This window comes from Jaculus jaculus, chromosome 23 (assembly GCF_020740685.1).
Source record: "Jaculus jaculus isolate mJacJac1 chromosome 23, mJacJac1.mat.Y.cur, whole genome shotgun sequence".
Taxonomy (NCBI): Eukaryota; Metazoa; Chordata; class Mammalia; order Rodentia; family Dipodidae; genus Jaculus; species Jaculus jaculus.
Window position 1 is genome coordinate 7,540,088 of NC_059124.1, and position 70,761 is coordinate 7,610,848.

The 70,761-nt window shown below is 50.9% G+C and overlaps 1 protein-coding gene across 2 annotated transcripts; it reads left to right on the top strand.

Moving 5' to 3' along the window:
- Positions 1-5,573: 5,573 nt before the first annotated feature.
- On the top strand, positions 5,574-51,994 carry Kcna6 (potassium voltage-gated channel subfamily A member 6). Of its 2 annotated transcripts, none has more exons than XM_004668687.3 (3): positions 5,574-10,267; positions 49,574-49,771; positions 51,648-51,994. In XM_004668687.3, exon 1 carries the CDS (start codon positions 5,574-5,576, stop codon positions 7,176-7,178), a length of 1,605 nt encoding a protein of 534 aa, XP_004668744.1. In that variant the 3' UTR covers positions 7,179-10,267; positions 49,574-49,771; positions 51,648-51,994. The 2 variants fall into 2 exon arrangements, with proteins under 2 accessions (XP_004668744.1, XP_044995579.1); XM_045139644.1 differs by having other exon boundaries at positions 49,574-49,683.
- Positions 51,995-70,761: the final 18,767 nt, after the last annotated feature.

Consider the following 70,761-nt stretch of genomic DNA (forward strand, 5'->3'; position numbering starts at 1 on the left):
CGGCAGCTTGAAATACTTTTAAAATTCATCATTTGTGTACTTCTTGTCCATATTCCATACCCGAATCAACAGCCACTGCCTTGATGTCTTCGTTTACATGTTTAATTTGCCTCTCCAATTTCACATGTCTAAAAATGAGGTCTTGATGGGATCTCAACTTGTTTAACCCTTCACCTTCCCTGTCTTGATAGATGGCACCATGAACTCGGCTCAATGCACAAAGCAATCCCTGACGTATTCCTTGCTTATTTCTCATGAGCCATGGATTGGCAGGTGGTCCTGCAGATCCTGCCTCCTACAGTCCCCTCCCACCTACCCCTCCTCGCCCTGCTTACCCTAGTCCAGGGGGCCACCAGGTTTTCTTCCCTGGTCTTTTCATTTCTTCTCTTGTGCCTTTGTCATTCCCTCTGATGTCGCACTTGATGGAACACACAGAATCACTCTCCTCAACTCGAGGGCCCTTATTCGTTTGACGTGGCACGTAAGACTAAACCCCTCGCCTTGTGAGATCTGACTGCTTGCTGCTTCCAGCTTGCGGCCTCTCCACGAGCTTTCAACACCTGTGACCCAGGTGCTCCAGGTATTTTGTGCTTGTCTGCCCAGAACGCTTTCTTCCTGCTGGTTAGCTCCATCGTCCGTCCATTCTCTCTCTGAATCTTTGGTTGAACTATTGCTTCGTCCGGGGAAACTGTAATAGTTACTTTTCTTGTTGCTGTGACAAAAATACCTGGCAGAGTGGAAATCAGCTGCCTTTTAATTGGACTGGAGGCCTGCTCCATGGGAAGGAATACATCTCTGATACTGAGAACTTAAAACAGGGGTACTCATGAGCCCTAGGGGTATAACGTCTCCTGCTGTCTGGCTAAATGTATATACTATGCTCATCGAACTGCCAAGTAAGCACTTCTCTTAATGTTCATACCCTTATATTAATATTAGAGAACCTTCTCTTTTCAGATGGCAGTGACCTTGGGATGACTCGGAAGGCATCATGGTGCTGGAAAGAAGTGACAAGAGTGCTTAGCACTGTAATATCTCGATCACACCTTCCAAGGCTCAGGGTCTAATGCGGAAGAGGTGGCAAAAGGAATGTAAAAGCCAAAGGAAGGGTAGGACTCCTTACAACATGCTCCCCCCAGACACAAAATGGCCTGGATATCCATGACCTCACAGTGCCTGACACTACCTACACAAGACCCTCATCATAGAAGGAAAAATGATGACATCAAAATAAAAGAGAGACTGACTGAGAGGGGGAGGGGATATGATGGAGAGTGGAGTTTCACAGGGGAAGGTGGGGGGAGGGAGGGCATTACCATGGGATATTTTTTATAATCATGGAAGTTGTTAATAAAAATTTGAAAAAAAAAGTACCTGACAGAAGGCAACCTTTGTTTGGACGCCCAGTTTGAGGGCAGAGATGGTTCCAGCAGGGGTGTGAGGCAGCAGGCTGCCTTGCCTCAGCAGTCAGGAGGCGAGAGAGTTGCATGCTGGAGCTCAGCTCCATTTCTCCTATCTATTCCTTCTGTGATTCCAGCCCAGGGGCTGGGGCCACCTACATTCGGGACAGGTCTTTTCTCCTCGGCTAAACTTCTCTAGAAATCCCTTCACAGGCGTGCCCAGAGACGTGTTTCCTAGGTGACTGTGAATCCAGTCAAGTTTCCCTTGAAAGTTTTCCCATGAACTTTTCAAGGTGTACACTCTCACCCTTGTTTCTTTCTGACACGCGCCTCGCTGATTCTTGTCCGAGGGTTAGTACGGTGAGCAAATAACCTTCATTGTGTGCATTCAGCATTTTCAGCCGAGGATGGAATGGGTTTGCTGCTAACTGCTCAGCACTTCGGCCATGGTGAGCGCCCATCTCTAGTCACTGTACTACCCTGGTCCAAGCCACCATCGTCTTTTCTCCTGATTTGCAATTTCCTGGTCTTTAAAAGCCGTTCAAAATATTGCCAATGAAACGATCGAATAAATGACCCCCACGATCATCCCAAACAAATGCGTTGACATGAAGGAGGAGCTCAATGACTGCTGGAGAAGTGACCGTCCGGCCACTGGCAGTGGCAGTAGTGTCCACAGACAGAGTTGAGCCTCGACTCTTCCTTCACCTGGGCACTGGCACTTCTGAAGTTCTGATCTTTTGTATTTTTGTTTATTTGTTTATTTGAGAGCGATAGAGAGAAAGAGGCAGATAGAGAGAGAGAGAATGGGTGCACCGGGGCCTCCAGCCACTGCAAACGAACTCCGGACGCGTGCGCCCCCTTGTGCATCTGGCTAACATGGGACCTGGGGAATCGAGCCTCGAACCGGGGTCCTTAGGCTTCACAGGCAAGTGCTTAACCGCTAAGCCATCTCTCCAGCCCTCTTTTGTATTTTCCATCCATCCTTAGTGCATGCTTAGGAGGAACGGTCTGGGCAAATGGTTTTTCCTTAGGCTAAGAAATAAGTCTATTTCCCAAAAGAACTAAAAGCAGAGCTCTGATTCAGAAATTTGCTCATGGCTTTTTGCCTCCCAGGGGAACCTGCCGTGTACAATGAAGTCTTTCTTGGGGGCACATGTGATGTGGAGGTAACCGCAAACATCAGGCCTGCCTGTAGGATGGTATGCGGTACCAGTCGGCCACACCAGGATACTCCAAACAGGCGCCGGCCACCACCCTTGGCTGTGCATCTTGCTGTAGGATGCTCTTGCCTCCCCACAATGCTGTTGTGAAATTACTGACCTAGTCAACAACTGCTTGAACAAAAGTGGCAACGATGAAAATGAACATGAATAACAATGAATAATTCATTATAAACGTTGAAAACAAAACCCAAAGAATCATGGGCAAGTCAATTTACAACCCCAGGAAATAATTGCAGCTAATTGGACAAGGGTGAAGGTATTGTGTTTATTTATTTGTTGTTTTTTTTTTTCCCCTTTGAATGAAGCGACTTTCGTGTGAAGTCTAAATTACTTAATTACATATCCTGCAAATGGAAAAAAACGATGGACTGGGTAAATGCAGTATGCTTGCTTTCTTGCCCTTTACTGAACTGAACTGGGGGAGGAGAGGGAGGGCAGACCCACAGCATGGAAGGGAATCAGGCCACTGCGTGGTGGACCCGGAGAGAATGCGGTGGGTATTACAATCAGCTTCTCTGTTACCCTCTGCCCTCCACTTGACTTCTACTGTGCGCGCCCAGCAGTCCGAGCTCTCTCCTTGCCCTCCTCCCCTCTGGGAGAATCACTGTGGTTTTAAAACACTTTTGCAGAGCTGGGACGATGGCTCAATGGTTAAAGGCGCTTGCTTGTAAAGCCTGCTGGCCCTGTTCAATTCCCAAGCCACCCAGGTAAGCCAGATGCAAAAAGTGGCCTTGCGCCGCCCCTCCCCCACACTCACATACACTTAAATGAATCAATAAAAATAAATAACACTTTGTGCAACGTAAGAATCTATCTACACGTGCATCTTGTGGTTTGAGGACCTTCATGTGGCATTTCTCATCCTCATCCTCATCCTCAACAAACTCTGGTGCACAAGCCACTACAACCACGTTATTGTCAGCCAATGCACGGTGGCCATTTGGAGGAAGAAGGGGGACACTGAGGCTCAGAGACGTCCATAGCTAGCTACCTGTAGGGGGCGCTCTGCAGAGATCAGCCGAGTGCCCGCTGCTCGCCAGTGACCGGGGAAACACTGTGGCCTCTGGCAGAAATGGATGGCGAGTCACCTGACCTGGAAAGAGGTAGAGGAGGAGGAGGAGCCCAGAGCTCCTGAGCAGCCAACTTGGCCCTGTCCAAATCCTGCCAGATGAGTCTGGAGAAACACCTACAATGATCTGGGTACATTTTAGCTGTTCAAAGAAAATTTTCCTTTTTTTTTTTTTTTTTTTATTCGACAGTCTAACCTACCCGCTCTCCATTCACCTTTTTTTTTTTTTCTTTTTCCCTCCCTCACGTTCCTTGGCAGAAATAAGCAGAAATCTCAGGTGCATTTTCATGGAGCCCAGGGACGGAGAAGATTCCGAAGGGCATTTCCCTGGATATTAGGGTACTTTGTTGCTACCATTTTCTTCATGGGGGCTGATGGCTGTGGGATGCGCTTCAGTGGGTTTCCCAACCCTATCACCTTACCCAGGAGAGCCGCAGACCCCACCTTACCATTACAAGAGGTAGATTTGGGGGGAGGGGAGAGGTGGGAATTAACCTAGGGATACAATGTTATTTGGGAGCTCAAGACATTTCAAAATTACGTCATCCCCCCTTCCCTTGACCAGCAGCTGTTGGGAGAACCTGGCAAACGTGTGTCTGTAAATACAGAAGATAACAACGGGTTATTATTTCTCATTAAATATACTTGGAGGGGAGGAACCACGTTCTGTCTGTCTGGAGAGGAGTTAAGTTGGGGGGGTGGAGGGGGGAAAGGGGTGTGATTTCTTACTGATCGTATATACTGTGAACCGAAACGAGACAAGCCGATTGCACGGGTGTGTGTGTGTGCGTCGGGGGTGGGTGTGGTATTGGGGTACGGGCGCTCATTTGTGGGGTGCATGCGTGTGAATGGTGGGAAAGCCAGAGGCGTGCCAGGAGAGCGCGGGAAAGATTCCTGGGGAGGGCGGAGGGGGGGTGGGAGGGAGACACGTGTGCGTCTCTTTGCACGGGCGCCCCCCCCTTCCACCCCGGCTGGGTGAGGGGTGTGATGTGGGAGTGGGGTGGGAGGGGGCAGCGGGCGGGGCCTGCCACGTCACTCGGAGTGAGTGCAGGGGAGGAAGGGCGGAGGAGAGGCGAGCGGCGGCGGCGGCGGCTGCAGCCGAGGCTCCAGACCGCGCGGGGAGGTGAGTCCCCCGCGCTCGGGCGCCCGGGGCCGCGCCAGGGGTCCCTCCGCCGAGGCCGATGGAGCAGCTCCCGGGGAGACGGTGGCGACGGGAGCCGCGACCTTAGCCGGACCGAGCCGGACGGTGGACGCTGGGCAGAGGCGGAGGCCGAACCGGGAGGGTGGTGGTGGTGGGGGGTGAGGGCAGGAGTCTTTGGCGAGCCGCGGGGAGGCGCATCTGGCTTTTTTTTTTTTTTTCTTTTCCTGAACCAGCCGCGCTCCCCGGGGTCTCGGGCGGCTGCAAAAGCGCAGTGGGGGCTGGGAAGAGCCAGGCGAGGTGGAGGGAGGACCCTTTGCGTCCCGGAGACCCATCTCGGGCACCCCGAGGTGTGTTGGGGTGGCGGGGAGGGAGGAGGTGAAGCCTCGCAATCTTTGCGCACAGCCAGCGAGCTCCACGCGCGCCAGTTTGCGGGTGCCAAGGCGGAATCCCCGTGAAGCTCCGAGCACGGAGAGGCGCGGCCGCTGGGGCTGCTGCTGCTGCTGGAAGACCCCCTCCTCAAACCTCCCCGTACCCCACACCCCATCACACCCACCCACCCAATCCTCGGCGGTGCCCAGATCACCTCGCAGACCACCTAGACAGGCGGGAAGCGGCCCGGGGCTCCCCGAGAAGCCGGGTGAGGTGGGAACGCGAGCCGCAGGCTCTCTCCGGACGACGCCGAGCTCCCGTGCGCACCGCGGCCAGCGGCGCGCGGCGGTGGCGGCGGCCGCGGGGACATGAGATCCGAGAAGTCGCTGTCGCTGGCGGCGCCGGGGGAGGTCCGCGGACCCGAGGGGGAGCAACAGGATGCGGGAGACTTCCCCGAAGCCGGTGGTGGTGGCGGCGGCGGCGGTGGCTGCTGCAGCAGCGAGCGGCTGGTCATCAACATCTCCGGGCTGCGCTTCGAGACGCAGCTGCGCACCCTGTCTCTGTTCCCCGACACCCTCCTGGGGGACCCCGGGCGCCGCGTGCGCTACTTCGACCCCCTGAGGAACGAGTACTTCTTCGATCGCAACCGGCCCAGCTTCGATGCCATCCTGTACTACTACCAGTCCGGGGGTCGCCTGCGCAGACCCGTCAACGTGCCCCTGGACATCTTTCTGGAAGAGATCCGTTTCTATCAGCTCGGGGAGGAGGCCCTGGCGGCCTTCCGGGAAGATGAAGGTTGCCTGCCCGAAGGTGGAGACGAACAGAAACCGCTCCCTTCCCAGACTTTCCAGCGCCAGGTCTGGCTGCTCTTCGAGTACCCGGAGAGCTCGGGGCCAGCCCGGGGCATCGCCATCGTGTCCGTGTTGGTCATCCTCATCTCCATCGTCATCTTCTGCTTGGAGACCTTGCCCCAGTTCCGTGCGGATGGTGGGCGAGGCGCGAGCGGAGACGGGAGTGTGAGCCGCGTGTCCCCGGTGTCCAGGGGGAGTCACGAAGAGGAGGAGGAGGAAGAGGACTCCTATTCATTTCATGCTGGCATCCCCCCTGGGGGCATGGGGACGGCGGGCTCCTCTTCACTCAGTACCCTTGGGGGCTCCTTCTTCACAGACCCTTTCTTCCTGGTGGAAACTCTATGCATCGTCTGGTTCACGTTCGAGCTCCTGGTGCGCTTCTCCGCCTGCCCCAGCAAGCCGGCCTTCTTCCGGAACATCATGAACATCATTGACCTGGTGGCCATCTTCCCTTACTTCATCACCTTGGGCACCGAGCTGGCGCAGCGACACGAGCCCGTGAGCGCAGGCGCCGGCCAGAACGGGCAGCAGCAGGCCATGTCCCTGGCCATCCTCAGGGTCATCCGCCTGGTCCGGGTGTTTCGCATCTTCAAGCTCTCTCGTCACTCCAAGGGGCTGCAGATCCTGGGCAAGACCTTGCAGGCGTCCATGAGGGAGCTGGGGCTGCTCATCTTCTTCCTCTTCATCGGAGTCATCCTCTTCTCCAGCGCCGTCTACTTCGCCGAGGCCGACGACGACGATTCGCTCTTCCCCAGCATCCCCGATGCCTTCTGGTGGGCGGTGGTCACCATGACCACCGTGGGCTACGGAGACATGTACCCCATGACGGTGGGGGGCAAGATCGTGGGCTCGCTGTGCGCCATCGCCGGGGTCCTCACCATCGCCCTGCCCGTTCCTGTCATCGTGTCCAACTTCAATTATTTCTATCACAGGGAGACCGAGCAGGAGGAGCAGGGCCAGTACACTCACGTCACTTGTGGACAGCCCGCACCAGACCTGAAGGCCACTGACAATGGACTTGGCAAGCCGGACTTCTCTGAGGCCCTCCGGGAACGTCGGCCCAGCTACCTTCCCACACCACATCGCGCCTATGCCGAGAAAAGGATGCTCACCGAGGTCTGACGGTGAGGGCCCCGGGCCTGCAAGGGAAAGGGGAGCTCCGAGCTAGCCACCTCTCGGGCTTCCTTCTCATCCTCACCAGTCTTGTCCTAGCTCCAGCTTACTTCACACTCCCGCCCGCCACCCAGGACATGACATCCTGGGCCAAATAAACTCCCGGATCGTAGACCATTGTTGCTTGACTCCCGCGTTCACGGATTTAGCCAACTAAGTGTCATTTTAGAAATCTCAACGGTGCCACTCAATCATGCCCATCTCTCACGTGGGTGAGATATGCATCCTCTCAGACCTTCTCCCTAGACTGATTTTTTCTTCCCCCAAGCCTGGTACTTGTAATATTTCTAGGAGTGATGACGTCACAAGGACGGAAGCCAGCCACACACCTGGGTCCACCCTTCCTTGAGTTCCCTTGGCTCTGGGGCCATGCGTCTTTCTGAGCTTCTGGCCACTTGGTCCCTGGTGGAAGCCGGGGGATGGAAGTAGTACATAGCTTGCCATTTAGTCCAGAGCCCTGTGCCGTCTGAGCTCACCTGGCAGGGGCCCTGCGTAGAGCTGGCTAGCTCTCACCCTCAAAGATGCCCACGTGTGATCTGGACGGAACCAGAGAAGATGCAATTCACCTGGACCACGCGAAGGACGTGAGGGTCAGGCGTGAACCTGAGGGGGGGCCAATGGATTCTTCCCAGCGTGGCCTGGCCCAGGAGACGCCTGGCTGCCCTTTGGGCCGCATTCTCCTCTCCACTCTGATCCCTTTCTCTCTTGAGCTTCCGGGAATGCTCCTTCTCAGAGCCTGATACTCTGTGTAAGTGCCTTCCTGCGCCCAGGAACTGGAAAAGACAACCACAGAGTCAGACAGGCTGGACAGAGGTCAGTGACTACCGAGCGCACACACAGGTGACACAGGTGCCCCTTGGGGCAGAGGGACACTGCTGCAGATGGCAGTCTGCTCTCCATCAGCTTCCCCCATCCTCACTTTGCCTTCCTGGGAATCTGGCCTTGGTTTGCATCTAAAGGCTTTCCAAACCCTCCCAGTTTTCAACCTGCAGACAGGTGAGTGTGCGCACTGGACACTATTCTACGTTTCTTCACAGGCCGTGGCATGTGGGCTCGTGACGGGAATAAACGGTCTCTTGGCTGACAAGCCCCGCTCTTAGGAGGTGTTGCTGAGCCAAGCAGACGTTAGCCAGCTCTGTCCCTTTCCCGGAGCTCCAGCTGCTCTGAGCGATAAGGGAACTCCGCAGTTCCCACCTGGACCAAGCCATCTTCCTCCCTGTAAGCCTCCCCCCACCCCACCGCTGCTCTCTGCCCTGTGTACCCCTCCCCTGATACCACTGCCATCCGGTCTTTCCCCTTCGAATAACTAACTGTGACGTGCTGGTCTCAGCATCTATGGGTGCAGCCCTGAAACCGAAAGGACTGTTAACACGTTTTTAATCTTATATCTATGCTTTAAGGCTCTTTGATGGGAATAAATTTAAGCAGATTATTTTCTCAAAGAGTAAACTTATGGGGGACGGCCCTCGAGGGGTGAACTTGAGAGGCAAGCGTGGCTTCTGTGGGTGCTGGGACACAGTCTGGATTTTGCCACAGCTTTACAGGGTTAACTTTGACGTCATAGTCCCTCTTTGTGCCTCAGTTTTCCGACCCATTAAATGGGAACATTGATGTCTTCCCCCTCCCTACCTCATGGGGAATTGGTAATAAACTCACCCAGGGAGGCAGGGGAGACGCTATGCAAATGTACGGATTATGGCAATGGGTTTGACATTCAGTCCGTTATCCTGCCTCCCTGTCTCCCAGAGAGGCAAGGCCTTCTCCCAGAAATTTCTGCCTTGGATCCAAAGCCGGAGAATCGATGGTTATGGACCTGTAGCGCCCTAACTCTTCCTTGGTTTCCCCAGGCTGGGCCTCCATCTTTTCGCTTACCCTTCAGGATGGAGGGTCCCAACATAGGCCTTGTGTGTGTGTGTGGGGGGGGGGGTTTCCTTCCCATACTGGAGGTCGCTTTGACTGGGAGCTCCCGACCTTGACAGGGTAGGAGGCAGAGGTGTTTGTGATTCCAAAACCTATGCCAAAGCCAGAACATGTTATTTTTCCCAATCTTTTCAGTTACTCCCAAGCCCACCCTAGTGGCCAAAGGGATGCCCTTGGCTGAGGGGCACTATGGGGCCATGCATGCATGAGTGAGTGTGTGTGCGTGTGTGTGTGTGTGTGTGTGTGATCCTCATCGTTGTCCCTGTCCTTAAGCAAACATTGCCTTGTCAAGTCAGAACATGCCTGAAAGTACAAGGTTTGTGGAGAGTCAGGCTCTCCGGGGACTCTGGTTGCCGTAGCAACCTTCCAGACTGTTCTATCTTCTGGTTTGGGCATCAAGGGAGAACAGACTACAGATTCCCAGCTTCTCAAATGGGAGCACCCCTTTCCTGTCGGTGTAGAGGTTGGAGGAACCCAGGACAAGGACTCAAGGACCTTGGAGGGTGTGGAGGACATGAGTCCGTTAACACTTCTTCCCTGGACTTTTCTGCATGGTTCCCCACCGGGTCCTTGAAGCTGCCTCACCTTAGCGACACCCCCCCCCAAATCTTCAGAAACTCTGATGCTAAGAAACTGTCCAATTAAGCAGACATCAACGGGTGACACTTTTCAGAAGGAGCCCTTGGAGTAAGGACGGCGTCTTCCTCCTGTGGCAGCCAGGCTAAGCTTCGAGGAGAGTGACACCATTCTGAGGTGTCATAGCAGTTTTTTACCCCCTCATATACGGGCTCTTCCCAGCTCTAAGCCAGACTACGAAGGCAGAAACTGCAACACTGTGGCCCAACTTAGTTTCGGTGAAGACCACCCCCCCCGCCTGACTCTAAGCTGCCACTCTGTGACCCGGGAGAGAGACCGTGTCCACTGCTGCAATGGCTGCGGTGGGATCCCAGCGGCCAGGGGAGGCGAAGTCCCAGCCGTCAGGATAAATGACCCGAGCCAGCGGGGCCTCCCAGAGGACCTCGTGGGACTGCCAGCCTCAGCCTGGAGTGAGGATGTTCTGCCTGCCAAGCAGCCAGCCCCAGAGGAGCAAGGGACAGCTGGCCATCTTTGCACCTGAGGTAGGTTCCCCTGCAGGGGAATTTCATGCCTGACTCGGTCCTCAGTGAGAGGTCCCGTGTGGGTGGGAAGCGGGGTTTCCCGACTGCCTTTCCTGATATGTGTGGTTCCTTCTGCCTCCGTGGGCTCTGGTCTCCTATCCCTTTCTCTCCTCTCAAGGGTGCCTCTCCTCCTGTCTTTCTTCTTACCATCTCTTTTTCTCTTTCCCTTTTTTTTTTTCCTTTCTCACTTCCAATTTGCTGGTCTATCCCAGCTCTACTGTTTGAACTTAACTCTCCCATGGCCGGTGGACTTGTAACTCCCCACCGTGCCCCATGACCTCCATCAGAGACGGTCCCCACCCTGTCCCCACCCCCCCCCCTGGACTGGCAGGTGACTGTCCGTCTTCCACTGCACACAAAGGAGTCAGCCAAGGATGTCGGTTTCCCTCTCTCTCTCTTTCCACCTTTTGGTTCTTGGGGGCCATCCATGGCGTTGCTGTCAATGCCACACCTTAAAGAGCCGTGACCCAGGGTTTTGCTGAGAAGGCAGGCCTGCGGGTTGAGGCACACTTCTGTGTCCCCGCGATCTGGGTACACCAGGCTGACCTATCAGTGGGGAGAGAGCGTTTCACTTAACTAGGGAACATGGCATGCTGTGAGGTTAGAAAAATAGCTTCCAAACATTTCTTTAGCATGAGCATATATGGATAAAGGGAACACAGAGGAAGGGGGTAGAGATGCTGGCTACATATATGATCGGTAGAGAGAGAACATGTTTAAGTCTGGCATATAACACTGGAGTATATGCCCCCCTCCACCCTAAGATCCTGGAAGAGGGGATCAAGGCAAAGGAAGTAGAAATAGTAACGCAGAGAAAATTGGAGAAGGCTGAAGATTGGAGTCAGCCTAGAAAAAGCCTTGTCTCAGGCCAGGCTTGTTTTCTGCTCTTTATGTGAAGGATCGGGTAGGCCTGGCTGGCTCTCCTGTGCTCTGAGGGCAGAACAAGAGGAAAAATCCATCATCCCCAGTGGTTTAAAGTATCAGGGGAACACCGCTTGATGTGGAACACTGAGAGTAGCTTGCCATTTCATGAGGAGAATGTATGGACCGGAGCTTTTGTTTTTATTTATTTACTTTTGGTTTCATGAAGTAGGGTCTCACTCTAGCCCAGGCTGACCTGGAATTCACTATGTGCTCTCAGGGCAGCCTCGAACTCACGGCGATCCTCCTACCTCTGCCTCCCGAGTGCTGGGGTTAAAGGCGTGCGCCACCATGCCCAGCCAGCGCATCTTTAGCTGGAGGTCTGGGAGCCTATGGTGGGATTCCACCCATAGCAAAAACATCATGGCAACCCACAGAGGCTGATGACCAGTCCATTTAAACTAGCCCCGGAGGACTTCTGAAGGCGGCATGATTATTCTAAAAAGGACATGACTACAAATTAACCCAAAATATTGAATTGGTGGCCAGAAAGATATGAATCTAATAACCTGGCATTTTTCACCCTGAGCTGGGGCCAAAAGGCTTAAAGGTAGGGAGGGCATCTCTAAGGATGGGCCACATTGAATCTCGGTTGGAATGACGACCTTTTGCCACATAGGGACACTAGAGCTTTCACACAGCCACTCCTGGCTGTCACCATGAGCTGATGTGTGTGTTGTGTTGGTTTGAACCAATAAATTCTAGTGGAGTTTGCTTGGTCTATGTTTCTATAAGGACATGCCAAGTAATTGCTTGGGAAAGTACAGAGCGTAATTAGCACAAACTAATCATGGTGTGATGGGCGTCATTTATCAGACAGGCGTCGGGCGGTGGGTTTGTTCAAAGCGCTTACACTTCCTTGCTCCAAACATACCAGTCCTACAACCCTTCCCCCACCCCCAAAGGCGATCAATACCTACCCCTGTTAAACTGTGGGAGCCAAGTTGCTTTTTCTGTGATCCCTCCCAACCACTTCCTGATGCCATCAGGCACCCTTAACAGCCCTATGATGAGAAGCCAGCAGTCCCTGGTGCTTTGGAGAAACGGAGATGATGGGAGCTGACAGCTTTCATTTACTTACTACATCTCTGTTCTGGTCTCCCTTTTCTTGCCTGGTGCCCCATCCCCCCTCCTCCCCGGGGGCGCTTTTCCAGGTGCCACCTTCCAGTACACGCGCCTGTCTTCCTCTCTCTGTTGGCTGAGGCATTGCTTCGGGCAGTATTTCTATCACCTTACATCTCAGGTGTCCATGCCAAGATAGGTCCCTGGGGAACGTCGCTCTCCCTGGGGCAGTCTGGCTGGAACTGCCACCCAGCTCTGATTGGCGCTGACTCGGTGTCACTGCCCGGGGAAGGAAGGCGCGCCCTCATTCTGATGTGCCATCATCACTTAGCCGAGGAAGGGACATGAACGCGTTCTGCCCTGGGTCGCTCTGGCTGCATGGTTGGTGTGGGGGGTGGTCTCATGGCCCAGTGAGGCCTGGCGCGGGAGCCGGGGAGGGAGGACACGTCTTCCCAGACGTGGGCCACTGGGTTGAGGACAGATGGGAGCCTCGTTTCCATGTCGCTGGGTTTCCCTGATGAGCCACTTTCCTGTTCTGGGCTATGGAGCCCTGTGGGACTAGAGAGCCTGTCCTGCTTTTCCTGTCCCTTTGCTTTGAAGCGAGAAAGTGGCTCACCTGGCCTCTTTGTCCTCATACCCTTGTCCACATGGTGCCCTGGGGTGGGGGTATGGTGGTACCTCTTGAGAGGGTCTCTCCACTGTAACTCTCATTCCCACAAGTGAGAAAGAAGCCTGGCCCATAGATGGTAAACACCATTCTCCTGGGCATAACCTTGACCTTATTTTGGGACCTAGGTCTATTGGGGTTTATGGCACATTCCCCCCACCCCCAAACCACAGCTCTATCACTGTTACTATGGAGAGACTTTTCCCTTAGTCAAGGTCATGAGCTCGGCAGATAGGCTTCTCCTCCTCCCTCCCCAACCCTCCAGGAGAGCATTCTGGAACCTTCCAAAGCCTCTGCTGCAGCTGCAAGGGGTGCAGACAGACCCGGGCCCTTCCCTGAGAGCCAAGCCAGCATTTCAAGAGGAGACTGCAGCGGCCGAGTCTTCCCGGGCTGCTATTTTTGACATGCCAGCTCTTCTCCCTGGGCCTGACAAGCTTCTGTCTCCAGGAGACAGACAGGCGTGCCCGTGGCTGCGAGAGAGCCCGCGGCGTGGGACAGTCCTGCCGCTGGGCTGCAAGGGCAGGGCGACGGGTTGTGTCCCCGTCTTCCTTCACCTCTGGAAAGCTGGGGACGGCTGGCATGCCCAGGCCTTGGGCTGGGGGCCCCCCACCTTTCCAGGGGGATGCTGACCCTTTCTATGCCACCTCCCTAGAGGCCAAGAAGTCCCAATGGATCCCCGTCCCTCACAAACCCACTCATGGCAGCCCAAGCTTTGGAGCAAACTGGTGAAGACCCCAGGGCACTGGTTCAGATCTTTTCCTTACTGTGTGACCCCCAGCAGCTGTGAAACTGTTTCTTGCCTCAGTTTCCCTCTTTGTCACACGGGTGTGGGGGGGGGGTTGTGATAGCACTGATCTCACGGGATGTTCTGAGGGTTAAGTTGGTTAATGCATGCCGTGTTTTAAAGGAGTCAGCGCTGTTTAAAGACTGGCTATCTTAAGCCGGGAGTGGTGGCGTACGCCTTTAATCCCAGGCCTCGGATCGCTGTGAGTTCGAGGCCACCCTGAGACTACATAGTGAATTCCAGGTCAGCCTGGACTAGAGTGAAGCCCGACCTTGAAAAGCAAACAAAACAAAACAAAACAAACAAAAAGATTGGCTATCTTGATCATTATGTTCCTACAGTGGAATGAGCTAGCTAGCCTCTATCCCCGCATCCTTGTCCGTATCTGCAGCTGCCTCCACCCCCTGTGTCTGCAAATAATGCACCTGTCCCTTCCTCACTGTTTGTATCTGCCTCCGGATCGACACCTGTATTGACATTCGTTCGCGTCTGCGCCGAGGTCTGTCTGTCTCGGTACCTTAAGTGCGTCTGTCAAGGGCGCTGCTGCGGGGACATCCCACCTGCATCTCCTCTCTACGACATCTCACCTGACGTCCAGTCTTTCTTTTGAACCCTTTGGCACGGTGCCACCATCATCTCCCACCCCCTTGTTCTTGCCCTCCTCACTGATTTGTTCCCCTGCCACCTTCACGACCCAATGTGTCCCTCTCCTTTGCCGTGGGCATCCATCTCTAGGATGCATCCCCAGTGCCTCCTTTAAGGTGGAAGAGAGGAGGCAGAAGATGTTGCACTTACAGGAAGCCAGCTTTCCTTTTATGCTTCATTCAGGAGCACTGATTGGGGGGGGGGGGGTCCTACACAGGCCCGAATGCTCTGCCCACCCCGGGTACCTCCAGTTGCCCCTATTGCTTCTCACAGAGGAGCCAGCCCAGGAGAAGGCAATGGGATTCCCCTACTGTTCCAGGACCCAGAGCTGCCTGGCTCGCGTGCCTTTGCTGTTGAACTTGAGTCTGTACCTCATTTAACCTCAGCGAGCTTCCGTTTTTTGACATCTTCAAAACAAGGATGCTAATGCTCCTCACCCCAGACAGTCACGCGTGTGACGCTCAAATGCCAGTTAAAGTGTGTGGCCATCTCTGACTGCTGAGGGGGTCTCCTTGAGGGGGGTCATTGGAACCACGTACACCCAGCTTTAACCATTTAAATGGAGTGTGACATAAAAAATAGACTCTGGATAGCTCTCAGTTCTACCAGAAGTCTCTGCCTAAAGGATTCACAGCAGAATTTCTTTAAATAATTGCACTTAAGACAGGATTTCACATACAGAAATGTGTGGATGTGTTTTGGAAGACTAGGACGGATATACTAGGAATATATATATATTTTTTTTCAACAAAGTTTGTTTCCAGCCAAACCTATAATGAGGACTCTCACTTAACCCATCCCCCCGAGCATCATGAGCAGGTTGTTGTGGTGTGAGAGCTGCAAAAGGGGCAGTAGATATCTCTTTAAGAAGGAGGAAACTGAGGCCCGGAAGGAGGAGAAAGGCAATGTCAAGGGCAGGGCTGCTGACTCTGGGATTCCCATTCGCTTCTCAGCCCAGCATTTTCCCATGAAAAGTGGAAACCTAGAGATTGTGTGGACATTTTAAAAAACAAGTAGCATTTGTGTCCAATCCAGCCAAACTCCTTAGCACAGCTTCCCGTAGGAAATGGAATTAAGTGATTTTGAATTTCATCTCTCTCTTCCTTTTCTCTCTTTTCCTTTCTTTCTCTTCTCCTTTCCCCTCTTCCTCTCCTCTGCTCTCTTTTCTTTTCCTTTCTTTCTCTTCTCCTCTCATCTCTTCCTCTCCCTTCCTCTCCTCTCCCCTCCCCTCCCCTCCCTTCTCTTCCCTTCCCTTCCCTTCCCCTCCCCTCCCTTCCCTTCCCTTCCCTGCCCTTGTCTTCCCCGCCCTTCCCTTCCCTTCCCTTGCCTTCCCCTCCCTTCCCTTCCCTTCCCTTCCCTTCCCTTCCCTTCCCTTCCCTCCCCTCCCCTCCCCTCCCCTCCCCTCCCCTCCCCTCCCCTCCCCTCCCCTCCCCTCCCCCCCCCCTCCCCTCCCCTCCCCTCCCCTCCCCTCCCCTCCCCTCCCCTCCCCTCCCCTCCCTTCCCCTCCTCTCCTCTCCTCTTTCTTTCGAGGTAGGGTCTCACTGTAGCTCAAGCTGATCTGGAATTCACCATGTAGTCTCACGATGGCCTCGAACTCATAGCAATCCTCCTACCTCTGCCTCCCAAGTACTGAGATTAAAAGTGTGCGCCACCACGCCTGGTGTCTCCTGCTTCCTCTCCAGGGCACCGGGGCAGCAGGCCTGGCTAGTAACCCCAGATCTGGCCTCTATACCAGTGTCACTCTAGGGTGGACCTGAGGCATTCCAGCCCTGAGTAAGGAGGATGAGCGCAGCTCTAGAAGTCTCCACAGCCAAGCTGGGGCCTTCCCCTCTCATCCCTCAACAGCTTCTGTAGATTTTTAAGGTTTGGGTTTTCCTGCTAAATTTAATGGCCAGAGTGAAGGGAACTGTCCGAGATGGGCAATCAGGAAAGCAAGGGGTTATCAAAGACTTTCACATGTGATGCAAAAGAAGTTAGTGCCTCACCCACGCATGTCACCTTCTGAAGGCCTGGGTGTCGGGATCCAGCGTCTAGGCTCTTCTTCCTTGCATGTGGGCTGTCCTGGCAAGAAAGAGAAGTTACTCCTGAGCCGTAGACATCCGTTTTGAACACAACACACGGCTGAGGGTCAGGATGAACGCGGTTCCCAGAAGCCACGATTGACTGAGCTGTAAGTCAGACAGGCTTCCAGCTACTTAAAGGCAATTTGGCTTACTGGCGAGAGAAGAAAGGTCTGGAAGGATGGGGAATATAGCTGTGTTCCTTGCAGAAGACTGTTGGCTGTGTACCGGGGGAGGTGTGTGTGTGTGTGTATGTGTGTGTGTGTGTGTGCACGCCAGGAGAGCCCACACGTATTGTGCCTGTGGGAGTGAATACTCAACTAGAAGTGTGGATGCATTTAATTCACTCATTCATTTGTTCTCTGCATGCGCAATCTCATGTGACTGCAGACATTCCAACAAGCCACGGCAGGGCGCTCCTTACAGAAGTCCTAAAGTGTCACTTTTTAAAATTTATTTTTAATTTTTATTTAAAAAAATATTTTATTTTTCTTTATTTGACAGAGAGAGTGGACACTCCAGGACCTCCAGCCACTGAAAACAAACTCCAGACCCATGCACCCCCTTGTGCATCTGGCTTTACATGGGTCCTGGGGGATCGAACCAGGGTCCTTTGGCCTGGCAGGCAAATGCTTTAACCGTTAAGCCATCCCTTCAAACCTGTCACTTTTTTGTTTTGTCATGTGAATGTAGCGTGTGTGCATATGTGTTTGCATGTTCATAGCTGTGTGGGCATGTGCATGACATGTACACATGTTTGTGTGTGTGTGTGTGTGTGTGTGTGTAGGCCAGATGTCAATATCAGGCGTGTTTTTGAATCACTTTGCACCTTCGTTTTTGAGACAGGGTCTTTCATTGAACGGGTGCTTACCCACTGGGCTAGGCTAGCCAATAAACTCCATAAATTCTCCTCTGTACACCACTCCAGTGTTGGGAGGATGGGTGTGCACCACCACACCTAGCTTTTATTTAGTTTTTTATTTATTTTTAAAGAGGCAGAGAGAGAGAATAGGTGCACCAGGGCATCTGGCAAACAAACTCCAGACGCATCCGCCACCTCGTGCATCTGGTGTAGGTGTGTCCTGGGGGAATTGAACCTGGGTCGTTAGGCTTTGCAGGCAAGCATCTTAACTGCTAAGCCATCTCTCCACCTCTAGCTTTTATTTTTATTTATTTATTTCCTTTTGGTTTTTCGAGGTAGGGTCTCACTCTCATCCAGGCTGGAATTCACTATGTAGTCTTGGGGTGGCCTTGAACTCATGCGGATCCTCCAACCTCTGCTGCCCAAGTGCTGGAATTAAAGGCGTGCACCACCATGCCTGGCTCCCTAGCTTTTATTTTTTTGTTTATTTTTATTTATTTATTTGAGAGTGACAGAGAGAAAGAGGCAGTTAGAGAGAGAGAGAGAGAAAAAGGGCACACCAGGGCCTCTAGCCACTGTCGACGAGAACTCCAGAGGCGTGCACCCCCTTGTGCATCTGGCTAACGTGGGTCCTGGGGAATTGAGCCTCGAGCCGGGGTCCTTAGGCTTCACAGGCAAGCGCTTCACCGCTAAGCCATCTCTCCAGCCCCCTGGTGTTTATTTTCTAAGATGGATATTGGGGATCTGAACCCCAATCCTCGCTGTGCAGCAAGCACTTTACCGAGCCATCTCCCGTGGCCCTGCCTTGTCACGTTGGTTCTGTGGGCCGGATGTGATGACACCATTAAGAAATACTGAAAGCCTTCACGGGCAGGACTGTGTCTTTGGTTTCTTTGGAAAGCAAAGGCTCACGTGGTCGCTCCTCCTGCGCTTCTGTTTCCCAACTGCCTTGGCAGGAGCCGAGGCACACCTGTTCCCGCTGAGGGGTGCGGCTCCTTTCTTCCCTAGCGACGCCCCGCTTTCCTGATTTTCTTTTCTTTTCTTTTTTTCTTTTCACAATTTTTATTAACATTTTCCATAATTATAAAAAATATCCCATGGTAATACCTCCCCCCCCCGACCCTTTCCCCTTTGAAATTCCATTCTTCATCATATTACCTCCCCATCTCAATCATTGTACTTACATATATACAATATCAACCTATTAAGTACCCTCCTCCCTTCCTTTCTCTTCCCTTTATGTCTCCTTTGTAACTTACTGGCCTCTGCTACTAAGTATTTTCCTTCTCACGCAGAAGCCCAATCATCTGTAGCTAGGATCCACATATGAGGGAGAACATGTGGCGCTTGGCTTTCTGGGCCTGGGTTACCTCACTTAGTATAATCCTTTCCAGATCCACCCATTTTTCTGCAAATTTCATAACTTCATCTTTCTTTACTGCTGAGTAGAATTCCATTGTATAAATGTGCCACATCTTCATTATCCACTCATCAGTTGAGGGACATCTAGGCTGGTTCCATTTCCCAGCTATTATAAATTGAGCAGCAATAAACATGGTTGAACACGTACTTCTAAGGAAATGAGATGAGTCCTTAGGATATATGCCTAGGAGTGCTATAGCTGGGTCATATGGAAGATCAATCTTTAGCTGTTTTAGGGACCTTCACACTGATTTCCACAATGGCTGGACCAGATTGCATTCCCACCAGCAGTGTAGAAGGGTTCCTCTTTTTCCACATCCCCGCCAACATTTATGATCGTTTATTTTCATGATGGTGGCCAATCTGACAGGAGTGAGATGGAATCTCAATGTAGTTTTAATCTGCATTTCCCTGATGACTAGTGACGTAGAACATCTTTTTAGTTGCTTATATGCCATTCATATTTCTTCCTTTGAAAATGCTCTATTTAGCTCCATAGCCCATTTTTTGATTGGCTTGTTTGATTCCTTTATTATTTAACTTTTCGAGTTCTTTGTATATCCTAGATATTAATCCTCTATCAGATATATAGCTGGCAAAGATTTTTTCCCATTCTGTAGGTTGCCTCTTTGCTTTATTCACTGTGTCCTTTGCAGTGCAAAATCTTTGTAATTTCATGAGTTCCCAGTGATTAACCTGTGGTTTTATCGCCTGAGCAATTGGGGTTGTATTCAGAAAGTCTTTGCCAAGACTTTGACAATATGTTGCAGGGTTTCCCCTACTTTTTCCTCTAGCAGTTTCAGAGTTTCAGGTCTGATGTTAAGGTCTTTAATCTACTTGGACTTAATTCTTGTGCATGGAGAGAGAGAAGAATCTATTTTCATCCTTCTGCAGATATATATCCAGTTTTCCCAACACCATTTGCTGAAGAGGCTGTCTTTTCTCCAATGAGTATTTTTGGCACTTTTATTGAATATCAGGTGGCTATAGCTACCTGGACTTACCTCTGGGTCCTCTATTCTGTTCCACTGATCTACATGTCTGTTTTTGTGCCAGGACCATGCTGTTTTTGTTACTATGGCTCTGTAGTACAGGTTAAAATCAGGTATGGTGATACCACCAACCTTACTTTTGTTGCTCAGTATTATTTTAGATATTCTATGTTTTTTGTGATTCCAAATGAATTTTTGGATTGTTTTTTCTATTTCCATGAAGAATGCCTTTGGAATTTTGATAGGGATTGCATTAAATGTGTAGATTGCTTTTGGTAAGATTGCCATTTTCATAATATTGATTCTTCCAATCCAGGAACAAGGGATGTTTTTCCACTTTCTAGTGTCTTCTGCAATTTCTCGCTTGAGTGTTTTAAAGTTCTCATTGTAGAGATTCTTTCCTTCCTTGGTTAGGTTTATTCCAAGGTACATTATTTATTTACTTATTTTTGATGCAATTGTGAATGGGAATGATTCTCTGATTTCATCCTCTGTGTGTTTGTTGTTAGCGTATATGAAGGCTACTGATTTCTGTATTTATTTTGTATCCTGCTACATGGCTGTAGGTTTTGATCAGCTCTAACAGTTTGCTAGTAGAGTCTTTAGGGTCCTTTATGTATAGAATCATGTCATCTTCAAATAATGATAACTTGATCTCTTCCTTTCCAATTTATATCCCTTTTATGTGTGTCTCTTGCCTGATTGCTCTCCGCTTTCCTGATTTCCAACCGTGACAATTCCCTTCAGCCAGACCACTATGGTGAACACAATGAGCAAAGCCTTAAGAGGTTTAAGAGAAAGGTGTGTGTGTGTGTGGGGGGAGGGCGAGCTAGGGAGAGAGATCAGTGGTTAAAGGCACTTGCATGCCCAGCCTGCCAGTCCAAGTTCAGTTCCCGAGCACCCACGTAAAACCAGGGACAAAGTGACGCATGCCCCTGTGATCACGATGTGACAAAGAGCCGCAGAACCGGGAGCGTCCAGAGCTGGGGGTGGGGCGGCTATTCTGACATCAACTTTTTAGTCTGGGGCTTGGTTTGCGGGAGCAGGAGACCCTGGCGCAGAGAAGGTGGAGCACAGGTGCCTTGAAGTTGACCTCCGATATCCTCACACCTGTGCCGTGACAGGCCCAAACGTGAACACACACACGTAAATTAAAATAAATAAATGAAAGGAGGGGCTGGAGAGAGGATTTGCTGGTTACGACACTTTCCTATGAAGCCTAAGGACCCATGTTCGACTCTCCAGGTCCCACGTAAGCCAGATGCAAAGTGACGTAAGCGCGTCAGGTCTCACATGCCCACTAGGTGGCACACACATCTGGACATCGATCACAGTGCTGGAGGCCCTGGTGCACCCGTTCTCTCTCTCTCTCTGTCTCTCACTCTCATTTCCACTCTGGCATTAAAAAAGAAAAAAGGCCCAGTCTGTTGGGCTTGCCTCAGTAAATAAATAAATACAAAGAGGCTAAAGAAACCACTAGTTGGTGAGAGGCGATGCTCAGAATGTGGCTACCAAAGGCAAGACAGCTCATGAGCCTTCTTGGGACTAGGACCCAGCGCCACTGGTCAGTGTCCACAAGCATATTTTTTTCTCATAGGTAGGGAACATTTTTCTCTATGTCCATTTCTTCTGAAGGTTGGAAATTAATGGCTTAAGGGTGCTACGTGTCAGGAAAACGACCCATTGGCTTCCACTACCTGGTGACTCAGTTGACATTGGTACCCAGGTTTCTCGACAGAACCTTCCAGATGGTCCCTAGTCACTGACTCCGGGCTGACCCTCTAGTTTTACTGCTGTGGGTTAGGTGGAATGGGCTGCTCGAGAAGACCATGGGAAGGTTGTGGAGGCTGGAGGCTGGTCACCCTGACCTAGAGAGACATGATCATGAGGCTGTGTGGAGACCCACATAGGGGCAGCAATATGCCCCAGTTTAGCAGGCAGAGAAGAGTGTGGCTCAACTACGAATGTCCACATAGCATGATTAAAATGAGATACTGGGCTGAGTCAGTCATGTGTCCATCACTGTCACAAAGACCTCTCATCATTTAGCTTAGAAAGAGGAAAGGTGGATCTTGGCTTATAGTTTTGGAAGTTTCCAATCTTTTTAAAAAAATTTTTTTTTTTCTGGAGCCGGGCGTGGTGGTGCACACCTTCCATCTGGCTTACGTGGGACCTGGAGAGTCGAACATGGGTCCTTAGGCTTCATAGGAAAGTGTCGTAACCAGCAAGTCCTCTCTCCAGCCCCTCCTTTCCTTTACTTATTTTCATTTACGTGTGTGTGTGTGTGTTCACGTTTGGGCCTGTCACGGCACAGGTGTGAGGATATCGGAGGTCAACTTCAAGCCCAGTCTGTTGTAGCCTGAGACTACAGGGTGAATTCCAGGTTAGTCTGGGCTAGAGTGAGACCCTACCTCGGAAAACCAAAAAAATTTTTTTTGATTTATTTATTTATTAGAGACAGAGAGAGGGATAAAGAGAGAGAGAGAGAGAGAGAGAGAGAGCAAAAATGGGTGGACCAGGACCTCCAGCCACTGCAAACGAACTCCAGACGCATGTGCCCCCTTGTGCATCTGGCTTACGTGGGACCTGGAGAATCAAACCTGGGTCCTTAGGCTTCGCAGGCAAACGCCTTAACCACTAAACCATCTCTCCAGCCTGGAAGTTCCCATTCTTAAATGGGTGGAGGTGTTGCTTCTAAGTCCCGGGGAGCGCATCATGGTGGGAGCCCATGGCAGAGCAAAGCCACTTACTTTAGGACTAAGATGAGGCAGAAAGGGTGGGGTAGAATGGGGTTGGGGGGGTTCACCTTCAGGGGCATACCCCTAATGGCCTGCAGCCTCCCATTGGGCTACACATCTTAAAATTTCCCACCATATCCCAGTTTCAGCAAGCGAGGGAGCAAGGCTTTATCACGTTGGCCTTTGGGGACATTTGAGATACAAAGTGTAAGAGCAGAGCCTGTAATCACAGCCCTTGGTAAGTATAGCAGGAAAGTCATCCTAGACCACACATCCCACCGTGATGTGCTGTCCCACTCCGTCACCCCATGAGGAACCTAAAAGCAATGTGTCCATCCATTCATGGACCAGAACTTCTAAAACTACGAGCCAAAATAAACCTATCCTCTCTCTTAAGCTTATTGATGTCAGGTTTCGGTTACAATAATGGACAGGTGACTAGTGAGTTCAGGTCCAACCTGGGCTACAGGAGACCCTGTCTCAGAGGAAGTAAAATACCATAACACCTCCCCCCAGTAACAGTAACAATAAAACCAGCCAGCCAACCACCACAACAAGGCCACAAACTATCACACAGGCAGAATACAGTTTCTGGGAGTTTCTGCTTTTAGCACTATCCCCCACTTTGAGGAGAGGCAGTGGGACACACCGCTGGCTGTGCTCCTGCTGGCCAGAGACTCGGAGGTGGGGTCATGTGACTTGCTTGGACGAAGGGTGACATTCACCCACAAGCTTTTCACCTGTCCTGTTGTCTGCAGTGCCGCGGTCCTTTCTAGATTCGTTCTTGCCCTCTCTCAGTTGGTTTCAGATCTTTATGGTTTGAATAAAAAATGCCCCACGGGTTCACAGGCTGGCGCCAGGTCCTCAGCTGGTGGTGCCGTCTGGGTCGCCGTGGAAACTTGTATATGGGGCGCAGGTGGAGGAAGAAGGTTACTGGGGACCTGCATTTAAAGTTATACCTGGGGCTGGAGAGATGGCTTAGTGGTTAAGGCGCCTGCCTGTAAAACCCAAGGACCCAGGTTCGATTCTCCAGGTCCCACGTAAGCCAGATGTACATAGTGGCGCATGCGTCTGGAGTTTGTTTACAGTGGCTAGAGGCTCTGGCGTGCCCATTCTCTCCCTCGCTCTCCCTCCCTTTCTTTGTCTCTAATAAATAAATAAATAAAAATAAAATCTTAAGAAGAAGTAAAGTTAAACCTGGTCCTGGGCCCTTTCCTCTCTCTCTGCTTCCTGTCTATCACGAGGTGAAGCGTCTCCGTTCACCCCACAGTGACGTTTTTCACTCCAAGCACAGACCAAGCCCTCTGAGCTGTGGCCAAAATAAGCCTGTGCTCCTTTCAGCTGCCCCCTCATGCATTTTGGTCACAGCTATTCAGAGGTAAACGAAGGTGGCATCTCCTGTCTTGGAAGTTGGTCAGTGGCCACAGAGCTGGACATGGGTCTAACATTATTACCTTAAGAGGGAGATAAGAAAGGTTTTCCTTTTTCTTTTTCCTAGTGTTACCTGTCATTTCCTTAAACTACTTCCAAAGCTAGAATTCAAGAGGAGAGTTCGCGATAGCAGTCAGGGAAGTTCAAAATCCTGAGGATTCTGAGAGGGAGTAGACTTCCTGTGAGTCATGTCCCCTTGGGGACATCATTTCTGAAAGCCAGACTGAAAGGACCCCATTCCCGCCCTCTTCTAGATATTTGTCCTCTCTAGTCGGGCAGACAAGGTTAGACCAGCCTGAGGTTACAGGAGAGCTTTCACAAACACTCTTTTGGTCTGTTTGCCTCACTTTTCCTTGTAGTGATTATGTCAGGACAGTTGTTGCTGCAATCATTTGAAAGTATTTTATTTTGTTTTAATTTTTAATTGATTTGCAAAGCAGAGAGACGGAGAGAAGACAGAGAGAGAATGGGTGCACTGGGGCCTCTAGCCACTGCAAAGGAACCCTAGATACATGCGCCACTTTGTGTACCACCATGGCCAGCCAGGTTGGTTTTAGAATCCTGAAATCTCCAACCTGTCTTGTCTCTTCTCTTCTTCTCTTCTCTCTCCTCTCCTCTTCCTTTCTTTTCTGTTTTTCTTTCTTCAAGGTAGGGTCTCACTTGAGCTCAGGCTGACCTGGAATTCACTATGTAGTCTCAGGGTGGCCTTGAACTCACGGGGATCCTCCTACCTCTGCCTCCCGAGTGCTGGGATTAAAGGTGTGCACCACCACACCCGGCCTTTCCTTTCTTTTCTCTTCTTTTCCTTTTGAGGCAAGCCCAACAAATTGGCCTTTTCTTTTCTTTCTTTCTCTTTTTTTTAAAATATTTTTTGTTCATTTTTTATTTATTTATTTGAGAGTGACAGACACAGAGAGAAAGACAGATAGAGGGAGAGAGAGAAAGAATGGGCGCGCCAGGGCTTCCAGCCACTGCAAACGAACTCCAGACGCGTGCGCCCCCTTGTGCATCTGGCTAACGTGGGACCTGGGGAACCGAGCCTCGAACCGGGGTCCTTAGGCTTCACAGGCAAGCGCTTAACCGCTAAGCCATCTTTCCAGCCTCCTTTCTTTCTCTTTTTGTTTTGTTTTGTTGAGGTAGGGTCTCACCCTAGCTCAGGATGATCTGGAATTCACTATGTAGTCTCAGGCTGGCCTTGAACTCACAGCGACCCTCCTACCTCTGCCTCCCTACTGCTGGGATTAAAGGCATGCATCACCATGCCCAGCTTTCTTTTATTTATTTATTTTCATGCGAGAGAGAGTGAGCCAGAGAGAATCGGCATGCTAGGGCCTCCTGCCACAGCAGATGTGTGCCATCTGGTGTGCACGTGCGACCTTGCGTGACTGTGCGTCTGGCTTACGTGGGATCTGAAGAGCTGAACATGAGTCCTTAAGCTTCACAAGCAATTGCCTTAACTGCTAAGCCATCACTCCAGCCCCTCTCTGTTTTTGGTTTTTCTTTAGTCACTTCTATTCACATCCTGTGCGCACACACGCGCACACACACACAAACGTGTATCCAAGAAATACACCACGAGACAGTCACAGAGAGCCAAGGAAGCTCCTTCCAGTGGACTTGAGTCCCTAGCGGCGCCGGCCAGTGACGATTATCCACACGGACCTGATTTCTCAACCCGCTTACAGGTCTCCACACCTCGGCTGTGGTCTCTCTTACATGCCCAGAGACAACAGGAGGAGGGGACTTGCAGAGCCACCAGGGTGTCTGGAATCTACTGCTTCTCCTGTCTTTAAATCCACTTAGAGCTAGAACAAGCCGGGCAGGAGGTGGGCGGAGAGAGATGGCACGTCATCCCGGGTCCGCATGCCGTGTGACCCTCAGGCGCTGTCCCAGCACATGCTGGCCCGGGAGCGTTGTGCTTCAGCCCAGGGACCTCACCTGTGAAGTGAGGAAGTTGGATCGGGTGACTGAGGCTGCCCCATTGTGCCATCACACGCGCAGCGGGCTTCCTGCGGGCCTGGCAGCCATTGCTGCATCATTGTCACTATTGGAGTGCTCTCAGAAAAGAGCTGGTCTACCCAGCATTTGAATTTCGTATAGATCAGTATTGGAGGCCACTTGGGCCCTCCCTGACTAAGAGCTCAGTGAAGGGGTAACCCCATTCTGGTCCTGGGATTCATGAGCCAGAGCCCATGGTTGTAACATTAAGCTTTCTCCATCTACCACTAGGCACTTCTGTCCAGAATGACCACCTCCCCCCCCCCTTTAGTAGGGGTCATATTCAGAAGGAGTGTTTCTATTGTATGGATTGCTTCTGTCTTTAGTTTCATTTATTAATTATTTTTTTGTTTATTTTCATATATTTATTTGAGAGCGACAGACAGACAGAGAAAAAGGGAGAGAGAGAGAGAGAGAGAGAGAGAGAGAGAGAGAGAATGAGTGCATCAGCCACTGTAAATGAACTCCAGATGCGTGCGCCCCCTTGTGCATCAGGCTTACGTGGGACCTGGGGAACCGAGCCTCGAACCGGGGTCCTTAGGCTTCACAGGCAAGCGCTTAACCACTAAGCCATCTCTCTAGCCCTTGTCTCTAGTTTTGTGTAATTCCCCTCTCCACTCTTTCTTCCTATTAATCTGCCTTCTAGACCCTTAACTTCTCTCCCTCTATTTGTCATGAAGAACAATTGAATTTCAGAGTTCATATGTCCTACAGTAGCCTCTTATTTTATAGACAAAGAGCAGAACTTAACACCAAAAATACTGAGCATGTTCCAGAACAGTTTTAAGAAATATATAATAATTTTATCTAGTAGAAAATATGATAATCTCCCCTTTTACTACTTCCTCCCTCCCCGTCTTCTCTCCCTCCGTCCCTCATTCCCTCTTTTCTTCCCTCAAACTTCCTTTCTCTCTCCTGTCTTTCTTCACTTCCTTCCTCTTTCCTTTCTTCTCTCCCTCTCTTTTCTCTTCTCTTTCTTGCCCTCCACCTCTTCCTCCTTCCTTCTCTTCCCTCTCTCTTGTGGCCAGATCCTTTTATTTTATTTTGACATTGCAAAATAAACACTTCTTGCTTTTGGCTGTGTCATACACCTTGGCATTGTGATTGGAAAAACGCCGGGCATGGAAACACTCTCTTCTATATTAAGGAGGAGCAGGAGAGCGCAAGCCAGCACCTCAGGCTGGGGGTGGGGAGAGGGGCTGTGGTAAGGATCAGGCAGAGAGGTTGGTATGACTGTCATCTTAGACACAGTCGACCCTGGATTTTCCACTTCAGGGAGAGTGCTTTCAAGGAAGGGCAAGCGATGGATGGACTGTGTGTGTGTGGGGTCTCCCTCCTCGGTGCTGCTGAAGGGCTCTGGGTAGAAGGGCTGTACCCTTACAGATCTGCCCTTGGAAGCTTCGAGGCAGAGGCCTGCCTTGCCCAGCCCACCTTGACCCGTCACTCTTTGGTGTTCCATCATCGTCCTTATCTCGCTTGGCTTCCCTTCCTACTGCTGTTGAGCCAGCCTGATGCAGAAGCTGTGTCAGGTGGGATCGAGGGCCCGCATGGGCTTCTAAAGTGCTACTTGACCTTCAGCAGCTCGAAACAAACATTTTTTTTGACCCTAAGAAGTAATTAATATTGCTACTCACTATAGAACATGAATACAGTTCTGAAAGAAGAAGGAAGAAAATAGAAACATCCCATAATCTCACAACCCGAGATAATCTAGCATGGGGAATTTTCTTTCTCTAGACATGCTTAATTTATGAATGCTTCCCTGAAGATACCATTTTAAAGCCATCGGAAGCCAGAAGCCCCAGATTAAGGCCTAGAATCCCAGTCCTTGGGAGGTGAAGGCAGGAAGATCAGGAGTTCAAGGTCTCATTGGCTACATAGTAAATTGGAGATTGGCTTGGGCTACCCTGTATCAAAAAAACAAACAAATTATTTTTTTAATTTGAAAAATAGAAATAGGGGCTGGAAAGATGGCTTAGCGATTAAGATGTTTGCCTGCAATGCCAAAGGATCCCGGTTTGATTGTCCAGGACCCGCGTAAGCCAGATGCACAAGGGGTGCATGCGTCTAGAGTTCATTTGCAGTGTGGCTGGAGACCCTGGCAGTCCCATTCTCTCTCTCCCTCTTTCTGTCTCTCAAATAAATAAGTAAGTAAGTAAATAAATAAGTAAATTTAAAAAACTTTTTTTAAAAAATAGAAATAAGGGTGGAGAGATGGCTTAGTGGTTAAAGCATTTGCTGCGAAGCCTAAGGACCCATGTCCAACTCTCCAGATCCCACGTAAGCCAGACGCACAAAGTCGAGGCACGCGCAAGGTCACGCATGCCCACTAGATGGCGCAAGTGTCTGGAGGTGGATTGCAGTGGCTGAGGCCGTGGCGAGCCAATTCTCTCTTTCTGTCTCTCTCTCTTTCTCTAAAAAATAAAATACATAGAAATAAAAGCATCCAATCTTAGCTCTCAGAACTGTACCAATACTGTGTTGGATGTTTAGGTTGTTCTTGTAAATGGCGAGACAGGGACAGTTTTATCATAGACCCCTGTCTCCACGTGTGACTGGTTTCTCGGGCTAGGTTCCTACAGGGGTCACAGCGTGTGAGCCCGGAAGTCATTTTTCTGGGTCACAGCTTCCTCACCTGGAATAAACACAACCTCGCCAGCACCACCCCCGATGAACTCACGGAGTGCGTGGCGTGCCAGGCACGTGCACCCGTCCGCTTTACCTGCCCAGCCGCCCTCCGGCCGGCCTACTGCATAGAGGGGCCATCCTAGGAAGCAGGGTCGTGGCATTGGGACCCAGGCCGCCAGGCACCAGCATCCTATTCTGAACATCTAAGCCAGTCCCACTCTTGCGACACGGAAGAGCTGAAGAAAACAGTCCCCAGAGGGGCCTGGGCTCCAAGGAACACGAGCAGTTGCCTGCTGTGAGTTAATGGACTCAGGTATTTTTCTCCACTCTCTCTGTGTTTAATGAGGTTGGAACACTGTGTGTGTGTGTGTGTGTGTGTGTGTGTGTGTGTGTGTGTGTACAACTGTGCATATCATGTGCGTGTTTGCATAACCCAGTGAATGTCGCAGAGCCAACAGGCAGAATGTGACCCCAGGGGCCAGAATGACCTGCTGACAACGAGCTAAAATACTGCCATTGACATTATGAGTTATCATAGCGTCTCATGGTTCCTTTTTGTCTAAAACCTCCTGGTCTATGGATGGGAAATTTGTCCCCCTAGTGAAGCAGAAAGAATATTAGGTTTGACCTACCAGCAAAACCCAACAACGAAGCAAACAGGTGCCCCTGCTCTGTGGAGAACTAGGGCTGGGTGGGGGTCTCTTCTGTGGGCCCCCTCCCTGTTCTTACGGCTTGTTAACTAAGCCCAGCCCTTGGAATTTGAGGGTGATTCGTTTCCAGTCGCTGACAGCCACCCAACTCTGCCGGTGCCCGAGCCCCTTTTACAGCACGGCACTGAGCTTGCATTGAATTTAGGTTCTGTCCTCTGTGCCAAGTTCGTGCTTTATAAATAGTTGTATTGCACTGTCGTTTAGGGGATAATGACAAGAAAAATAATGCTGCCCATGTTCAGTACAGAGGCGTTTCCAAACATTTTTGATCTGGGATCAGTTGGACCTGCTCATGGGACACTTGGTGGTGCTGGGGTGGGGCGGTCTGTGAACAGGTTGCCCGGCCCTCTTGAGACCCCTCATGTGGAGTCCAGGGGCACCTGAGATGTGGCTTGTGGACTAGGCAAGCCTGCCCCCCAGGCAGCGTGCGACACTTATCTGCAGAGGTGTGGGGAAAGTCTCCGCCAGTGAGTCTCTAGCTTCAGAGAGCGGCTGATTGGAGCAGCGTTGTCCAAACCACCCCATCTTCCTGCCCTTCTGCTGCCTACCCGCCCTGACTTCACTGACTCAGGATGAGGTCTCCGGGCAGGATTTAAAGAAAACCAACAGACTTGCGAGGAGCCAGAGTGATGCACGCCACCCTCCCAAGCGTTCCGGCGATGACAGTGTCCTGCCTTTCCTTCTAATGGCATCGATCATTGTATGAGTCGCCTTTACCAGGGACCTCCCTAACTAACTATCTCTGAAGGTCGGTCCAGCAGGTGACATTGGGACTGCCCTGGATCCCAGAGGTAGATTGAGCGGCCCAGTGTCCTACAGCACTTCCCTTCACTAGCAGCATCTGTTCCCTGCCAGGCTCGAGTTTGTTTATTTATTTATTTCTATCTGCAGTGCTGGAAACCGACCCCCAGGCCCTCACACAGGCTGGACAAGCCGTCCACCACGGAGCTGGACCCCCAAGCCCACCGGTTCCTTGTGCAAGGCAGCCTACCTCTCTGAGAATGGTCCCGGTGACATAACCCCAGCCTGCTGCAGCTGTCTCTCCTCTTCCTCCTCCTCCTTCTCCTCTTCCTCCTCCTCCTTCTGCGGCTGTGGATCACCCCTGGTCCTCAGACAGGCTCCTTGTACTGCAGGCAGCCACGTCCGCCTCCCCTACACCATCCACATCAAAGTGAGGGAAGACAGCAATGAGCAGCAGCCCACCCAACCCCCACCCCACATCGAGTGGTTTGAGGGTGCAGACCCTCAGCCTCTCCAGGTCCGGTCCCTTCCCCGCTAGCACTCTGCAGAAAACTCCGCACCTTCCTGTCTCCGGGGGAGTCCTGTGTGACCCCACAGATGTGTCTCCTCTTGCCTTTCCACCACCCATCACCAACTCAATTCACCCCCCCCCCAGAGCTTCCCCCATACCCTTGCCCCTCCCCAATAGCTCCACAACCCTCCCAGGTCCTTCCTGGTGAGGCCACTGTGTGGGGTTGGAGTCCCCCCTCTACACGCCAGGCTGATGGGAGCGTCACCAGGGAAACAAAAGCAACGCCAGGAGACCGCATTTCCCACCTGCACCCCGCAGCCAAATGTGGGACCACTCTGTCTCTCGCAAGTCTAGCCAAGGACTTCCACTGTCCCTTCCTCTCCCTCTCCTTGTCCAAACCTTTTCCCTGGCCCAGGCCAGGCTTTTCCAGTTGCTGCTGCGGGCTTCTGCGTGGGCATTCTGCAGCCCCGGGAGCCTGTGTCCTTGGGTGCCCTGGAGGAGGGAGAAGGTGGGCCTTTCTCTCCAGGGTGGTGCAGGCAGCTCAGTGACACTGGGCACAGAGAGAGAGACCATCACGGGGCTGCATCTCCACGTAGCTACAATGCAGCAGCCTTGTCCTCTGGCAGAGGCCCCTGTCAGCAGATTCCTGCAACAGGGCCTGCGCAGCATGCGTTGGCATGGAGGGCCAGCTGCGTCCTGTGACTTTCAGGAAAGGCACTCTCGGTTAGCCAAGGCCACCTTTGACTCAGCCCTTCTTCCCTTATGTAATAGTCCCCCCTGTAGGACGGTGACTTCTGGGTGAATGGATCTGGAAGGAGGGGAGAGGAGGAGGGGCTCCCTTTTGAGCAGAGGGAGAGAAGGTGCGGACAGGCAGAACTTCCCCGAGTTGCTGGCTTGCAGGATCTTTACCTTTCTTTGTTTTTTGTTTTTTGTTTTTTTGGGGGGAGGGTAGGGTCTCACTCTAGCCCAGGCTGACCTGGAATTCACCATGTAGTCTCTGGGTGGCCTCGAACTCACGGTGATCCTCCTACCTCTGCCTCCGGAGTGCTGGGATTGAAGGATTACATTTCTGGCTGCATATAGTCAGTCCCAAAGAGAGTGTCCCAGAGGACTTCTCACTGAGTGAGCCTTTCCACTGCCCATCACCCACAAGGCCGAGCCTCTCGCAGCCTGGCTGGTACTGCCTTGCCTAGCCCAGCCCCCACAGTGGGTGGGGCCAGTGCCAAGGACCTAAGTCAGTATGGTACACAGGGCTGTGGCCCAGTGCCGGCTGGTCTGTCTAGGGCAGGGGTAGACGCTCCCCCTCTCGGCCAAGGGAGGGAGGCTTCGCTTCACTTCCCAGGTTGTAAGTGAGAAACGGAATTGAGACCGCTTGATTGGCACAAAGATACTTGGCTGCCTCAGCTGCCCTGTAGCTGAATGTTGGAACCCAAAGTGTTCATGTCTATGTGCTCTTGCATAAGAGGCACCCCTCCCCCCCTCCTCGGAAGCTGCGTTCAGCTCAGACTGTGAAGGATTGGCACTGGCCAGCCTCCCTGTAAGCACAGGGGACGCTGCACTGGCTCCGGGCTGGAGCCTGGTTCTCCTGCTTGCTAGCATTAGGACTTTGGGTCACTGTGCACCATGTTGGTCCCTTCTGAACTAGGAAGAGAGGATCATGGGATTGAGAGTGTGGCTCAGTGGTAAACTGCTTCCTTAGCATGTGCGAGGGGCTCTGGGTTCCATTCCTAGCACCAGTCCACCGCCCCCCAAATATTCAACTCACGGGAACTCATGGGGTGTTCCGATACGGGTTATAGGTGGTTAGCACATAGTCAGGGTTCAGAAGAAAGATCGCTGTGCTCCGACCTACGGTCCCCTCGTCCCCAGTGTTTTCTTCCTAGAAGTTGGTGGGGTTTTGAGGTTATTTTCTGCCCTTGTATTTGCATATGTGGGTTTCTTAGAGTCTCCCCCACCCTTTAGTCCTCAGGGGCACTGGCGGTATCTGCCACCGGCTTTTGCAAGAAAAATCAAGGGCTGGAGGGATGGCTTAGCAGTTAAGGTGTTTGCCCGCAAAGCCAAAGGAGGCAGGTTCGATTCCCCAGGACCCACATTAGCCAGATGCACAAGGGGGCGCGTGCGTCTGGAGTTCATTTGTAGTGGCTGGAGGCCCCGGCGTGCCCATTCTCCCTCCCCAAGCTGAGAGGTTAGAAGCAGCATTTGTTAGTTTGGGCTCCTAGTTCAGCAGGTCAGCGAGGCAGGCTTGGCTCCATCACGTGGTTCTCCTGTCTTGCTTGGACATCCTCATCCACCTGGGCTCAGCTCCTGGCTGGTGCCACTTCTGAGGGTGAGCTGACTGTTTTCCTGCGGTGCCCGTCACTGCCTCTAGCCAGGTAGCCTGGGCTTTTCCCTAAGCTGGCTATGGGCGCTCAAGACTGACAGTGGACGCGTCCAGCCTCTATTGGCTGAGAGACCGTCACTTCTGCTGCAGAGCAGACCATTGTTTGACACAAAGCACCAGCCAGTCCAGACCCATCCATGGGGACAGAGACCCTACGTCTTGGTAAGACAGGTTTCCAAGCCATGTTTTCAAGATCTGGTAGGAATTCAGACCTATTCTTTTTTTTTTTTTTTTTTTTTTTTAAGAAAAGAAAACACTTTATTTACAGGCTGTTTATTTATAGGATGTCTTTAAATCTATTTAGGTTAGCCCACATGGCTCACACCTCCAATCTCAGTCCCCAGGAAGCTGAGGCAGGAGGAATGCTGCTAGTTCAAGGCCACCCTGGCCTACATGCATTCAGTGTGCGAACCTTTCTCGACCCCCATTCCAATTACTGAGGTTTAAAACAATATTTTGATGATGTCACTGTATAAATCTTGTTCTTACTTTGTTAAATTTGCTCTTTTTTTTTTTTTTTTTTTTTTTGGTTTTTCGAGGTAGGGTCTCACTCTAGCCCAGGCTGACCTGGAATTAACTATATAGTCTCAGGGTGGCCTCGAACTCACGGCGATCCTCCTACCTCTGCCTCCCGAGTGCTGGGATTAAAGGCGTGTGCCACCACGCCCGGCTAAATTTGCTCTTAAAGCATGGCATCTTTAAAAAAATTTAGATATATTTTTATTTATTTATTTGCGAGCAGAGAGAGATAGAGAGAAGACAGAGAGAATGGGCACGTCAGGGCCTCCAGCTGCTACAAATGAACTACAGAGGCATGTGTCATTTTGTGCATCTGGCTTTAACGTGGGTGTTGAGGAATCAAACTTGGGTGGTTAGTCTTTGCAGGCCCTGCATCCTTTTTTTTTGGTTTTTCGAGGTAGGGTCTCGCTCTAGCCCAGGCTGACCTGAAATTCACCATGCAGTCTCAGGGTGGCCTCAAACTCAGCGATCCTCCTACCTCTGCCTCCCAAGTGCTGGGATTAAAGGCGTGCGCCACCACGCCTGGCTCCTGCATCCTTTTAGATACAGTTAAAATGGAACTGCCTTCTCAGTTTCATTTTGGATTGTTTATTGTCATAAGAAACACTGATGTTATTTGTATATTGGATGTTGATGCTATTACTTTGGACCATGTCATCTGACAAAGCAAGTTTTATTTCTTCCTTCCTAATGTGGATACCTTTTTTATTTTCTTGCAGAGAGAAAGTGAGAGAGAGAGGCAGAGAGAGAGAGAAGGAGAGAGAGAGAAAGAGAGAGAATGAATGGATTCAACAGGGCTTTTCACCGGTGTAAACGAAATTCAGATGCATGCACCACTTTGTGCGTTTGGCTTTATGTGGGTATTGGGGAATCAAACCTGGGCCCTCAGGCTTTGCAAATAAGTGCCTTTAATACTGAGCCATCCCCCCACCCTCCATGGATACTTTTTGTTTAAGTTCCTGTGTGTGTGTGTGTGTGTGTGTGTCCATGCGTGGGAGGTTGCAGGTGTGTGTGCATGTGTACACATGTGAAGATTGGGGGGTTGATGTTGAGTGTCTTTCTCTATTGCTCTTCATCTGATCTATTGCTGTAGGGGCTGCCACTTGAACCCAGGGCCCAGCCACTTGGCTCATCTAGCTAACGAGCTTGCCTTGAGGGAATTCTGGGATTACAGGTGGACCACCACGCCTGCCTCTCATGTACGTGGGTGATGCGGATCCAAGCTCAGACCTACGCTTTTTAAATTTACTTTTATTTATTTATGAGAGAGAAAGAGAGAGAATGAATGGGTGATCCAGGGCCTCTAGCCACCGCAAACAAACTCCAGGCGCATGCACCACCATGTGCATCTGGCTTACGTGGGACCCGGAGGATCGAACCTGGGTCCTTAGGCTTCACAGGCATGCGCCTTAACCGCTAAGCCATCTCTACAGCCCCTCAGACCTATTTATGCAATCAGTTCAACCGAGCCAGTAGGCCAACAGTGTGAGCCTGAGGATTCTTTTTCTTGCACTCACTGGGGCTAGCAGCTCCAGGTCTAGTATCCCCCACAGCACAGCTGAAGGCAGAAGAGATGAGGGGACCATGCCCAGACACCATGCCCAGACACCATGCCCAGCTGGCTCCTACCAGCCTTCCTTTAGGCCCTTGTTAGGATGCGTTCTAACCAGGAGGGATGGGACAACATTACTATTGCTTATTTTTAAAATATTTTATTTTTATTTATTTATCTGAGAGACACAGAGTCAGACAGAAGGACAGAGAATGGGTGCGCCAGGGCCTCAAGCCACTGTTAACAAACTTCAGACACATGCACCATCTTGTGCATTTTGCTTACGTGGGTCCTGGGGAATCAAACCTAAGTCCTTTGGCTTTGCAAGCAAGTGGCTTAACCGCTAAGCCATCTTTCCAGCCCTGCTCTTTTTTTTTTTTTAATATGTTTGTTTATTTACAAGCACAGAGAGACGAAGATACAAAGAGAATGGGCACACCAGGACCTCCAGCCGCTGCAAATGAACTCCAGATGCATGTGGCTTTACATGGGTCCTGGGGAACCAAACCTGGCTCGTTAGGCTTTGCAGGCAAATGCCTTAGCCCGCTAGGCCATCTCCCCAGCCCCTACTTATTTATTTCTTGGAGACAGGTTCTCAGTAGCTTGCCTGGGCTGCCTTTTAACAAATGGGGTTCAAGTGAACCTCTCCTGCCTCCGCCTCCTGAGTAACTGGGGACCAGCCGTACTATCGGCATGTGTCGGGGCGTCATGATTGACTTCAGAGTAGGCCAGGCTCCCAGGCCTGGGGAGAGACTTAACTTCTGTGAAGGACTGGCATCCAGAAACCCGATCAGTTGAGGGTCTCCAAGTAAGAAACAGGAGCCGGGGAGGCGCCTGGGCTGGGAATCAGTGAGTGTGGAGAACTATGTCTTGGGTCCATAGTAGACATTTATATAAAACCTTAGAGGGAGGGTGGCAAGCTAGACTTGGTCGTCTGAGGAAGGAGGTCACATCACAGCGGCAGGTACCTGTGAACAACTGACTAGTCCAGGGAGGACCATGGTGGCAGCTGGGGGCTGTCAGAGCTCCCACGGCTCCAGATCAGGCCACCTGTTCACCACTTCTCCCTTCTGGGTTCTCATCGGGAGTGGGAGACCGAGACCAGCGCGAGAACCAAGGCACGGCCTCAGCAGCAAACCCGCGATCTTACGTGGGAGCTGACGCGAGAGCCGCCCCTCACCTGTGGCTGAAGGCCAAAGTGAGGATCTGTCGTTCTTACTAAAGCTGTGCCTTCTGGGAGGAAGAGAGAGAGAGAGCAAGATCCTACTGGGGCCTGCCTTAAACCCATTTACCTAATTGGTTTTGTGGGTGCAGAATCACATGTATGGAGAGTACAAGATTCTTGCTGGAACCCCAGAGGCCCCGAACTAGTCCCAGAGTGTCAGTTAAGAAGTAAGATGGGGCTGGGGAGATGGCTTAGCGGTTAAGCGCTTGCCTGTGAAGCCTAAGGACCCCGGTTCGAGGCTCGGTTCCCCAGGTCCCACGTTAGCCAGATGCACAAGGGGGCGCACGCGTCTGGGGTTCATTCACAGTGGCTGGAGGCCCTGGCGCGCCCACTCTCTCTCTCTCTCTCTCTCTCTCGCCCTTCTTTCTCTCTCTTAAATAAGTAAATAATATTGAAAAAAGAAGTGAGATGTATCCCAGCCTGGAGCATCCTCTGTGGGATCAGGAAGCACTCTTCCCTGGGGACCCTGTGGGGATAAATGTGGGTGCAATGGGGTTTTATTTTCTGGGGGTTCAAATGCAACTCACATCCCTGAGCTCAGGTTTGTTTTAACAACAAAAAAAAAAAATTGAGAAAAACGAACTGAAGAGGATGATTGCTTTTTTTGTTTGTTTGTTTGTTTTTGTAAACCGTTAACCGTTATATTTATTCCATTTCAGTGGAGGTTAGGTGGCGAAAGGAAAACGTCCAAGAACCAAAGGGCCAGGTGTGGAAACACTCACACGGGTCTAAGGGCCCCTGTGAGAGTCCACGGGCCTCGGGAAAAATTAAAATATCCTTTTCCACTCCGGCAGCAGCTAAGCGTCAAAGCTGCTTGGTAGGGTGGGAAGGACAAACCCTCAGGTGCTGGGAAATGAACATCCCAGGAGCTAGAAACGGAAAAAAAAAAAAAAAAAAAAGCTCAAAAGGGGCTTGAATCCAGGAGCCAGCATACCTGAGTACAGGGCCCTGTCCCGAAGGGGCTGGCCTTGAACTTCCCACGCACCTGAGTCATTCCGGCTCTTTCGTAAGCCCCAGAAATCGATGTAAGGATTTCTCTCAGGAGTCTTTTTCTAATTATCCACTTTCCCCTCTCACAAGAGTTGCAGGAAGGCAGGCAGTCTGGGGAGGATAGAGGAGCCATGGATTCTTTTGGGGGGGGGGACGAGAGGGACCCGGGGAGCTTTTTCTGAGCCTGGGAAGATGACTTGGGAAAATTCCAAGTTGAAAAGAAAATGCTCAATCAAAGGGATGGCTTGTTAGAGAGGCTCAGAGCTGGAGAATGAGACGGGAGAGTGGGGAGAAGCAAATGGACTTCGACGACCTAGATGTGGCTTCATCTGGCGACGCGGCGAAGCAGTCAAGGGTTTGCGAATCAGACGCGGAGCGCGCTCGGGCCCCGTTTTGGAGTGATGTCTCCAGTGAAGGCTCACCGCCGGTGGGAGCTGAGCCCACATAGCCAGTTTTGGAGTGAGGAGGTAGGGCAGCCCAATGGTCAAGGGGCAATTCTTTTCTGCGTGTGCGTGTGTATGTGTGCGCGCGCACACACATGTGGACTGAAGGTGTGTGGTATCTGTTGTGGCGTATGTGCCCTTGCACGGCACCCTGAACTTGCCTGCGACGGCAGCTCACTGCCATGGAAGATGGGCCGTTGTCACTCCATTGCTCTTCTGCCTGGTCTTGTTTTTGATTCAGAGGCTCTCTCTCTCTCTCTTTTTTTTCTTTTCTGTCCGCGGCTTGCAGGGCTCTCTGAATTCTTGGGTCTCTGCTCCTCCGTGAGACTGGGGTTACAGGTACTTGTGGCCCCACGGTTTATGAAGGATCTAGAGATTTGAACTTGGTCCCCTCAGGCCCTCTTGCTGGTCCAGGAAGCACATTTAAATTTTTTTTTTGTTGTTTATTTTTATTTATTTGAGAGCAACAGACAGAGAGAGAAAGAGAGAGAGAGAGACACACACACACAATGGGCCAGGGCCTCTAACCACTACAAACGAACTCCAGATGCACGCGCCACCTTGTGCATCTGGCTAACGTGGGTCCTGGAGAATCGAGCCTTGAACCGGGGTCCTTAGGCTTCACAGGCAAGCGCTTAACCGCTAAGCCATCTCTCCAGCCCAGGAAGCACATTTAACCACAGTACCACCTCCCCAGCCCTCAAGGCAAATTTTATCACTAATGTTTACCATCAGTGACACGCATGACAATAAAAACCCCATTTTGGGCCAGGCATAGTGGCACGAGCCTTTAATCCTAGCACTTGGGAGGCAGATGTTGGAGGATCACTGTGAGTTCAAGACCAGCCTGAGAATATATAGTGAATTCCAGGTCAGCCTGGGCTAGAGCGAGACCGTACCTCAAAACAACACCCCCCCAAACAAAAACAGTTTTGGAGTTTATGACCTCACAGTGCCTAACTTCACAAGACCTTCATATTGGGGGGGGGAACAAACGATGGCATCAAAATGGAAGAGAGACTAATTGGAAACTGGGTGATAGGAGGAAATTATCATGATCTATGTCTATACTTAATGGAAGTTATCAATAAAAAAGTTTTAAAAAGCCAGTTTTGAGCCAGTTTTTATGGTTGCTTTTGATCCTCTTTGGAGAAAGCACCCCTGAGTTGGCTGGGCAGGGGCACCCTTGCTCAGCACGCTGCCACGGGGCACCAGTGAACACGGCTCTGCAGGAGCCCAGTAGAGAGGCCGCACACCTGCTGAGGCCTGGCGGGTGAACGGGCAGTGAGGGCTGCGCTGTAGAAACCCTGGAGTTCTCAAGAGTGGAAAACACCCCAGACTCAAAATGGCCTGGATATCCATGATCTCACAGTGCCTGACACTACCTACACAAGACCACCATAACAGGAGGAAAAGATCATGACATCAACATAAAAGAGAGACTGATTGAGAGGGGAAGGGGATATGACGGAGAGTGGACTTTCAAAGGGGAAAGTGGGGGGAGGGAAGGCATGACCATGGGCTATTGTTTACAACTATGGAAGTTGTCAATAAAAAAAAGCTTATAAAAAAAAAAAAGAGGGCTGGAGAGATGGCTTAGCGGTTAAGCGCTTGCCTGTGAAGCCTAAGGACTCCGGTTTGAGGCTCGGTTCCCCAGGTCCCACGTTGGCCAGATGCACAAGGGGGCCCACACATCTGGAAATCGTCTGCAGTGGCTGGAAGCCCTGGCGCGCCCATTCTCTATCTCTCTCTCTGCCTCTTTCTCTGTCTGTCACTCTCAAATAAATAAATAAAAATAAACCAAAAAAAAAAAAAAAAAAGAGTGGAAAACATGCCAGGTGCCCTGGAAGGCAGGCACGGGAAAGGGGGCCAGGGCTGATGGTCATCCTCATCTGAGATCTCAGGGACATTAACATGAATATGCTAATGCCTCCATTCCATTGCCTGGGGTCCAGGTGATGTCATCTTGGCCCACCCCAGCAGCCTGAGAAGGCCTCTCTCAGGCTGTAATGGGGGGAGGTGGTGCAGAATAGCATCTCTTTCTTTCCTGGAACATTCTCCATGAAGTATTCATGGCGGCCAGGAAGTCCTCAAGGGGAGATGCTTGACAGACAGGTTTATTCGGAGCCCGCAGCAAAAAGGCCGCGCTTGCCAGTTTGCATTCCTGCAGGCTTGCCGCACTTGCATGCCTTTGATGGCTGATATGCACTTCAGCCTTCTGCGCACAAGAGGGCGACAGAGAGGGCTCCTAGGTGGGGGCCAGGTGGTGATCCACCTAGGACAGCGCAGAGCTTTCTCCAACACTGGGTCTTCAGGCCCAGCCTATGCAATATGTATTATACATGCCATCAATTGTGCTTGTAATTTATAATGTGCATAATATAGGATAATGTAGACATAATATATCATCTTTAATTTATCACTCGTTTATATATATATATAGATATATAGATAGATAGATAGATATATAATATAACCATATATGTGTATATAATATAGCTATATATATAATAGCTATTCTAACAGGGGTGTAGTGATGGCTCTTTTCAGTCTTTTTCTTTTTCAAGGTAAGGTCTCACTCTGGCTCAGGCTGACCTGGAATTCAGTATGGAGTCTCAGGCTGGCCTCGAACTCACGGCAATCCTTCTACCTCTGCCTCCCGAGTGCTGGGATTAAAGGCATGTGCCACCACGCCTGGCTGTCTTTTCAGTCTTGAAATTTTGCATTTTCCCTGATGCACTAAACCCTTCCCATGTGTTGACTGGTTATCTGCATAGCCTCCTCAGTGACATGGCCCTTTGTATCTCTTGCTTATTTCCTAACTAAATTGCTTGCCTTCAGTTAAATGACTGAGTTTTCGGAGTTCCTTAGATATTCCACATATAAATATTTTATCAAATATGCAGTTTGAAAGTATTTCCTCGCAGCCAGTGGCTTTTACTTTCAACCCCTCAAGAGGATTAGTCAGATAATTTTTAATTTTGACAAAGTGAAATATGTCAGGATCCTCCTTAGGGATTGTGCATTTGATGTGGCGCCTGAAAGCTCATCATTAAACCCTAATGTTTCGAAGTTTTATACTTTTAAGGATTTTGTAGCTTTAAACGTGTACCGAGATCTGTACTTTGTGTGAATCATAAGATAAGAGGTTTCAGTTCAAGTTCGCTGTTTACTCTCTTGGATGCTTATTTACTCCAGTTGTGAAAATCCATTCCTTCTTCCATGGGACTGCTTTTGCAATTTGTTGAGAATCAGTTGCCACTGGAGGAGAGAGAGGCTCACAAGACCCTGCTCCTCCCACAGTAGCTACTGCTGGGGGGGGGGGGCGGTGGAGTCGTGTTCTTCAGTGCTGTGGTCAGTATCAGGTTTCCATACTGTGGTAAACAACTGCTCACCCATGCTCATGAAAACAACCCGAACTTAATTTTAGTGGGACATACACACGTACGCACACACACACTCACACACACACACATGATGGTACGAAGGGGAATTGTGGGCAAGAGGGGGCTTAGTGGGAGAGAGGTAAGAGAGGGTGATGGGGTGAATAAGATCAAAATCCATTATACATATATGCATTATGTACATGTATGAAGTCTTCAAAAATGATTTAAAAGAATGAAAATTAGTTGTCCATACTTACGTGGGGCCATTTCATCCATTAGAAGTTTTTATCCCTTTTTTCTTCATTTCCTTTCTCTTTTTCTCCTTCCTTCCTTCTTCCCTCCCTCTTTCTTTCTTTGTCTGCTTGCTTGTTCATTTGTTTGTTTGCTTCTTTCTTTTTTCTTTTTATTTATTTATTAGATGAGAGAAAGAGAGAAAGAGAGAGAGAGAGGGCAGGCATGCCAGGGCCTCTAGCTACTGCAAATGAACTCCAGATGCATGTGCCACTGTGTGCATCTGGCTTATGTGGGACCTGGAGAATCAAACCTGGGTCCTTAGGTTTCACAGGCATGCGCCTTAACCACCTGAGAGCCCATCCTTTCATACGGAGCCTCACATGCTCAGCAGCCACTGCTCCCACGTCCGGCCATAGTCTAGTGGAGTGGTTTTTCCCTATTGCTCCCCTCTCTCTCTCTCCCTCCCCTCACATGACATAGGGAAGGCTTTTGTGCTTCAGGCTGTTAACCGACTTCCACAGGTTAGGTGACTGTAACAACAGAACTTTCCTTCTTTCTTCCTTTCTTCCATCTTCCCCCCTTTTCTTTTCTCCTTTGGCTCTTACATTCTTTCCACCATCTCTTCCAGAAAAGACCCTGAGCCTTGGAGGTTGTGATTAAGGCGCTTACCTGTGAAGCGTAAAGACCCAGGTTCAAGTCCCCAGGACCCACGTAAGCCAGATGCACATGGTGGTGCACGCTTCTGGAGTTTGTTTGCAGCAGCTAGAGGCCCTGGTGCACCCATTTTCTCTCTGTCTGCCTCTCCCCCACCTGTCAAATAATAATAATTAAAAAAAAAAAAGTTCAGGGCTGAGAACAAGCCTGCTGGTATGGATTTAATTCCTCAGTACCCACCTACAGCTAGATGAATATAGTGGCTCATGTGTTTGGATTTTATTGGTAGTGGCAAGAGGCCCTGGTTTGTTTTCTCTCTCTCATTAAAAAATAATAATAAAATAAATATTTTTTTTTTTAAAGTTTAGCTAGTCCAGCTTGTGTCTGAGGAGCATTGATTGAATGAAAGGAAAACAATGTGGTCTGGGCCATGGTTCAGTGGGAGGAACTTGCCCAGCATGTGTGAGGTCCCGGGGCCATCTCTGGCCCTCCAAAATTAAGTAAATAAATGACTAAATCAATGAAGGAAAGAAGGAAGAGCAACTACCTCAGAGCCTGGCAGGATGTTTGGCGTATCATCGAGTCCTAGCTGAGTACAAAGAAAGGCAAAATCAGTTGAGCCTGTTTTATACATCAAAGTGCTTAATCAATACTGGATTATCAGGTGGTCCCTGGTTGTACAGGCCATGTAAACAGGTGCTGCTCTATATTAGTTCAAATTTTGATTCCTTAATGTCCTGCCTGATGTTGAATTTGAAGCTCTCTGCACAGCTGATAAAAGTGGCCATTCTCAGGAGCTGGTACCACTGTCTTTAAAAAAAAAAAAATATTTTTTCAAGGGAGGGTCTCACTCGAACCCAGGCTGACCTGGAATTCACTGTGTAGTCCCGGGCTGGCCTTGAACTCACAGCAATCCCTCTTACCTCTGCCCCCCTCCCCCCCCCCCCAGTGCTGGAATTAAAGGCGTGCACCACCACGCCCAGCTCACCACCACGTTTACATAACAGACTATGTATGATAACTTGTCAGTTTCATTGTTTACTTTGTTCTTATTTTATACCAACAAGTGGAAAACAGACACCCGAACCTTCAGCACAAAGTGTTGTGTTGCAACTTAATAGACCTGAGATGAGATGAAGATCGTCAGATTTGCCTAAGGTATGGCACCTTCTGCCTCAATAGGATATTTGCTGGAATTCAGCCAACTTAAGACGTGTTGCATCTCGAGGAAAGAAACATGCTTAAAGATTGTGTGTGACATGCTGACACGTCTCACGGGCCCCTGGGTATGTCTGAAAGATAGGGCGGGAAGGAGGATTTGGTGGTACAATGCAGCAACTCCACAGAACCCACGAATCCTGTGCACTTCATGTCTGCACCCGGTTCTAGAAATCATGTGTGCACACGGGAAGTATCTAGAAAGCAGGTAATGATAGGACATTAGAGGGGGAAAAAAAACATGCAGACTTCAAGTCCTGGGAGGTTAGGGCTGAGATGAGACAGAAGGGTGCTGTGTAAACCCATTGTGAATGTCTTGCTTGTTTCAAGCAAGTCATTCAACACAAATGTGGTGAACTCTCTCTCTATACTTGCCCCTAGCATGCAATCATAAGTGAACCATTTCCTCCGTCTGTGGAGCTTACAGTGTGTGTGTGTGTGTGTGTGTGTGCTAATGATATGTGACATGTTCACCCAATAAGTCCCAATAATAAAACCACAACTGTGATGTATGTTTCAAAGGACAGGCGTCTACGTAACTACTGTAAGAGTCTAAATGGGGCAATTTGACTTAGTGACATTTCAGTTGCTATTGAAATGATGGATGGGCGGTAAACAGACATAGGAGGTGGAAGTGGGCATATTCCAGGTACAGGAAGAAGGGAAGCAAGGGGAGTGCGGGAACAGCCGGAGAGAGGTTGGCTTTCTCTTCAGCTGAGGAGCAATGGGATGCCATGGGCAAACTTAAACAGGAGAGGTGGGATGAAATGACCAGTTTGTGTTTGAACATATCAGTCTGGCACAGCCCAAAAGGTTGGAAGGACCGGACAGATCCAGGTAGGACCGTTACCAAGCAAGTCCAGGGTCCAGCTGGAAAAAGGCGCTAGCAGAGTGGCGATGGAGATGGGCAGAGTGGAGGGGACTTGACAGCTATGGGGGGAGACAGGAGCTTCATGAGATCTCGGGGATGGACTGGAGGGGGTGGGCTCATGAGAGATCAGGGTGAGGAGAGGAGACTGCTGGGTATCAGTAAACAGCAGGTGTACTGGTCCATTTTCGGTCTCTGTCACAAAATATAGGAGGCTGCATAAAGAAGTTTATAAAGCTCATGATTTGTGTGGCTGGAAGGTGATGCCAGCGTCCTGGAAGGGGCTCCTTGACTATGCTGTGGCAGGCTGGAGGAAGGGAAAGGAAAAACATTTCTGTGCACAAGCAACCAAGCACGTGGCACGGTCTCACTTTATAACAGCCTGCTTTCACGAAGCATCTTTTCCTGAGAGTGGCACCGCATGATCTGCTCACCTCCCCTTGGGCCTCACCTGGTAAAAGTTCCTTTTCCCCGGGCTGGAGGGATGGCTTAGTGGTTAAGGCGTTTGCCTGCAAAGCCAAAGGACCCAGGCTCGATTCCCCAGCACCCACGTTAGCCAGATGCACAAGGGGGCGCACGCGTCTGGAGTTTGTCTGCAGTGACTGGAGGCCCTGGTGCGCCCATTCTTTCTCTCTCTCTCCTTTCTCTCTCCCCTTTCTCTGTCAAATAAATAAATAAATAAGTTCCTTTTGCCATACATTGCTCATGGGGACCAAATTTCCTGTTCTCGAAACTTTTTGGGGAACATACTCAAACCACATCCAAAATGTGTTCATCACTTTGTTTTGATATTGGAGTTTAAAATGTTCTGGGAGGGCTGGAGAAATTGCTTAGTTATTATGGCACTTGCCTGCGAAGCCTAAGGACCCATGTTCGACCCTCCAGATCCCCTGTAATCCAGACGGACAAAGGTGAGGGTCTCTCGTCACTGCAAATGAACTTCCAGACTGCAGACGTCACACTAGCTTGCCCATGAACTTCCGATTTTCCTGGCCCTGCCTCTCATTGCCAGAGGTCCATTGAGATCCTAGATACATGCGCTGGTGTGCATCCTGTTTTATGTGGGTGTCAGGGTATCAAACCTGGGCCTGGGGAAATGGCTTAGCGGCTAAGGTGTTTGCCTGGGAAGCCTAAGGGCCCTGGTTCGATTCCACAGGACCCACATAAGCCAGATGCACAACGGGGTACATGCACCCGGAGTTCACTTGCAGTGGCTGGAGGCCCTGGCGTGCCCATTCTCTCTCTCTCTATCTGCCTCTTTCTCTCTCTCTCTATCTCAAATAAACAAATAAATCAATAAATATATCTAAAAAAAAAACTTGGGCCAGCATTTTTTTGCAAGTAAGTGCCTTTTTTTTGTTTTTGTTTTTGTTTTTTTGTTTGAGGTAGGGTCTCACTGTAGCTCAGGCAGATCTGGAATTCACTAAGTAGTCTCGGGGTAGCCTTGAACTCACGGTGATCCTCCTACCTCTGCCTCCCTAGTGCTGGGGCCTCTAACTACTGAGCCATCTCTCTCCAGCCCGACTTTCCCTATTCTTCCGTTTTCTCGGCAGAAGCATTTGTTGCTCTGTCTTGATCTATATTTTTTTTCTCCCCACTGAGCGAATACTTGCAAAGCGCCTCTTGGGTTCCGTCACTCTGCTCTGTGAGGGGACGTTGGTGGGCGAATCAAGTTTGCCCAGAGAACCCGCGAGCTTGTCCGGTGGGGACAAGACGCAAATGCTTCAACAACCTACCGGGTTCTGGCTTGAACACGTGCGCGTAGCAGCTACCGTCTCATTGCTGGGACAAGACTACGTGAACGGAAGCAGCTTGCAGAAGGATGGGGTTTGCTTCTGGCTTAGTGTTTTGGGCGGTGCAGAAAGCAAAGCCAGAGCAGCCAGGCAGCCATCCCGGCCCCACAGCAGCAGGGAGAGAAGCAAGAGTGAGCTGGCAAGTGTGGCAAGTCTGGGGCTTCGGGGGTGAGGGGCTACAAAGTCCCAAAGGCCCACCCCAGGGACACATCATCCCCCCACCCCGCATCAAGATTCCACCTCCCAAAGGCTCCAAACCCTTCTCAGACAGCACCATGAGCTGGGCACAAGGCGCTCAACCCTTCGAGGACGGGGAGGAGTGTTGGAGAGTTTCTACTCAAACCACCGCAGCCCGTCATGGGCTCATGGGTTTGAGTCTTTCTCCCAGCTGGGGCTGTTCTGGAAGGCTGTAGCATCTTCAGGAGGTGAGCCTGGCTAAGCTGCCCGGTCCTCCTGCCGTCAGGCCTTCCCCATCATGACAGACCATCGCCAGGAAGTGAGAACCCTTTCTTCTCTTAAGTTGCTCTGTGCCAGGTATTTGGTGATTAGCAACAGCAAAGTTCACTAATACATACGACTCTCGCGTCTCCTTATATAGAGGTGCACTCTACACGAAATGGTTACGAAGTGGGGTGGAGATATGGCTCAGACATTAAAAGGCACTTGCTTATGGAGCCTGATGGCCTAGGGTTCCATTCCCCAGAAAGCCAGATGCACAAAGTGGCACATGCGCTTAGAGTCCATTTGCAGAGGCAGGACGCCCCGGCGGCATGCCCATTGTCTCTCTCTGCTTGCAAATAAGCAATTTCTAAAGTGGTTTATAAATAATAAGTAAACAGCAATAGAAGTGCTGCAGGAGAAGTCAGGGAAGAAATGCAGTGTTAAATAAGGCAATCGGCGGTGGCGGCGGGGAGGGGGGGTGGGTTGCTGGAGGGATGGCTTAGTGGTTAAGGCACTAACCTGCAAAGCCAAAGGACCTAGGTTCGATTCCCCAGGATGCACATGAGCCAGATGCGCAAGGTGGTGTATGCTTCTGGAGTTTGTTTGCAGTGGCTGAAGGCCTTGGTGTGCCCATTCTCTTTCTGCTTCTTTCTCTGTCAAATAAATAAAATAAAAGTAAATGAAAAATTAAAAAAAAAATAAGGCAGTGGGGGTTTACTGAAAAGTTGGTATCGGCGTGAACACCTGGAGACTGGTGAGCTCTGTTGTTATGTTGGGGAAGGGACTCTATGCAAAGGGCACAGCACATGCAAAAGCCCAGAGGTGAATGAAGGGGAGAGCCAAAGGAGTGGGCTCACAGTAAAGTAAGGTCTCGCAGGGTCCTGCGGGCGTGTGACACGACATTAGCTCCCATCCTTGAGCTTGAAACCGTGTGCCCTACCCCCCCCCCCCCCCCGCCTCCACCACGCGGTGTTTTGTTTAAACCTCGCTTATGGCATTCTGGCCATCAAGTGTTATTTTCTGCATTGTGGAGCAGAGCATTATGATAATGCTCCTTTAATCTCTTGTAAACATTTTGTTAATGGTTGCCTCATTTTCTTCACCTGATTAATTTTCTGTGTTCCTATTTCTAATTTTTTTTTTTTGTTTTCTGGACTATCCAACAGAGTTGGTAAACTCCGCTAGACACAATTTTCCCTGTGATCCGGTATACACCAGGCTCTCCATAACCGCCCCCCGCAAGCTTCCCCTTGGAACCTTTCCCGCTCCGTCGGGCCTGCTTTCTTTCAGCCCCTCGCACATCTGCTATCCTCAGAATTCATTTTCCCTCTCAACTGGGTTTCTGTTCCTTTCTTGATTTAGGTCTTCTTTGGTTGGGGGTCAATCTTACAACCAACTTCTAAGAAACAGTTAAGGGAGAATTCAGTTTTGAATTCTGCATGCCTAAAAATGTCTTTATTCAGTTCTTTTTTGTTGTTGTTGTTGTTTTTGTGTTTTTGAGGTAGGGTCTCACTCTGGTCCAGGCTGACCTGGAATTAATTAGGTAGTCTCAGGTTGGCCTCTAACTCTCAGTGATCCTCCTACCTCTGCCTCCTGAGTGCTGGGATTAAAAGCGTGCACCACCACACCCGGCTTCTTTTTTTTTTTTTTTTTAATTACTTGTTTGTGTGTTATAAGTGTGCGCACACGTGACCACAGTCTCTTGCTACTGCACGAGAATGCCCGTCCAACTTTACTTGGGTGGCTGGGGTATTGAACCTATGCCAGTAGATTTTCCAGCAAACACCTTTAACCTCTGAGCGGTCTCCCAGTTCTTAAGCTTCACTTGTGATAGATGCAAAATTCCAGAGTGGCTATAATTTTTCCTTGGAATTTTCAAGACATTGTACTTCTGTTCTCTAACCTCCCATCTTGCTGTGAGAAGTCACTTGTCCTGACTTTGTGTGTGTGTGTGTGTGAGTTTTCACCCTGTGTGCAGGTGAAGGCTCCTCCTCATCCTGGCTTTCTGCTATGCTGGATATGGGGTTGCTCGGTGAAGTGGAGGATGCTCAGTGATTTGCAATTTCAGATAGATTGTGAGTAATGTTTACATTATTTGGAACATGCTTACCTAAAAGATTACTCTCTGTGGCATTTTACTGAGAACTGTTTTTGTTTGTTTTGCTAAATCTGGCAATCCTACAAGTTGGAATTTTTTTTTTTTTCCTCTCAACCTGGAGACTGTCTTTCAGGCTGGAGAAATATTAGTTTCCAGTTTAAAAGGATAAACTGTTTCAATACGGCTCCTAACTGGCCATAAGCATCTCCCGGCCGTCACTCTCCCATTTTATGTGCCTGGGAATAAACTCCTCCAACGCTTTGGCTGCTTGGCTAGACTCACTGCTGTGTTTCCCTGTAACACATGCGCATTGCTTTATAATTTACTTTTTTTCTTTTTGAGGTAGGGTCTTGCTGTAGCCCAGGCTGACCTGGAATTCACTATGTAGTCTCAGGGTGGCCTTGAACTCCCAGCAAATCCTCCTACCTCTGCCTCCCGAGTGCTGGGATTAAAGGCGTGTGCCGCCGCGCCCGGCTTTGTTTTATAATTTTTGAGTCTTAGAAAATCTGACTTCTTACTATAGAAGATGCCACACCATTGCACTCCACAGTGCAAACTGCACACCATGTAAAGTGTTTCCACCCACGATGTGTAAGTATCATGGTACTTATTAGTGCCGTATTGAATCCTGCTTTACCGTGACTGCCAATGAGGACTCAATGTGCCGAGTTATAATTAAGTTTCATTTCTTTTTTTTTTAATGTTTTTTTTTGTTTTTGTTTTTCGAGGTAGGGTCTCACTCTGGCTCAGGCTGACCTGGAATTCACTATGTAGTCTCAGGGTGGCCTCAAACTCTCGGAGATCCTCCTACCTCTGCCTCCCGAGTGCTGGGATTAAAGGCGTGCGCCACCACGCCCGGCTTTTTTTTTTTTTAATTTTTATTTATTTATTTAAGACCGACAGAAAGAGAGAGAAAGAGGCAGAGAGAGAGAGAGAGAGAGAGACAGAGAGAGAGAGAATGGGCATGCAAGGGCTTCCAGCCACTGCAGACGAACTCCAGACACCTGCATCCCCTTGTGCATCTGGCTAACGTGGGTCCTGGGGAATTGAGCCTCGAACTGGGGTCCTTAGGCTTCACAGACAAGCGCTTAACCGCAAAGCCATCTCTCTAGCCCAAGTTTCATTTCTTGCATGAATTTATTTTCTCCTTGTTGTATTGCATAGTTTTCTATATACCTGCCCCTATTTGGCTCCCAAGAGGATAGTAGGGTTCACTCTCCTTCCACTTGCCGTGTAAAGCTCCTACTAAGTGCACACATAACAGGCTGACTTTCACCCTCGTCTTGACTTCCAGGGACCCGCATCCTGCTGCTGAGTGTGGTCTCCGCCTCTGACAAGACTCTTCCTGTCCCAGACTCTTTCGAGACTTCTCACCTCTCTGCCCGGCTGAGTGGAGCGTCACTGGTGAACATCACCTCCCTTACCTTCTAGCTTCACGAAGCTTTTGAGAAAATCTGATGCCATTTTGATGACTGAATTCCATGGTTCTGGTGTACGTTTCTCTTTTTATTTTATTTTTGGTTTTGCTTTCTTTCTTTCTTTTTGGTTTTACGAGATAGAGTCTCACTTTAGCTCAGGCTGACCTGGAATTCTCTATGCAGTCTCAGGGTGGCCTCGAACTCATAGTGATCCTCCTACCTCTGCTTCCCGAGTGCTGGGATTAAAGGCATGTGCCACCACGCCCGGCTTATTTTTGGTTTTTCGAGGTAGGGTCTCACTCTAGCTCAGGCTGACCCGGAATTTACTGTGTAGTCTCAGGATGGCCTCGAACTCATGGCGATCCTCCTACTTCTTGCCTCCCGGGTGGCTGGGATTAAAGGCATGTGCCACCACACCTGGCTTTTTATTTTTTAATTTTTTTTTAAAACAGGACCTCATGTAGCCCAGTATAGCCCTGAACGCCAGATCCTCTTCTCTCCCAAGTGCTGGGATTTCTGGCCTGCAACTGCCATGCCTGACTTTTCACTGTTTGCTATTTTCAGCTCTAGGTCAGATGGACATCCCCAATGTTCTCCCATGTTGGTTTCAAATTTATTTTGGCGTGGGGGCTCATGTAAGAATTACACTGAATCTCCTAACATGTGCCCACATCTCCTGAGATCGCAGTGGGTGCGGCCCTGCGGCATTTCCTGAGAGAGCTTACATTTGAATGCGGAGGGCTGCTTCCAGAGAGCCCATGAGATTTCTCGCTGGAGAATGCAGAGCTGCCTGCCACGTCGTAGCCTCTCGGTCAGCTGTGTGCCACGAAAACGTGTTTTCTCTTTGTTTCCCTTTGAAGCAGCCCAAACTCTGCATTTTTACCATTTGCTGAAGTTTTAACAATCTTTTGTTTTTGACAACTATGTAACCCATGTCCCACAGAGGAGCAGAGACCCGAGACTCTTTGGAGCCCCACCAGCTCTGTAATCAGTAAAGGGAGAATCCGGCTCAAAAACAGGACTCTGCAGAAGGGCGACAGAGCAGAATGGCTGACGTCCCAGTCTGGCCACCCTTGGCGAGTGTACGAGGTGCCACAGGGGCATATGCCACCCCCCCAAACACACACCACGTTACACACATCACACACACACACACACACACACACACGAAAAAGTTCACTGCCGCTGTTTCACAGACACGGAAAGGGATCGTGGTTGGTTTGTGTCTCGACGTGCCTGTAACTATGTTAAAAACTGTGCTTTATGTTGGTCACAGAGCCTCACACACTGTATTGCTCAGAATGATAAGCAAAGAGCTGGATTTCCCTCGACAGAACATGGTATTTGAGCTTCAAACCTCAACTATTCCCCAGTAGAAACCAATGACATGTCTGTCCTATGTAGCAGGAAACCGGAGAGAGGTCAACCGTGCTTATGATGGCCAGAGAGTCTCATGAATGGGGGGTGGGGGGCGTGCTCTGCTGGGGAGGACTTTGTCATGGAGAATGGACCAGCCAGAGCTTTATAGAAACTACGAGAGGGAGGAGCCAAGGTGTGGTGTGAGGAGCATGCCTAACCCGTCCACGTGCGGCTGGGCCCCAAGTGCCCAGTGGGTAATGGGCTTTAGGGAGTCTGAAAGGCAAGCGGATTGCTTGGATTCAATTGGGGGGGGGGACAAGAGGACGGTAGTGCGTGAAGACAGCATGCCGACAAGTGGCTTCAGATTGGGTGCGCTCCCTGTAGTGGGCAAGGGCTGTGGTCTGAGTGGGTGGTGGTGGGAGACAGTTTGGGCCAACCGAAGAGCTCCGAAATCGGGGTGTGCTAGGGGGTCCACGCGGAGTATTAGAGACGCAGAAGAAAGAGACCGGCGTTCCCTGTGGCCGTCTCCCATGCGTCCGCCTCCCCGTGTGACTAACCGCATTGTGTTTTGTTTTCCTTCCTCCCTGGCAGAGAAACGCTGCTCTCTGGTCCACTCGAGGAGACCCGTGCATACCTCTCTGACAGCAGTTGGACAGAGAAGACTTGACCCTCAACGTCTCTAGAAGACGGAACCCCCACCCTGGGTGACGCGGCCTGGCACCCTCTTGGTAGCCTTCTGCAAATGGCAACCAGGACCGAGAAGGCTGAGACAGGTTCCTCCGGAGTCAAAGATGGGGTTCTCTGTGTATCGGGGTGAGGCCACAGGAGGCGGGCGAGAGTTGATGGTGTGATCAACAGAGACAAGGTGTGGGGAGCGCCGGGAATCACAGGGACGCGCAGGTGGCTGTGGAAGAGTAACCAATAAATAAATGACAGAGGCTCAGAGGCCGTGGCGTTGCGACAACCTCAACAGCTAAACTAGGCAGGCCCATCACATGGCTTTGACCAAGGCTGGCAGATTCCAGGATGCCGGAACACTGAACCAGCTTCCCAGCATTCAGCACTCCATGTGCCAGCCACCTATGGGCCCCCAGGGAAAGTGTCCCGGCGACCCCTCCAAGAGCCCACGGCTGTTCCCTATTGGCCACACCCCCGCCCAGAAGAAAAAGTGCCGGTACCGGGAGAAATCCCATAATGCTCGCTGCTGGGCTGCTTCAGCTCTCTGGAGGGGGTCCCCCATTCTTAGCCACTGATCCTTTACCTGATGTTGACAAGTCACATTCTTGGGCTACATTTGCTTCCTAATCAGGTGTGGCTGGGGCGACAATAGGCTTTATCACTGATACGTTCTGAGCGCCGGGGCTCGTTACCCATTACCCTTATGTGGGTTGGGGTAAGCTAACATCATCATCTTAGCTCAAGTTCTACCTAATGTCCAGCACCTGATACAGAACTGCCAGCTCACAGCAGTTTGGTGAGTCCGTGAGTGAAGGAGTGGGTGAATGAGGTGTTGATACTGGCTAATAAATACAGTTAAAACCCTGATAAACAAATAACCAAGCACTCACAAATTGTCGATTACAAGTGAAAAGTGGTTGTCCAATACCCCCGCCCCCCGCCCCCCCCCCCCACACAACACTAACTTCTTCTCCCACTGGATAAAGGCCCTAGCTCTGACGTCTCCCACGAGGATCTGGGTCTCAGCTGTGTGCTCATGCAGCAAGCCCTTTCCTGGGTACCTACTATGCGCTGGACGTATGTTTGCTAGGTGCCAGTGGTTCACTTGTGAGTAAAAGCTGTAAGGAGACCAGGTCGTGACCGGGCGGGGGAGACAGACAACTAACATAACACGTACCTGAATGTTTGCATACTGGCTGGTTGTGTCATAGAGGAAAATCGAGCAATGAGGGGCACAGGGAAAGCTAATGTAGGAGGTAGTATTTGAGCGAGGAACAGGAGGAGAGCGCAGAGCCATGGAGTAGGGAGGGAAAACTTCCCACTCGGCGGGAAGAGCATGTGCAAAGGCCCTGAGGTGGGAACGCAGTGAGGTGGGGCCCAGAGAGGAGCAGATGGTATCAGGGTTGGGGCAGGTCGTTCGGCCCTACGTGATTTTTTTTTTGATGCTCTGAATTAGGTGGGAAACCCTTCCTCTTGGCTTTGTTGTTGTTGTTGTTTGTTTGTTTTCAGAGGTAGGGTCGCGCTCTAGCCCAGGTTGACCTGGAATTCACTATGGAGTCTCAGGGTGGCCTCGAACTCACAGTGATCCTCCTACCTCTGCTTCCTGAGTGCTGGGATTAAAGGAATGCACCACCACGCCTGGCTTCCTGGAGGCTTTTGAGCAGAGAACTGATTGGTAGGACTTCGGTTTTTATTTTCACCTTACTTTCACGTTATTTTATTTTTCGTTGTGAGGCAGCATCTCTCACTCTAGCCCAGGCTGACCTGGAACTCATTCTGTAGTCCCAGTCTGACCTCGAACTCATGTTGATCCCCTTACCTCTGCCTCCCGAGTGCTGGGATTCACGGTGTGCACCACCATGACTGGCTATGACTTCAGGTTTTTGGTTTTTTTTTTTTTTGGCTTTTTTGAGATAGGGTCTCACTCTAGCCCAGGCTGACCTGGAATTCACTATGGAGTCTCAGGGTGGCCCCGAACTCACGGCGATCCTCTTACCTCTGCCTCCCGAGTGCTGGGACGAAAGGCATGTGCCACCACGCCCGGCCTTGAGTTCGGTTTTAACAGAATCACCCGTGAGGAGAATGTTTAAATGACCTGAAAGGAGCAGACGGTGGCTGGAGGATGGCCGCTGCAGCTCCGGGGCTGAGGGGGAGCAGACCGTGTCCTTGTGAAGGGAGTGCCCACAGGAGGGTCGGACGTGGGGTGCGAGCCAGGCAGAGGGTGACTGTAGATTTGAGTGACGTGAGGGAGAAAAGACGGGCAGCCAAGCCAACATGCGCACACAGCGGCTGAGCCCCTTCTTGGTCTGTCAGAAGACAACCGCTCCTTCCAGACACTGGGCTCTGCCAGCTCTGAGTGTCTAGACTCTTCCAAACCTTTCAGAGCAGGTGCATCGGAAGTTTGACTGTCTTGCAGCCCCACCTCTTACTCCCAAAGAAGCCAGTGGGAGGACAGCTGCTTGCTGTCCCCATGCCCCATCTGTCTTGGTGACCGGGGGAAGGGAGAGGGGGGTTCTGGAGGAGATGCATTCCGAGTTCCCATGACTAACTCCTGTCTCTCACTCTCCTCCTCCACAATCCTCCCCCACACTTTCTTCACTACCCTCCCCTTGAGGCTTGAGCAGAACAAACCTGCTTCTCAGCCCGGTGACCGTGACAGCATATTCCTACTAAACAGAATAGCCAGAGAGCCTCAGAGCCCATTGGAACGAGGGGGCTCCTGCCGAGTTCAAAAGTTCAAGTTCAAATTTATGGTCGCGAGCAGTAAGAGAAATCATCCGTGGGACTCTGTCCACCCATCGCTCTCCCGAGAGTATTGGACACGTCACAGTCAGAGCTTCGAGGGAGCCGCGGCACTCAGGGCGTACTGAGACCCTGGGCTGCCAGAGGAAGGGTGCGGCCACAGAGCCAAGGTTATTCCAGGGACAAGAAGTGAAACTAAGAGGTTGAGGATGTCTCTGTGACAGTCCTTGGTGATGAGGGACGGTGGGATCGTGCCCTGAATGGATGGGTTACGTAAATCAAGGAACACAGCAGCTCCTTGAGCAGGGGGGGCTGGTGTCACCCATTCGCCCAATTCCTTCGCTCATTGCCTCACCAGATGCTTACGAGCGGGCAGTTGTGTGTCAGGTGCTGGACACTATGTCGAACTTGATTGCTGAGACGATGGCCTCGGAAGCATGGTGACCATCCCTGGCCCTCAGAACACTGTCCCGCACCCTCTGCCTGTCTTTGGAACACCCCATTCCCAGATTCCTGTCTTTTACCAGGGGAAGAGGGATGAGAAGCTACATAGCAAGGTACTCTTGGGCAACCTCTGCTGGTATTAAAAAAAAAAAAGATTGTGTTTCTTGCATGCATGTGGGCCGCCTGGTGACCAGGGAGGTCCTTGCCCAAGGAAAGGAGACCTGAAGTTCCTGGCACCCGTGTCTGGTGGAAGGAAAGAACTTTAAGCTGAAATTGTAGAAACTGCGGGCCAGCCCAACCCTGTCAATCAGTGGGTGACATATGACAAGGTGTCTTGTGTCCTTATTCCCTAGTCAGCTCACTTGGGAAACAGGCAGAGGAGAGGGGCTCATGACCCCCAATGTCTTCTCTTAATAGTTCTGAGATTTGACACACTGCATCCTTTAAGATGACCCAAGTAAACCGATTTCCTGGCACGTGATAGGAAGCAAAGGCCTAGGGGAGGACCCATGCTGATTCCATCCTTGCTAAGAGTCTTTAGTCAGGGGAGTGGCAGGCACTTAGGATAACCAGACAGCTTTGGTTGGTATTAAAATGAAGCTGGCCTCTAGGCGAGATTGGCGGCTTTGTGGGTGACCTATTGACCTAACGGGGATTTCGTGATGGTTAAACGAGTTCACGTAAGCAGAGTGCTGACTGGCCAGCCTTAAGTCTGCCCGTATGAGTGGTGACCGTCACCATCATCGTCACTGCCACCAAGACACAGCCTCAGCCACGGTCTCTTCCGGCCACCCTCCTCTTCACAATGGCTGGTGGTACCTTTAACTTGGAGGCTTTGGCTGTGGGCGGCACAAGACGACCCTTCTCTCACTGCTTGACTTCGGAACCCGCAGACCCGCTGGGTGGTCGGGATAGAGTGGGTGAGATTAGGGGATGTGGCTGAGGTGACGGAAGAGTGTCGCTTACTGTGAGGCTCCGAGCGCTCATGGGAGGTTCTGGGCAGCGCTGTGAGCCTCTGAGGAGCTCACGGAGTCACGGCTGTGGGGTCACCGCGCCTTGGGCCACCGTGGAGATGGAGGCCCGACCTTCACCCCTTGCGCATACTGGCGAGTGAGTGGGGGACTGCCAGCCTCGGGAAGACTGGTTCGTTCGTGGTGTGACAGGGTCCCGGGGAGAGGGTCTCTCTGGGCTTTGGTGGCTGCCCAGCTGCTTGATCAGGAAGCCCACCGGGAGCAGAGCCGAGATCCCAGGCTGCTGTGGTGCTGCCTGTGGTGGGAGCAAACGACCCGCTTCATTTGAAGATGGAATGCAGAACTTGCAGGAAAAATAAATAAGTAAATAAATAAAACCCTGTTGTTTGGAAGGCCAGCGAGTCCTGTCCAAACAGAACCAGAGCCACTAACGATTGCTCACAGCAGGTCACTAGAAGGAGTATCAGATCCGGCCTTGGGTTAGCTGGTCTTGGTGGGAAGGACCAGCCAAGCTGTGCACACACGTGTGTGCGTGAGTGTGTGCTTATGCAGCCACCAGTCTCCACCCGTCTTCAGGTGAAACCATCAGGTTTCCCTGAGAGAGACACGTGGCAGCCATCCCGACATGGCTGATGTTAACTGGCAGATGGGTGACAGTTTGTCCCCTGCCTGGCAGGATGCTATGTCTCAGTAAATCCAGACGCTCAGGCTTCCTGTGCAGACGCGGGGAGCTGAGATGTCAAACGCTGTTGCCTCTTCCTGGCTGGCGAAAGTGAGGGTGATTTCAGAAGTCATCGCCTCTAGGTTGTCCCCAGCTCCCCCTCTGTCCCCCCCCAAAAGAAGCAGCATGTCGCTGCCTTGGAAACTCCACGCAGAAGCTCTGACACCTTGGGGACTTGGGCCCAGTGTGTTCTCTGTGGAGAGGAGTTACCCCCAGGGACCGGGAGACGGCTTGGCAAAGAGTTGGAAAACAAAACAAATTCTTCGGTGTAAATATCAGTTGATCACAGAGATTTTTCTTTTCTTTGTTTTTTGGATTCCAACCAGGCTCAGGATTAAGTTCTTACCTGGCAAGTGAACCTGAACTTCAAGAGCTCAGAGAGGAAGGCCACCTTGTGTGCCGATCTCTCACTCTGGGTCTCACTCTCCCCCCCCACCCCCATCAAGTAGGGAGTTGAATCCAACGACCCTCGGTTTATTTCCTGCCGTAGATACGGTGGGTTCAGTTTGTCATGCGCTGTGGTTCCTTAGTGACCGTCCCTCTGCTTTCTTCAGTTTGGAGCACGTTGACAGTGACCCCCGCCGGGCGGGGAGGCACACGCCTTTCATCCCAGCACTAGGAGGGCAGAGGTAGGAGGATCGCCATGAGTTCGAGGCCACCCTGAGATTACATAGTGAATTCCAGGTCAGCCTGGGCCAGAGTGAGACCTGACCTCGAAAAAGCAAAAGAAACAAAGTGACCCCCGCGCTCCTCAAGAGCATCTTTCAGTGGCACCTTAGATTGCCCTCTTCAACCCCGTGGCTCATCACCATGATCCCTGTGTGCCCAAGAGCGTCACAGCGATCGATGGTGCATTTTGCAGACAGGGGGCTGACGTGAACAAAAACGGGGCTCAGGTTCTGCTCTGTGTCAACTGACCCCCTTCTCCTGCCCCGGCCACCTTCCTTTATGGTGCCCAGACGTCACCTCACATGCGGGGGACCAGGTTCTTTCTACTCTCAAACTCCATGCGTTGCCTCTCGGAGACGCCTGAGTGGTCCTGGCTCCATGCTGAGCTGGGCTGCCATGAAGGAAACTGTGGGTGACTGTGGGGGTGGGGAGCAGAGGGAATCTGGAGGCCAGCCTGGGGGAAAGCATTCTTATTTCAATTGGTGCATTGATTATTGATTGGTTTAGGCAAGAGGCGTCTTCCAGGTTCTTCTTGTTTAGTTCTTTATACTCAAACGAGGTGTCTGGAGAGTAATAAGAACAAAATAATAGGAATACTTGGTTTAGGCCACTCTATCCCATTCTGTCTTAGGGGTCAGAATACTCTAGAGAACTTACTGAGATTTAGTTTCCTAAATGGTGGTTCATGCCTGTCCTTCTAGCACTATAGAGGCTGATGAGTTCAAGACCAGTCTGGACAAAAAGCCAGACCCCATAACAGACAGGCAAGCAGACAGACAGACAGCATAAGTGGGCTCTAACAGAGTCAGCAGCTGTGAGAAGCATCTGATTATTATTATTATTATTATTAATAATAATAATAACAACTTCCATGATTGTAAACAATATCCCATGGTAATGCCCTCCCTCCCCCCACTTTCCCCTTTGAAACTCCACTCTCCATCATATCCCCTCCCCCTATCAATCAGTCTCTCTTTTATTTTGATGTCATGATCTTTTCCTCCTGTTATGATGGTCTTGTGTAGGTAGTGTCAGGCACTGTGATGTCATGGACATCCAGGCCATTTTGTGTCTAGGGGGAGCACGTTGTAAGGAGTCCTACCCTTCCTTTGGCTCTTACATTCTTTCTGCCACCTCGTCCGCAATGGACCCTGAGCCTTGGAAGGTGTGATAGAGATATAAGCATCTGATTTTTTAAAAGAAATATTTTATTTACATATGAGAGAGTGAAGGAGAGGGGTTGGGGAGAATGGGCTCACCAGGCCCCTGGACACTGCAAATGAACTCCAGAGGAATGCGTCACTTTTGTGCATCTGGCTCTATGAGGGTACTGGAGAGTTGAATCTGGGTCTTTAGGCTTTGCAGACAAGCACCTTAACCACTGAGAAATCTCTCCAGCTCTAGTCTTGTTTTGAGGCACGGTCTCATTATCAGAGGCTGGCCTTGAAATTGCTATGTAGCCAGATAACCAGCTTCTCTCAGAGTCACCTTCCAAGTGTTGGGATTTTTATGTGGTAGCCACCACACCTAGTTCAAGTGGGGCTGGGGATTGAACCCCGTGACTCCTGACTAAATCCCAGCCAAGAAGGGTCTGAGAATGCATATTTCTTTTCTTTCTGTCTTTCTTTCTTTTTTCTTTTTTTCAACTTTGTTTTTGTGAGGTAGGGTCTCACTCTAGCCCAGGCTGACCTGGAATTCGCTATGTCGCATCAGGGTGGCCTCGAACTCATGGCGATCCTCCTACCTCTGCCTCTGAGTGCTGGGATTAAAGGCTCTGAGAATGCATATTTACTTCGAGCTCCCAGTAATGCTTCTGCAGCAGAAGGCCCTGGACCCCCACTTCCTGCGTTACTGACCTGGGGCACAAGGGTAACCCTAGGTCATTAGCCTCCTGTGCAATAAGCTCTAGCGTAACCTGTTTTTTTTTTTTTTTGTTCATTTTTATTTATTTATTTGAGATTGACAGAGAGAGAAAGAGGCAGATAGTGAGAGAGAGAGAGAGAGAGAGAGAGAGAGAGAGAGAGAGAGAATGGGCATGCCAGGGCTTCCAGCAACTTCAAACGAACTCCACATGCGTACGCCCCTTTATGCATCTGGCTAACGTGGGTCCTGGGGAATCGAGCCTCGAACCAGGGTCCTTAGACTTCACAGGCAAGCGCTTAACTGCTAAGCCATCTCTCAAGCCGGTAACCTGGGGTTTTTGAGCTTATAGGCAACACAACGCAAGAGATGCGCAAGTCCTTAAGCACTCTAAGGCCACAGAAACCAGTGTGGACTAAGAAACCACCACAAATTGACTATGGGGATAAAAAATGACTATGGGGAAACCTCGCAGGGCCGCGCTGTGAGCATCCGGCCGCTAGGGGGCGCCAAGGCTATTGCTTTCCAGGCCTGCAGGGCCCAGCAGAGGAAAACTACTGTGGCTTGCAATCCTAGGCTCTGGCTCCCGGCTGGCTGCGATCTTCACCGCACAGATGCCATCCAGAACCGCGGGGCTGCAGGGGAGGGGTGCTGATTATTTCCCAAGTCGTTCCTCAAAGTGCCTCACACCAAGCCCGTTATGCAACCTATGGCTCAGAGGAAGCCTAACTCTTGTGGCTTTGCAGCCTGAGAGTTAAGGAGAGCTGGGGTTGGTGCCGGAGGATGACAGGGAGGCCGTGAGGGAGGGAGGGAGGGAGAGAGGGAGGGAGGGAGGGAGGGAGGGAGGGAGGGCTGCATCCCAATCTGTCTTGCTCAGGGATCTGGAGGGGGCAGGGAAGGGATTCAAGTCTGGGCCAGGACTGGCCAGCTTCCAGGTGAAGGGGGTGTGTCTGCCTAGTGGGATAGGCCAGGTGTTTCTGTAGGGAGAAAAAGGCCAAGTCGCACTTTGAGGCCGAGAAGACACAATGTGACAGAGGCCTTGCATTTGCAGACTAGCAATCTCCTTCCCCGCGCCTGGCCCCTGCCAGGACAGCATGTCTCAGGAGAACACTCACGCAGCTCATATCTTCAGAGGATCCCTTGCACCAAGGAGCCAACCCAAATCATGTGACCTTGCCTCACCCCCCACCCCCCCCATTACCCACATGAGCATTTTTGAGCTTTGGAAGAAGCTCGCCCTTCTCCAAGTTACTTGTGAGCGATTTGCATATTGGTCATTGCATAACTCCTTATCCTTCTCTTAACACAACATTGGCCATCCAGTGGCTTAGGAGAGAAGATAGCTAAGAGACAGGGTGACTTTGGGACACGTGGGGGTCCTTGGTGATCCGGAAGTGTAGTTTGAACCCTAATTCATTTCCAAGACGTGCATCTGGGCCCCTGAGGGTGTACAACCTTGCTGGCAAATTATGCTACCATCAGCTGTCATAGTTTATGTTGGGGACTTGGTGCGTGTTGTTCAGAAGCATGATGGCTCTCTCAGAGGATTCCCTCCTCCTTGGTCCTGAGTCGTGGTTTTGTGAGCCTTATTAGCATTCTCCTGACCCTGTGACCAACATGTGCAAAGCTCTTGCACAGGTGGAGACAGGTGCCTGTGGGTGACAGCTGGACAGAGATAGCCAGGCGTCTCTGCTCCCAGGCGTCTGAGCTCCTTGCAGCTGACTGGCCGGACTCCCTGTCAGCAGGAGGAAATGACCAGGCTCCTTTTATGGCTGCGAATGAAAAAAGAGGTGTGTGTGCCTGTGTGTTTATGTGCATGAGTGCGTGCATAGATGGATAGACGTGCATGATACATGCATGAGTATGTGGTGCATGCGTGTCTGTGTTTATATTGCCTACGTGTAGTGTATATATATATATGCATATGTGCAGCTTCTTTATGTACACATAATGTGTCTGTATAACTGCATGTGTGTGTATGAGAGCGTCTGTGTGTGTGCGTGTGTATGACAGCGTCTGTGTGTGTGTGTGTGTGTGTGTGTATGAGAGCGTGTGTGTGTACCTGAGAGTGTGTGTGTGTGAGAGTGCATGTGTGTATAGGAAAATGAGTGTGTGTGTGCATGTGTGTGTATATGTGAGTGTCTATGTGTAAGTGCTTGTGTATGAGTGTGCAGGTTTACAATCAATCACTCCCAGCCCAAACACACTCCCCAGAGATTGTTTTTTGGCAAGCCCACATCTGAGGCGCTCCTCTCCCAGACAGCTCTCCCCCCACGCTAGCCAAAATCCCTGCCCAAAAAGACGCGGTTGCCTCATCTCTGCATTCAAGTCCCGAATACGAGTCGTGGCTCTGCCGCGGTCCACGTCCGAAGAGCCCCCGGTCGCTGCTGAGTTCAGAGCCCCCCACCTTCAGCAGCCCCCCACTACACCACACACTTGCTAGTGGGCAGCAGATAGGCCTATCAGGGGATGTCCCCTGCCTTACCGCGAGCCCTGCTCAGACAGCCTGGGAGGCCCCGCAGGGCTGCCTGCATCGCCCGGCAGTCCCTTCACGCTGGGCTCCCGTTGTCCCCACATGGCTTCTATGCCTGGTAGCTTGGAGCGGGAAGCATCGTGATCAGAGTCCAGAGAACAGGGCGGAGCGTCTGCTGCATATTGCTGCCACTCCATCTGTCCCCTGTCCCTGTCCTTGAAGGAGCCCTAGCCCCTGCCCCTCCCGCACAGCTGACCCGGAACATCAGAGACAGGAAAGTCATTGCTCCAATTGAATTTTGCTGCAACTTCTTCTTCTTCTTTTTTTTTTCTCCCTTAGATGCTGAGAGCTATTTTTAGCCTGGGAGTTTTATTTATTTATTTTTTTTTAGGGGATCCACAGTCTATTTTTAAAGCTCTTAGAGAGACCAAATCACCCAGTGTTCCTCATAGGGACTTGGGAGAGGAAAGTGGGAGAGCCTGGATGGGTAGGGGTGCCTGACTGTGGATGAAAAGCCAAGACCCTGGGCCGGAGAGATGGCTTAGCAGTTAAGCGCTTGCCTGTGAAGCCTAAGGACCCCAGTTTGAGGCGTGATTCCCCAGGACCCATGTTAGCCACATGCACAAGGGGGCGCACGCATCTGGAGTTCATTTGCAGTGGCTGGAGACCCTGGCGTGCCTGTTCTCTCTCTCTCTCACTATCTGCCTCTTTCTCTCTCTGTCGCTCTCAGATAAATAAAAATAAAATAGTTTTTTTAAAACGCCAAGACCCAAGGGCTTATGGGAGAATTGGTTCTCCAGGTGGGGGCAGGATGGGTATGTCAGCATGCTGGGTACCTCAGGAGAACCCACCCTGCTACTGCCTCAAGTGCCAGAGCAGCAGGCATTTGTCACCCCAGCAGCTGAGATGACATCGCCTGTGAATGTGGCCGTTGGTGGACTTTGTCACGCTGCCCGTCCCTTTTTCCGAGTTTCCTTTCCTTGCCTCCTCGGTGTGTGGCATGGCTATGTGGGAGCAGGACTGAGTCGTGGACAGTTTGGGACAGTGTTTTGAGCAGGCAAAGCTAAAACCCTGAGTGAGGAGAGGGCCCGGATGCCTGCCGTGACGGCCACGATGTGGGCTCTGCACGTGGCCAGAAGAAAGGCCCCTGGATCCAGAGAGGGAAGAGGAGGAGGGCGTGAGCAGTGAAGGGAAGTCCCTTCACGACGGTGGCTTGGGCCGAGATGGTGTCACCAGGCTCTGTGTGGTCCCAGAAGCCCACATTCCGAGCCTCGCTCTAGCCTCACGCCTGGCTGGCCCTGAGCTGGTCATGCCAGGGGCTTTGCGATTTGGAAGCAGGGTTCCCAAGTCTTGACTAGAGCAGGTTGGTGGGGTGGGCGGGGAGGGCAGCTGGTGAAAATGCTTGCAAGTGGAACCTGAATCCCTCTTAACCTCTGCTTTTCACAGTGTGCACACAGGAAGCCTAGTGGTGAGCGTCACATGTTCCCTCCCTGCCCTCATAGACCTCAGTCTCTGGGGTCATAGGTGAGGTTGCTCTGAAAGTGCCCATGGCTTTTGATGCCACCCTGTCCTTCCACTTGCCCAGCTAACTTCTAGGTGAGCGACAGAGTTAAGGAAAAGTAAGGCAGAAATGAAAGCTTCTCACCCCCTCCCCCACATGTAAATTTGTTACCCCCTAAGAGACTCTCCTCTCGTCAGTAATGTGTGCAACGCATGTCTCCTGTCCCTTGTCTTAAGAGAATATGTGTGCCAGGAATGTCCTCAAGGCCAAATTGTCCCCCAAGTTATATCTTTTTTTTTTTTTTTTTAATTTCTTGAGGTAGGGTCTCACGCTAGTCCAGGCTGACCTGGAATTCACTATGCAGTCTCAGAGTGGCCTTGAACTCACAGCGCTCCTCCTACCTCTGCCTCCTGAGTACTGGGATTAAAGGCGTGCGCCACCACGCCCGGCTTGGTTTTGTTTTTGAGATAAACTCTCATTCTAGCCAGGGTGACCTGGAATTTCACTGTAGTCTCAGGCTGGCCTCGAATTTATGACGACCCTCCTATTTCTGCCTTCCGAGTGCTGGGATTAAAGGTGTGCTCCACCACTGCGGTTCTATATCTTACGTGGGGAAATCCTCTGAAATGACGAGGAAGGTTTCTTTAAAATTACCATCTGCAAGATCGGCAAAAATTACCAGTCTCCAGAGCAGTCCAACTTGGTAAAACTTTGGTTCTTTCCTCTGCCGCTGGGCCCACAATCCTTACTTATGTCTCATTCCCAATCCTGTTTCTCTCTGTCCGAGAGGTGATTCTCTGTGTCTGGGGTTTTCTTTCTATAATCACCGGGTGCAAGTTCCTTTGTAGAAGGAGGCAGGGAGGGGAAAAGCCTCGCATTTCTGACTTACTAGCAGACAGAGACACTGCCCCTCAGACGAGAGAGGGCCCAGGTGGCTGCTATGTTCCTGTGGCGTGGGCAGGACCCTTGGGTGAGGCCACCCTCTGTGGGTGGAGCTGCTCTGGGGACTGGCCCTCAGTGCACTGTGGAGCTGGGCAGCCTCCATCCGCAGGTGAAGTGGAGGCAGAACCGGGCCCTGTGTGCCCCGGAAGATGGATTCCTGCATCCTCTTCCCCAGCCCCTGCAAGCGACCAGCTCGAAGCGTCTGTCCTTCTGGCCGAACTCTCCTTCCTGTTGCCTCTGACCTAAGACTCATGCCCTGCACTCTTGAATTTCCAAATTTCCATTTCCAGAGCGTTCTGGCTTAGCTTCACCACCCTTTAGCTCTGTTATCTCCCTTCCCTACTCTCCTGATCTCTCCCCCTCACTCAAGCTGATCCCCGTGCGACATTCCACGTGTCTTACCAGTGACGGGTCTATCGACGACCTTTTAACATGTCCCACGGGGAAAAAGGGATTTTTTATTTTTGCCTACTGCGATCACAGCCAACTGCCGCCACCCTGCCTTGGCCTCTGCAGGTTCGAGCTAAGCGCTGAGCGCATATGTGTTGAGTGAATTCGCGACAGTGGGGTGTGTGGAGGTGTGAGCATTCGTGGGAGGTTCCGCTCTGACCCTCAAAGTGCACCCTTTTCAGCATCGCAGAAGGGGTAATGTTGTGAGGTTCGCCTTGCGCCTCTGGTCCCTTCTGGGAGTACGTTTCCCACCGCCCTTGGAACCTCTGCAGTGGTCCTGCCTTTTGGTCTGTTAATGAGATGGCTTTGGACTGGCATTCCCTGGGCAGCTTCAGAGTGTGTGTGTGTGTGTGTGTGTGTGTGTGTGTGTGTGTGTGTGTGGTGGTGGTGGTGGGGGAGATGGCCACTGGTGTGTGTGGGGGAGCAGGGAGAGACAGGATTCAACAGCGAGGTGGTCACTTTTGCAGTCAGCTCCACGTTGCTGGAACAAAGACACAGCTTACTGGAGGAAGGGATTTATTCCAGGCTTGCAGACTCCAGGGGAAACACCATCCGCGGTGCCTCAGCACGCAGCAGATCAGAGACAGCCAGCGCCACAAACCTGCCCCAGCTTTAGCTGCTCTGAACACGCCTAAGAGGGCTGGGTTCCAATCTGCCTCCCCACGGCCACCTTAGGGGCGGACCCCCGGCGACACAGCCTCCCCCACCCCCCACACCACCAGCAGGGATCTGCTTGCTGGGGGCTGAGGCCGCAAGTTCAGTTTTAGTACATATACGTGCTGCCGAGGTAAACTGAATTTTAACACAACACCCGAGTCTGTTTAAACTATTTAAGCTAGTCTATTTAGGGCCGTGCATTTAAACTATCATCTCCAGGGCTGGAGAGATGGCTTAGAGGTTAAGGCGCTTGCGTGCAAAGCCAAAAGACTCAGGTTCGATTCCCCAAGCCACACGTAAGGCAGATGCACAAGGGGGCGCACGCGTCTGGAGTTCGTTTGCAGCGGCTGGAGGTCCTGGCGTGTCCATTCTCTCTTTCTTTCTCTCTCTGTGCCTATTTCTCTCTCTCAAATAAATAAAAGAAAAAGAAAAAAAAATTATTAAACTATCACACTGAAACTACCACAGTGACTAAGAGCCAATAATGACATTGATCATGCCTGTATAATGGGACCTTCATCCACAGGCTCTTGAGTGGACAGGGCCTGGAGAGTTTTGGGGGTGGCTGGACACAAAGACACCCTGGGCATGAAGGCTCTGTGCCCTTTTGCCCTCCTCCTTGATGTCTTCTTTATATTGAACCAGCAGATGTGTGTCCCTAAGATTTGTCAGCTGCCCCGGGGGTGAGGGGCATTGTGGGGACTTTGATTTTACAGCTTGAGGGGTCAGAAATGCAGGTAGGACAGCACAGAGTTTGGGGCCCGCATGTCAAGTGGTAAGTACAGGGCAGAGCCTTCAGCCTGTAGGAAGGAAGCGGCAGGTAGTCCGTGTGGGAAGTGAGTTGGATTAGAGGCCCTCCTGCTGCTGGCTGCTGGGGTGGCCTTGCTTGCCGGTGGGGAGCAGAGTCTGGTGGTGGTGGTGGCTCGGTGGGAAAGCAGAGGGATTTCCTACAAGCATAGCAATTCTGCCCAGGAACCCATGACTGCCTCCTCTCGGGACCCATCCAGGGCCCAGGAGAACCTCAACGAGTCAGGGCAGGACAACGACAAAGAAATGATCCGATCTAAGCTTCATATCTTTGCAGAAGAGGGAGCCAAAGTCCAAAGAGGTAAGGTTAAGTAGCTCAGAGTCACAAAGTCTCGTCGTGACAGCGAGTAGGTCCTGGGTCCCCTGCTCCCGGGCTACAGTAGATTCCAGAAGCTCAGGCGGCCACTGGCCTCTCTTCTGTTACAACTGCGTGGAATGCATGGCACATCCAGCCCCTTCCTCCCAACCCTTGGATGACTGTCAGCCAGGAAGGCAGACGCTCTCCCGAGGTAGCAAGTGGGATTGGGATTGTCCTTGAACATGGGACTAAGGAGGGTTAGCAAACCAGAGTGCCTGGGCTCTTGGCTAGCCAGAGGGCCAAGGGAGGCCGTGGCAGAATCACATCAGCATTGACAGACATCCGGCTGCCAGGCAGCCTCACGGGCTCATCTCCCTCTGCCCAGCAGATGCAGAGAGTTGGCAGGTGTGAAGGGGGCTCGGCTGGTGAGTGACCTTCGCAGCAGCTGTCCTGGGGACATTGTAAGGGTGGAGACACAGAGCGCCCTCCTTGCTGGAGAGGAAATGCTACCAGTGAGCAGGCTCTCTCTCTCTCTCTTTTTATTTTTTTATTTTGGTGTTTTGAGGTAGGGTCTCATTCTGGTGCAGGCTGACGTGGAATTCACTCTGTAGGCTCAGGGTGGCCTCGAACTCACGGCAATCCTCCTACCTCTGCCTCCCGAGTGCTGGGATTAAAGGCGTGCGCCACCACTCCTAGCTAGTGAGCTGTCTTATATTAAAAGCCCACGACCCTGGAGAGTCCCTGGATTCTTCCAGAGATGAGGAGAAGGGAAAGCTGTCTGCAGCCCCGCTCGAGAGCCACACCGATCCGAGGCTTCACAAGCACGCAGCGAGATCATGACCAACAGAACTAGGACTTGGGGACCCCAGGCTTGGAGTGATAATAGCAACAGTGACAGAGAGAGTGTGTGTGTGTGTGTGTGCGCGTGTGCGCCCGTACGTGTGTGCAGGCACATAGGTCTGTATGTACGGCTTGAAACAAAGCAGGTTCAGGCTGCCTTACTCTTTCCACTGTCATTCTTTACAATGATCTTTTTGTTTGTTTTTATTTTTACTTATTTATTTGAGAGCGACAGACAGAGAGAGAAAGAGGCAGATAAAGAGAGAGAGAGAGAGAGAATGGGCGCGCCAGGGCCTCCAGCCACCACAAACGAACTCCAGACGCATGCGCCCCCTTGTGCATCTGGCTAATGTGGGTCCTGGGGAATCGAGCCTCAAACCGGGGTCCTTAGGCTTCACAGGCAAGCGCTTAACTGCTAAGCCATCTCTCCAGCCCCCCCTTTTTTTTTGTTAAAGTTTTTAAAAAATTTTTTTATTTTATTTTTTTAAATTTTTATTAACATTTTCCATGATTATAAAATATATCCCATGGTAATTCCCTCCCTCCCCACCCCCACACTTTCTTTTTTTTTATTTTTTATTTGAGAGCGACAGACACAGAGAGAAAGACAGATAGAGGGAGAGAGAGAGAATGGGTGCGCCAGGGCTTCCAGCCTCTGCAAATGAACTCCAGACGCGTGCGCCCCCTTGTGCATCTGGCTAACGTGGGTCCTGGGGAATCGAGCCTCAAACCGGGGTCCTTAGGCTTCATAGGCAAGCGCTTAACCGCTAAGCCATCTCTCCAGCACTCCACTGTTATTCTTTACAATGTGCCAAGCATTCAGACGGCATTGTACTGTAAATCCTTACGCTGTCCTGGGCACTATGTAGGTCAAGGATGGCCATCTTTGCTTTATGCTTAAGGAAAAAGAGGCTTTGACAGGTCAAGTTCTGGCTCAGTTCTAAAGCCTCTTCACAACTTCAACTTCTGGTGAGAAGGGTGGAACTTGACCCAACGTACCCTGGTTACCACTGCCGGACCTGACCTGCTAGGCTGATCAGGGCTGGTTTCCAGGAGGAGCTCTGAGCCCAGGCTAGAGGGAAGCAAGCAACACGTGCTGGGCTGGCTGGGCTAGGCTTGGAGACTGGGCTGGCTGTGGTACTCATTCCTTGTTTCTGCAAGAATCTCAAGGTTGAGAAATGTCTCTCTAGGCCCGAGGACCAAAGATTGGCTGCAGAGAAAGGAAGTTAGCCAGGCGTGGTGGTGCACGCTTTTAATCCCAACGCTCTGGAGGCAGATGTAGGAAGACAGCTATGAGCTGGAGGCCAGCCTGGGACTATAGAGTGAGTTCCAGTGAGACCCTACCTTGAAACACACACACACACACACACACACACACACACACACATATGGAGGTGAGTGATGGTCCAGGGGTGTTAAAGAGGTGGGAAGGCCCCCATTGTCAGTGTTGTTGATGCCTTGGTGCAGAATCCAGAGGGCCTGCGTACAATTCCAGCTTCCATCCATTGCTTATACTGATCATTTGGTGCAATGGGTTTGAATGCAGTGCCCAGCATCCTGAGAGTAAGACTAAAAATGATGTCCAGACCACTCCGTCTAAAGGCTGCAAAATTCGCACATGAAAAGAATAAGTTTAGGGCTGGAGAAATTGTTTAGTAGTTAAGGCGCTTTCCTATGAAGCCTCGGGACCCAGGTTTGATTCTCCAGGTCCCATGTAAGCTAGATGCACAAGGTGGCACATGTATCTGGAGTTTTCAGTGGCTAGAGGATCTGGTAAGCACATTTTCTCCCCCTCTCTCTCTCCTTCCCTCCCTCTCTCTCTCTAATAAATAAACTAAAAATAAAACCATAGGGCTGGGAGACACAGCTTAGTGGTGGGATGCTTGCCTACAAAGCCAAAGGACCTCGGTTTGATTCACCAGGACCCACATAAGCCAGCTGCACAAGGGGGCTCATGCATCTGGAGTTCGTTTGCAGTGGCTGGAGGCTCTGGTGCACCCCTCCCCTCCCTCTCTCTCTCTCTCTCTCTCTGCCTCGTTCTCTCTAATAAATAAATAAATAAATAAAATATTTTAAAAGATTAAAAAAATAAATAAAGGAAAAAGCTTACAAAGAAGAGGGCTGGGAACCAGCCCAGCCTTTGATGATAAAAAGCAACCTCTGGTAGGGAGGTACAGGAATTGACTGCCGAGTGTCTGAAGGAGACGTGCAGCTCATTACAAAACCACGCACAGCCTTAGGTGGGGCTTCAGGACGGTAGCAAGATAGGAGATGTGTGAAGATGCTCACAGACCTGAGATGGGTGAGGTGGGGCGTGAGCGTGAGGAAGCCCAGCTGGGCCAATAACTCAAAAGCCTGCGCTGGGTGCCAGCCCAGCCTGTCCTCTGCGCATCTGAGCTGTTTGCGCTGCGGAACTCTCTCCTTGCTGCAGCTCAGCTTGCTTCCTCAGAATGTGGCTTTTCCTCATAAACACTCTCTGCGTCTGCCGTAAGTGTGCGCGCGTGGCTGCTCAGTTCTTTGTTCTGGGGCCTGAGGCTCTGGATCCCCTCCATAAGCGCCCCCTCCAGACCCCAGTACCCATCGATAGTATCCTGACCCCTGGAACCCGTGAACATGCCCCTGTCTGGACACAGGCTCTTTACAGACGCCATTCCATGGATCATCTTGAGATGCGACCAGCTTATATCATATTATATATTACATATCCTCCTAAAAGGCCCAGTGACTGTGGATGTCCAGGTCACCAGGAGCTGGAGCAGGCAAGCAAGGGCTCTCTCCGCATTCTCTGCAATGAGCATGGCCCTGTTGGAGCCTTGATTCAAAGTTTTGCCTTCCGGAAGTATGAAAGAAAGGATATCCACTATTTGTTGCTACCCAGGCTGCGGTTACAGCCCGTTAGAAATGATGCTCTCAGGGCTGGCGCGATGGCTTAGCAGTTAAGGTGATTGCCTGCGAGACCTAAGGACCCAGGTTCGATTCGCCAGGTCCCACGTAAGCCAGATGCACGTGGTGGCACATGAGTCTGGGGTTTGCTTGCAGTGGCTAGAAGGCCCCAACACCCCCATTCTCACGCACTCTCTATCTCTCTCTGTTTCAAATAAATAAATAAAAATAAGTCTTAAAAAAAATGATGCTCTTGGCTCTCCTTGGCTCTCAGCTCCTCCGCAGGACTCAGCACCGATCCACGTCATGCCACTGATAGCCTTTCCTGGCTAGTTTTCCTCCGCGTTTCCCTCCTGCTTAACAGGCTGTATGTCTGCCTGTGAGGCTGAAGGGTAGACAGTGTGTGTCTCTGTTGAGTCCTCAAAAGAACAGAAACAGAAACAGAAACAGAATGACCATATGATTCTGCTACATCGCTCCTGGCCATGGAGACGCTTGCACATGCACATTGATTCAATAGTCACTATTCACAAGAGGCAAGATACGGGATCAATCTAGACGCCAACAGATGACTGGATAAAGAATGCGTGGTTGATATAGACACAGTCATGGCGTCTGGAGGAAAGTGGATGGAAATGAATGTCATCGTGTTAAGGGAAATAAGGTAGATGTTGCATGTTTTTATCTCATATGCAGAATCTTCCAGACTTATGTGTTACGTGCGCGTATGTGTGTATGAAATGAAAGTAGAAAGTGCTATTTGGGAGGG

Excerpts from the sequence above, each read along its gene's own strand:
- Kcna6 (XM_004668687.3), top strand. The coding sequence starts at position 5,574 with ATGAGATCCGAGAAGTCGCTGTCGCTGGCGGCGCCGGGGGAGGTCCGC.